Here is a 72,089-nt window from a genome sequence, read left to right on the forward strand (position 1 = left end):
GCAGCTGTCGGCAGGGGGCACAAGATAGGAAAAGAGTTGTGACGCCATACCTGGACACAAGGAGGTGCTTTAGCAGTGAGTCAACCCCTTTACACTTGGACAGAAGCTCGACTTTTAAAGCTGCTCTGGAAAAGACATTCAAAAAGATAAAAGCAAGGACTAGCCTTATCTGAAAACTTGCAGGCACAACATGAGGGGCCAAGGCGCACACTCTTCAAACTGTAACCCTAGCACTGGTGTACTCAGCTGCTAAATATTGTGCACCGGTCTGGGAGGGCAGCTCTTATACCAAATCTCTGGACAGGCAGCTTAATGCCGGGATGAGAATCATAACTGGAACATTAAAATCAACACCCATTCAATCATTACCCTGCCACATGTACATCCACCCAAAAACCAGAAAGACACACACACAGCTGGTGAGTACAGTTGAACTATGGCCAGCTTGAACTTACCAATTCATGAAGATCTCTAGAACCTTCCAAAGACACATCTGAAATCTTGCAAGCCTTTGTAGGATCAGGTGAAAGCTTTTAAAGCATCTTCATTCAATCCCGAGGCACACTGGAAAGATTTCTGGGACAATGATAATGTCCCAAAGAAACACCTGATTGCTGACCCCACAAAAGAACTTGCAGGCTTTCACCTCCCTGGAAACAATGGTCTGCTTTGAACAGCTTCAGAACATCACGTGGCAGTTGTCGTCACCTCTGGAAGAAGAGCAAGCATGCACAAAGTGACTGTGGACACCAGTCACAAACTGGTCCACATTGTAAATCAGGCCTGCTTTGATCATTTGCCGGTGGCAACTCAGACTTACACCGAGGCCTTCTGAAGCTGCTCACTAATCTGGACTTGGTTATTTGAATATTGCTAGTCACCTGTCTTCTCTTATGAATGAAGAAGAAAACAAAGGGTAAAACATATTACGAGGATGTTGTAAGTATCCTAAAACCAAGCATTATAAGCCCAGGAAAAACAAGGTTACTTACCAGTAACTGATGTTCTTCAAGATGTGTTGCTCATGTCCATTCCACTATAGGTGAGTGCACGCCTCCGTGCACAGCTACCAGAACTTTTTTCCCCTTAGCAGATCCCGTAGAGCTGACTCCGGCGCCCCCTGGAGTCCCGTGCACATGCCATGGTATATGAGGCACTGCCAGCCCTACGCCCCCTCAGTCCTTTCTTTCTGCCAACTCCAGCAGCGGGGACAGGAGGTGGGTTGTGGAATGGACATGAGCAACACATCTCAAAGAACAGCAGTTACTGGTAAGTAACCTTGTTTTCTTCTTCGAGTGCTTGCCCATGTCCATTCCACTATAGGTGACTAACAAGCAATACCTTGGAGGTGGGCTGGAGTTAGCGGTGAGCTGCCTGCAGCACAGCTTTGGGGCAAAAGAACAAGGCAAAGAAACAGTGCCCTTTGGGGCTCACGTCTGCAAACATTTTAGTGAGCTGAATTCCGCTGGCACAACACTAGCAGAAAGCACATTTCAAAGTCACAGGTGAGTGTGACAGATTACTAGCTGTAGCACCCCGGACACTGAGCTAATTGCATAACAGAGAAGATTACCGACTTCACTGGAATCAATTAACATGTTATGGTGGGGATTGTTGATACTTAGGGGCAATGGTTGGGCTAATAGGCTCAATATATAATTGGTAGGAACAGCAACTAAAGTTCAGGGGGAGTGTCTTTGGGTTCTCAGAGAGTGAGCTGGGTGTGGTAAAGAAAGCTGGGTGACAGGTTCCTCCTGATGCATGCCTGTACCATGTTCTGCAATGCTGGGGATCTAAAGCTTAAAGATACACATAGGGAAAAGAAACAGACAGTGTATATATTGTGCCTATGAGACCACACAAATGGGCCAGGCAGTGTGGCACAGTGGGTAGCTGAGGGAGCACCCTGTGTCTGTATTTGTGGAAGCTGAATTATAAATTTATGTGTAGTATTCCAATCGGGGAGCTGAAACAATAGCATATAACTGACCAGTCACAACAAAAATACTCCAAGTTCATATACTCACTATCAAATCCACAGAGTAGGGAATTAAAGGTATTAATTTAATATATTCATATAAAAATAAATTTGAGAAAATGTTCTGTTTGCAGATATTGCACAAGCAGAGAAAAAGACTAAGTGCAGAGAATACTCTATTTGTTGCAAATTATATGTTTAGCTGTACTCAAAAGGGCATAGCCGGCAGTAGATAATGAAGGCATCAATAGTAAGAGATTGTCAGACTGCAATATAATTACAGTAGATCTTCATCTAAATTGTTCAACCAAACATTCCCTATTATCTAAAATTGAGTTACTTCCCCTTGTGTGCATTATCTATACATTCACATTTAGCTGAATAAATTCCATGTCTCCCTCGTTTCCATTCAGATAAGTAGGGTTATCCTCTATTATGCAGTCAACTTTCCATCTTTAAAATAAACACTCCTTGATTTTGAATTTATTTCCACAGACAGAGCTGCTGCACTCCTTTGGCCTTTCTGACCTGTGAATGAAAGGGGAAAGTAAAGTTCACAGTAAAGAGGAGATGAATTCATCTGTAATATTCAGAAGGAATGACAAATGAAGTGAGAATATTTTCATTTGTTTGTGCAGTGGAAAAGAATAGTTTCAATGGGAAACCCTAAAGGGGATTTAAACTAATATATTTTCCTTGCATACTTCCATGTTTCATTACATCAGCTAACTATACATACTATCTTCATAGCAATTAGTATAAAAATTACACTCAAAAAACTATATTAACAGAGCATTAAGGCTGTGAGGTCAAGCACTCAAAAGTTAGGAAATACCAGGATTAAAGTTGTCGCCGGGCCTCCTTGTGAGTATGTATTATGATATAGTCTTTAATTGTATGATCACATACTGAACTCCTGCCTCATTCTGTGAATGGGTAATTAGTCAATGCTTCTGTGACCCTTCCATGCCCAGGGTAGCCACCTGAAAATGCCAAGGTCAGGGCAGACTGCAAAAGGAGAGCAGATTCTCCCAACACTGGTGGGTGATACTGAAGTCAGACTTCCTAACCAGCCACAAATTGTGCTTCTGATTCCCCAAACCGGTTATCAAGAAACCAGTACACAAATACACACAGCCCCCTTTACTGCATTCCAGTCTCCGGCCCCCAATCAGCCAGTAGGTCCAGTAAAGAGACCAGTTATTTAAACTCTATGCTCTTTACCAAAAAGGTTCCTCCTGACCCCAAAGGGTCAGCCACAGTACCAGATCAATATAAGTTTAGATCTTACCCAAAATACCATGCTGCCAGCCAATCCTTTCGTAACTAAAACTAAAGGTTTGTTATAAAAAGAAACAAACTATAAGAGAAATGTTAAAAGATTAAAGCAATCAGATACATACAAGAGTTAGCAGGCTTGTATAGTCCCTCTGGTATACATCCAGTACCTGGGTGGATCTCAGTCCTTTGTTTCACAGCTTCAGTTATAGATGAGTTGATCCAGTGGTAGATAGGTGGCTGAAGGCTGAACAGGACTGAAGACAAAATGGATCCCGGGCACCTGCCTTTTATGTCCTCTGGCCCTTGCCATGCTGCTTGTGGAATTTCATAGGAACCAAAATGAGTCCAGAGTCACATGAGCAAGTCCTGGTGACTCATCGGGTATATCCCTGGCTTCTCCCCCTGGGCCCCTTACACCTGTGAATGTCTTAATGGGCCATTAAGCAGGCCATCCCTGCAGCCATCCTGTCTGGGGCGTTACCCAGACACAGCACAATTTGAAATACAGATATATCAAACATATCCATAACTTCCATTACACATATAACACATGAACATAAACATTATCATCTGACTTAGCACATTATAGCCTTTCTAACAGTACCTGACATGGCATATCTCACATGAATTATTATGATTTTGACATACTGATATCAAACAATATAATAAATGCCCCCACTCAATCGAGCCAGCGTGACACCCCCAACGCAAGATTGGTGTAGAAGGGAGTAATCAGAGCTCCTGAATACACCTCAAGGGCCCCCTTATCCAGCCAGTGTGACAGCTTCTTTTTATCGTCGTCATTTAGTGTGTGGCCCCAGTCCTGACTTAACAAACACTATCCCGACTACACTGAAAACCAAATGATTAATGTCCTGGTGTGGTTTTATGATGCTTTCAACATAGCATTGGAGAGTTTCCACAAACATGAATGAATTTATCTTCACAATACCCTGCGAGATTTAGGTGTGACAATTGTCCCAATTTTACACCTAGAGAACAGAGAGGTTAAGGCAAAAATTGTGCTCTGATTTTGGATGCCCAGCTCAAGGCACCGGAGGTGGGATGCACAAGTAGGACTACGTTCAGCACCTAAGTCCAACATTTAGGTGCCAATGTCATTCACAACACCCCTGCTCAGCTTCTGCCTACCCCTGTAAACACCTACATTTCCACATTAGATCTGCAAGCTACCTAAATTTCAGCGGCTGGGCATGCACCCAGCCACCTCAGTCCTGACACCACCCAGCAAAGTTAGCAGCCCTCACTCATGCCTAAGCCCCAACAGGATTCATAAATTAAGAGTCCCCCCACCTATCTTGCTTTCAGGTCCTGAGCTAGCAGATCTAAACCCCCACAAAAGAAATGCAGCAGGAGCCAACAGAGCTATAGCTTTTAGCCCAGTGGTCAGCGCACTCACCTGGGGTGTGGGAGACCCACGTTCAATTCCGCCCACTCTGCCTGATGTGTCAATAGAGGACCATGGGTTAAACTTACAGATGTCCAAAATTAGAGTGTTCTTAACCACATCCATAGATGTAGACTGTGCTCCAGTAGAATGGGTTTCAGGTTTTGGGAGGCAAATCCTAATCAGTGCGGGGTTGTGCCACCACTTTCCACGTAACTGTTGGTGCCTGACAATGCTTCGCTACTGTAGTTCCCAGCCTGGCCTCTCACAGCCAGCCTACCAGCGTGGAGGTCACACCCTGAGTGTCTGTGTGCTTAGAAAGCCCAGGTTAAGCAGCTCTTACCCCGGCAGCCTGTCTACAGCCCCACAGCCCCCACTCTGGTGTTAATATATATCGAAGATGAGGGTTTCCCGTGACCGACACCAATTCTCTGTATAACAAAGTCTAGTGACAACGTCAGCTTCCAAAACAAATATGATTTATTGGGTGACAAATAATAAACAAGTAAACAGGGGTCAGAACATACCATGGGGATAAACCCCAGGACCCCGCTACCACTAAAATAACCCGTGGAACCCAGTGTCTCTCGTTTCAACTTTCTCTCACAATTTGGTCTTCGCCTCCAGGCGTTGTTATACGGTCTGGTCTAGCTGTATTCACGTCTGCCTCTCTTCCTTGTTGTTCTCCCGTCTGCTTCGGCTCCAGGTCCTGATGACTCCTACCCAACCTATAACTCACATTCACTATTAAACTTCCCCTCCTAGATTACCACAACTCCTACTAACACAACTAACACCACACAAGACACAGCAGAGCAGTTACTGCTGCTGTCTTGGACCCACACGAACAGCCCCAGCGACAGCGACAGCCCCAACTGAATCTTCTCTCAGATCTTGTCATCAGAGCCTGGCAGCTGGTCTCACTGAACCATTGAGCCTCCATGTGATGATTGACAGGCCATAGTCTAGCAAGGGTAGATTCTCTACTGTCTATACTATTAAAGGTCCTATTAACTATTTACAGTGTCCATGTACAATCAAGGAGGAGAAAAAGCAAGGGGCCAGAGCTACTCCTTACACTGGCTTCAACCAGCAAAATGACCCCAACATACTTCCAGTCCTGAATTTCCACAAAACCAGGTGCCCTGAAGTGTCCAGCCCTCACCTGGACAGCTCAAAAATAATAAGATTTGTTGTTCCTGTAAAGAGACCAAACCACATCATAAGCTTATTAACTTAAATATTTAAATAACTTTAAAAAATTAACTTAGGGGTAAATACACCCTTTGCGTAAACACAGCACTGAGCTGTCTTATGATAAAAATGAAATAAATTTATTAACAAAATATACATAGGATTAAGTGAGTTCAAGTATAAGGAATGAAGACAAAGAGTTACAAGTTACAAATATGCTTCTAAAAGCCTAAAACTTGGTCTAGCACAGTACCATCTTTGCCTAAGCAGATTTCTCACCTATATTTAGTTCCCACACACTTCAAACCGCCCCTGGGTTGAAGGAACCATCTTTGTCAGCTTGCAAGAGTTCTGTTTCCTTGTGTCTGTCTAGTGATGGATGCTTAAAATGGCTTCTGTCCTTGCTTATATCTCTCAAAGTTCAGTGATCTTCAGGAGAAAGGGAGTCCTCCTGTTTCCTCAACCTGCTATGTCCACCAGAAAGCTGACCTCATGCTGTTCTCTCTTTCCTGTGGGCTTTCCATCCTCCATATGTAAATGGGGCTTCCATTGTTTTGATTCTACCATGCTTAATTTACATAGGAGACAGGTAAATAGCTGCCCCCACCTCTGCCATCTGGGTGGGCACTGTTCCTTCCTTTGTTCAGACACACGCTTTAAAACCTAATATCAGTGAGTATTCATAATTTCTCCTATAGTGTTAATACATATATTTTACAATTATATTAATCACCAGCATATTACAGGCATTCATAAGATAACTAAGATGATACATTAATATCATATTCAATCAGTTGCTTCAATTGATTATTATCTGAGGTTTAGACACCCTCTCTCCCACCCACCTTTATAGCTCAGATAAAGTTTCTCTTCTCTGCTGGAATGTAGCCATGCTGTCTCTTCCCCCTAATCATTAGCTTGCTAGCTTTATTTATCTGGCATGCCAATGTGCCTTCATTGTCTTTGCCTGCTGAACAAGCTGCTCCAGACAAGACAATACACGGGCCTTTGTTTAGAATGGGATGACTCCTGGTTGACTGGCAAACATATTTAAGACTTATAATTTCAGTTTATGTCCATAACTTTGCATCAGATGCTTTTAGCTACATGACAATCTTAATAGCTGGTGAGTTATGAGCTTTCCAATGACATATTACATGACACCTTTTAAATACCTGTTATAACAAGAGTGAGTTAGTTGGGGTACACTGGGCTGGTCATGCCAGCTAAAACGCAGTGCTAGATATCATGGTGCCTTTTGCCCTCGGGCTGTTTTTAATATTACTATGGGCAGTCACTTTAGGAGAAGGGTGCAATCCAGAAGCTTTGTAGTATGACAGAATACAACCCGAGACCCATTTAGACCATCTTTGATTGGAAATTGGAGTTCCCTTCATTCTATCTGCAAAAGAGACAAGGAGTCTAGGTGAGGCTTTGAAGGGTCTGGTTCTGTGAAGATAGAAAGCTCAGGTTCGTCAACATCTAGGATGTGAGGACTAGCTTCCGTGTTGCCAACTCTTGTGATTTGTCATGAATCTCTTGATAATAATTGTTTTCCTTAAAGCCCCAGCTCCTGAAATCAAGTGGATATGTGATGATTTCAGCCCTCATTCCTAAAGAAAAAGTAAGTTTCTAGCCCTCATAGTTGTGGAGAAACCTTCAAAATGTGACTCCAAAAAGCAGAAGGCAAATAAAAAGAACACCGGATCTATTATTTTTTACATAATCACACAATTTTAAAGCCAATCTCATAATTTTTTGTGAGCCAGACTCATGATTTTTAAACAAGACTGAGGTCCTAAGATGGTGTAGGTTCTCTGACATGGAGAAAGGGGTTGGCCAAGCCCTTAATGAATCTTGACATGGTGGGGTGTGCGAATATAGAAACTCCATCCACAGGTGAGTGAAAGGCGTTAATAACTGCAAGATGGACCTTGATGGAACTCAGGGATAGGCCTGAGGTTTTCATACTCAACAGGTAGTCAAGTACATGAGTGAGATGAGACTCTGAAGGGGACAGTCCTCTCTGGGTGCTTAATTTTTTTCAGGTAAGTTTTTCTTGTAGATGGATCCTACAGTTCAGCAGTATGTTGCCTACCTCGGATGAGCAATCCATCTCTAACCCAAGAGTCATCCAAGAGCCAGGCCCTGAGGAGTATGTGGGAGAAGTTGGAATGCTTCAGTTCCCCTGATTCCGGCATCAGAAGATCCAGAGGCAGACGAAGAGGTGATTGCAGGAAGAGGCAAATCAGGTCTGGGAACCAGACCTACCTCAGCCAAGCTGGTGCTATGAGAATGATTCTGGATTTCTCTTGCTTCATTCTGTTCAGAAGTTTGAGAATTAATGGTGTTGGAAAGAAAGCTTAGAGCAACACTTGTAGCCAGGGGCTGGTGAGATCATCTCCCAGCAAATCACAGCCGCGACCTCCCCTCAAGCAAAATTTGCAGCTATTGTAGACTTGCAGCTCATAGACTCATAGACTCTAAGGTCAGAAGGGACCAATATGATCATCTAGTCTGACCTCCTGCACAACGCAAGCCACAGAATCCCACCCATTCACTCTTGTAATAGACCCCTAATATACGACTGAGTTATTAAAGTCCTCCAATCATGGTTTAAAGACTTTAAGGTAAGTGAGCCATGCCCCATGCTATAGAGGAAGGTGAAAAACCCCCAGAGCCTTTGCCAATCTGCCCTGAGGGAAAACTCCCTCCCGACCCCAAATATGGTGATAAGTTAAACCCTGAGCATGTGGGCAAGACTCACCAAGCATACTCATGTTAGTAAAAGAAGTTACAAATAACAGTCATGACTATGCAGATGATTCTGTTAAAGAAAATATATTACACCCCCAAGGAATTTGGGAACTTTGGAGTGGTGAACCCTTTTTTTCAAGCGGCCAAAAAGCATAATAAAACTTTGAACAGAAGACAGGTAACAGCGTGGCTTTCAGGCCAGGATACGTAAGCTTTACACAAACCAGCTCAAATACATTTTAAAAGAAACAAGCCCATTGTTTCAGATGTGGATGTGCAATGGTAGGCAGACTTGGTGGATGTGCAATGGTTTTCCAAATACAACTGCGGTTTTAAGTACAACTTAACAGCGATAGACATTCTATTCAAATATGCTTGGGCCTGAGGCCCAAAAGACAAGATGGGCGATGAAATATCCAAGACCTTTAAAGCTATTTTCAGCGAAGGTCGCGTGCCTCAAAAATTACAAACCGAATGGGGAAAATAATTTTTAAACAAACCTTTAAGCAGATTGTTAAAGCGACTTGGCGTTCATCATTTTGCTATTAATAATGAAGTCAAAATGGGGGTTGTGGAGCGATTTACCAGAACTTTAAAATCTAGGATGTGGAGATATTTTACATCCCACAATATCTTTCACTACTTCAACGTGATACCAGAATTTATAAAGAGTTACAACCGGAGTTTTCACAAATTATACGTATCAGATCCATTGATGTTAACCCCTCAAATTCTCTGAAGGTGTGGGAAATGGTTTACGGAGATAGTTTTAAAATAAAATCAGTTGTCCCTTTTAGAAAAGATGATGATGTGAGACTTTCTAAAACCAAAGGAGCTTTTGAAACAGGTTATGAACAAATGTTTACCGATGAGATATTCATAATGGATGAAGCCATAACCAAGGTCCAGAAGACCTGTGTACTGATTAAAAGATTACGAGGGTGAGACAGTTACTGGATCTTTTTACTCTGAAGAATCACAAAAAGTAAACCCCAAGCAGGACAGGATTTACAGGATTGAAAAAGTTCTAGCAGAGAAAGGAAAAGGGATTAAAAAGCAGCTACTGGTGAAATGGTTGGGGTGACCCAATCAGTTTAGCAGCTGGGTGGAAGCATCTCAACTCTGTGCCATTTAAACATGAAAGAAAATGATTACTCCTGCAAAGAGAGAAAAAAAATGAGCAATGGTGGCTTTTACATCACTTTGCCCAGTGGTCCAAATTTGTCATGGTGTCCGATAGGGTATTCTTTGGTTTTGTTTACAAAACAGTACAGACTGATGAAATTGTAATAGTGGATTTCTTCACTTGTGTTAGTTTGTAATACAGACAGATAGCATTAGTCCTTCCCCCAAAAAGAGCATCTCTAGGCACCAGAAGGCTAAGGCAACTGAGCTTTGTTTAAGAAATCTGCAAGCTCCCTATCTGCTTCTATCATCACCTCCCACTCGTGCTTCCAGAGAGTCCTGACTACATACCCTACTCTTTTCAGATTGTTGGTCTTGAACAGCATCTTGTAATAAAGAAACCTGAAATTGTACCTGTTATAAGGTTCTGTGCTTTTTCACGGTAACTGGTGATACAGCTGTTGAAAAAACACCCATTAACCTCAAAGATTAACCTCAATGATGGCGTAACCATCTAGAAAGTAGGGGCCTACCTGTAACTCCCCACATCATAACGCAGTGACATCTGTATATTTTCTTTATGAGCAGTATACAATAGCCACTGACTAGATGGGGTCAAATATCTCTTTTTCTGCCTGTGATAGTTGTCTGGAGGAAGAAGGGCTACTGTAAAAACATAAATCTGTGCATAGCCATGCAGATAGATGTCAGCATTATGTACCAGAAATGATCTATACACAAATTTTACCTCTATGAATTTATCAGGGCCTCTCTCTACAATATTTCCAATTGCTGTCATTTTCATGATCTCTTCTCTTACAGGATACAGGGCCATCTCAAAATTTTGATATCCTGCTGACAATAATATGCGAGCTCTTTCTGCAAGTCAAACAGCTCATTTCAGTTGTCCAGATACCAGTCAAGAAATTCTGCTTTCTCCCCGGGCATCAATCTGTCACGCCGTAGTGCTCCACACCAGGCAAAGGCTCCATGTAATTGTGGTTTTCTAAAGCGTTAAAAAAATGTGGGAAATACCCTTCAAACCTCATAGCCTGAGGGAGCTTGCTAAGTTTCATGGGCAAGAAGTTCAAAGCAGGACCTTAACTTCCACACATATTAGTTTACTACCCTGAGTTATCAGTTCTGTGCTCATCTTTTTCTTTAGTAACTGTCTAACAATGAAGTACGCATCGTATCCTCTGGAATCGTGTACTATGAACATGTAGTCCCAGAACCTTTTGCTGATAAAGGTCTTAACCAAGATAGAAAGACACTTGCTGCCCTTAAATTCCCAGGATTTTTCCAGCTTTAGAGATATAGCAAAAATGTAAATGGGCCCATGCAACCCCATCTCTTGCATGCATTCAAAATTGTATGTGGTGGGTCTTAAGGTGACAGATGAGTGGGGCCTGACAGGTCAGGGGCAGGGGCCAATGTTTGATGGTAGGCCCCCTTGTATTACTATGGGAGGCTGGGGCTTGTGAATTGGTCCACACACAGACCTTGCAGGGATCCATCCACCAATTGAGTAAGTCGAGAACCTCCTGCAGAATAGATACCCTCTTGGTCAAGTTGTGTTTGTTGAGTGTGTAGACAATCCTGAGCCAGGCTTGGAGACACCTTGAATACAGCTAGGCCTGGGGTATAACGAACACACAGACTGGCATGTGGCCTACCAGTCACAAGCAGGTCCAAGCCATGGTATGAAAGCCCCTCTGAGTGGCCAAGATAAGGTCAGTCATTGTGCTGCCTCTGATACAGGCAAGAAGACTCTGGCATTTGTGAATCCAGGTTGCCCCAGTGAATTCAATGCATTGGCTGGGCATCACAGCAGATTTTTCTCAATTGAGCCTCAGTCCCAGAGAGTGGAAGAGGGCCAGGTCCCTGCTGGTTGCAGACTGTATTTTAGTAAGAGACCAGCCCCTGAGGAGCCAGTCATTGAGATCGGGAAAGAGCATTATCCTGAATTGTTGTATGAATGCCACAACTGAAAATATTTTGAACTATTTTGATAAAAATTCTTGGAGGAGTTGAGACGAGGAAGAGGAGCACTCAGTATTGATTATGATCCTTGCTGATTGTGAATCATAGGACGTGTCTCTGAATGGGATGCATTGCTATATGGAAATAGGCATCCTGAAGGTCAAGGGCCACAAATCCATCTCCTGGATTTAAAGACAGCATGATTGCTGCCAAGGTACCATCCTGAACCTTGGTGTCCTGATGAATATATTCAGAACTCTTCAGGTCTAGGATTGGTCTCCATCCTCCTGTCTTCTTAGGTACCACAGATAGCTGGACTAAAAATCACTCCTGATGAAGGGAGGGGGAACTGGTTTAATTGCTCCCAGGAGCAGGAAGGACTAAACCTCCTACCATGACAAGCACTCATGAGAGGGGTCCCGAAAAGGGGATTAGAAGGGAAGGTAATAGAGCTGATGGAATGGCACGGCCTTATGTAATAACCTCTAGCCCCCATCTGTTCAATGTGATCTGCTCCCATGGTGGTCTGAAAGGGAAAAAATGATCCCCATACGGTGGGAGGTAGGACAGGAAAATGTGGTGCAGCGAAGTGTCCGGGGATAGTGATTCATGGCTCTCAACCAAAGTAACATGCTTGGTGGAAGCTGTCAACTGGGCGGTGGTAGTGGAGAGGTATATTTCCTCTAATACCTAGGATTCTTCCTGGGTGGTTCCGCACACCTCTGCTATGTATGAAATTGTGCTGGACGAGATTCTCTACACTGTCTGTGATCTGCTACATTTCTTTTTGTCATAGGAGTGTAAATGCCTGAGAAGAATTAAAAGTCTGAAGAGCTCTCAGTAGTAGGACCTGGGGTCTCTGATGTGGTCAGTCTCTGGGGTGGCCAGCTGCTCTTTGATGGAGGCTGTCTGTTAGGAGTTCTAGAACACCTCTTATTTGAAGCCTTGTCAGTACCCACCTTACTTTTCTTCCACAAAGATCTCCAGGACTAGGATATGGAGGTTGACCGGGCACTAAACGTACTCAGGGGCCGATGGGTGGGGCATTCTCTGCCTCTGAATCTGATCTGGTCATAGGGCTTGCTCCATCATAATGAGCCAAAACTTAATTTTCCTGGGTTTTTTCCAGATTTGATTTTGAAAAAGGGCAGATCTTGCACTTCGAAGATATGTAGGTATCTCCCAAACAGCAAAGGCACCAAGTGTGTCAGTCACTAACTGGGATGGACCTCCAGCAGGAGAAGCAGTGCTTGAATCACAGCAATCCCTACACACCTGTAATCCACAAGAAAGACCCTCAGGAAGGGGTGAGAGGGAAAAGGGATCCCTTAAACCCAGAGGTGTAAAACTAACGTAAACTAAGAATGTATGGCTAAGATATAAGCTAAGTGGCACGCTAGACACTCTGTCTCAGGCTGTAGAGTGATTGAGAAGGAACTCAGGCCTGTGAACCAGCACAGATGTATATATATCCTCTGTACAGGGTATGAGGAAGGCTAGAGTGAATGTGCAGGCCAAATGGACACTGCTATGAAAATATCCCATCAAAGGTATATGAGCACCTGAAGTGGAGCACTCATAGGGATGTTACCCAAAGTTAAAATGTATTCCATTTAGTATTAATGCTGTATATTTAGGGGCATAATGGATCCTCAGGCAGCATTTGTGGTACACGCACACACAAAATCAAAAATCAGATAATAAAGCGTTGGGCGTCACAAACACCTAACTAGAGAGATATTCTTGCCCCTTTTAATGTTTTTGTTTTTATTTGTTGGTAAGTTATCTTTTTTTAAAAATAGCAAAGGGAGGGGGGACAACTGATTTATAAATTTCCCTTAAAATTTTGTCTCTCTCTACATCTGTCTTGTGTTGGTAGCATTACACCCACCAAATTACTAGACTTGCAAGATACTCTCAGATTTTTATAGCCAGAAGGAACAATTTTGATCATCTAGTCTCACTTCTTGGATATAACAGGCCATAGAACTTCAACCAGTAATTTTTACATCCAGGCCAAGTACCTAAACTAGACCAGTTTTTCTCAATCTTTTTAGGTTGGTGGCTCCTTCTTCAAAGTCAAAATTTTTTCCCAGGCCTTTATATTTACTATTAAAGAAAAAAATGTATCAGTACTAATTCTATTATTTATGTGGGTAGTCCAAGAGGTTGACAGAGCATATTTAGCCTTGAAGAGTAAGGGTATGCACAGGAGCAGGGTGCATGAGTCCTCGCTTTAGTTTGTAATAAAATTTTTTAATGCCTCACAACCCCGTTTCCCCTCCCTCCCCCAGCCCATGAGAAACACTGGACTAGGGTTATCCCTCTCCAAACTACATTGACTCTTGATTTAAAGATGTTGGTCTCCATCCTCCACTATGGCTGAGGTGTGCTTGAACATAGTGGTGGTAGCAGCCAAAGGGAGGTAGTTGCAGCCATCAGGGCCTCAGTCACCAGGCAAGTACAGCAGGCAAGGTTGTACTCTAACTCGCACTGAGGCCTGTGAAGGATTGGGTGCATAGCAGAGCTCACTTCTGCGTCATGCCCTCGCACCAATGAAGGTGGAGACTGATAGAACATGCAAAGTCATCGTGGTCTCTACACCAGCAGGGATCTCCCTACATAGGGAATTCTTCCCTCAGACTCCTCAGCTGGTTTACAGCTATTTTGCACTGCACAGCAAATACACTAATGGGAAAAAACTGGCTAGGCAGAAATACCACAGAAAAAGATTTGTGGGGTGTAGAGTAGGTCACAAATATGGCATGGTGATGCTGCTGCCAAAAAGGCAAATATTCTGGGATGCATTAACAGGAGTGTTGTACATAAATAGTGGAGGTAATAGTTTTTCCTGTACTCAGCACTAGTGTGGCCTCAGCTGGACTAGAGTGTCTCATTTTGGGCACTGCACTTTGAGAGATGGATGAATTGGGGGGGAAAAACACAGGACAACAACAAAGGATTAGAAAGCATGACCTACAAAAAAAACTCAGCATGTTTAGAGAATACTGGAGCAAGGGAAGAAAAGACGTTACATCTTCAAACATGTAAAAAGTCATTAAAAAGAGAGCAGTGATCAATTGTTCTCAATGCCCCCTACATGCAGAAGTAGAATTTGCTTCATTTGCAGCACAGGGGTTTTACATTAGGTATCAGCAAATACTTTTCAACTACACTGATAGTTAAGCACGGAAAGAAGTTACCTAGACAGGTTGTTGAATTCCCATTATGGGAAGTTTTAAAAAACCCATTAGACAAACACCTGTCATGGATGGTCTATGTATTCTTAATCCTGCCTCAGCATGGGGGGTAGGGAGGACTAGATGACTTCAAGGTCCCTTCCAGCCCTACATTATGATTCTATGATAGCAAAGTAGCCTTAAGAAATTGGAAAATCTGGGCCTTCGAGTGATAAGGAATATGGTTTTTGTATGTTCCCATTGCATTCGGCATCACTGGGATACTATGCTCATGTCCGCTATTTCTGTTCTTTTCGTTATTAATCCTTTCAGGATTTGTATGATGTTTTGCCCTCTACATTTTCTTCCATGCACCTAATGAAAATCCAACCCTGTTCATTTCCTTCACGCCACTCTGCTTCATTCCCACACCCGTTCCTATATCAGTTAAAATAACCAACGAGTAAAATAGTTTGACATTTCCAGTGTCATTGGGAGGTTAACTGAAAAGCCCACCAAGATCAGTAAGCAGGAGCACTCACACCTCTACACTCTCAAGGTTGTTTGCAGACTCAAACATTGCCTCAAGTTTACATCACATCAAAAGGTTCTGGCAGCAAACATGAGTTAAAGTTTTTTGTTTTTAAATAAAGTGAAAGATTTCAGATTCTGGATTGGTCAGTTATGCCACAAATGCATCAAGCAATAGCTGGGCATTGGGAAATGTATACGGCAAGATGTCATACTTGGCTTCTGCTAGGGATGCTGTGTAAAGGATTTCCTGAAATGATATAACAGAAGTTGATTACTGTGCATAATTTGACAAATTACATCTTTGTTTTATAATCCCACTATTTAGGATTTGTTAATATTTAGAACTGTTTAGCCAGTCTACCACCTTTTATGTTGCTATGTTTCCTCCTAGTTGTGCTGCATTCTGCCAAATGTGTTCCAATAAGTAAGTCATTATGCAAAACATGAAACTTTTATCCCATTAACCCATATAAGGATTGCAGAGCTGGTTCAACTTTTTCAAGAATTTATAGGCTAGCTACTGTTATTTTTTTTAACTCTGGCTCCTGGAACAGTTAGTACATATAGTGGAGAATAAAAAGGAAAATGATTTAACAGGTATTTGAATAGCAATTGGTTTAACCTGGGCCTAGAAAAAATTAGTTGCATTAGTAAAGTTTCATAAAAATTAGAATTTATCATCTGCTTTAGAATGAAAAGAGCTTAAATGCTATCAAACTACTCCATTCTATATTTTTAATAAAGTGAATTTTAAAACACTTAAATGGGAAAATCATGTAATAAAGTCATCTTTATATTCAAAAGATTAAAATGTAAAAACATCCCCAGCATCCTGATTGGCAATTTAAATGAAAATCTTTTAATATTCAAAATCAGCCTTATTTTCAAAGCAGATAACTACTTGTGTGTTGTTTTTTTTTAAATTAAGTGGGCTTTGTCCCTTATTACAAACAGCATATTGTTGTAATTTGAAGATTAGAGGAAAAAGACATTTTACATAGGTTTACTGTGAACGTTTGAAGGCACTGTGCAGAATCAATCATTTCACCTGTAATTTCCCTAGTATCTGCATATTTCACAGCAACAGGCAAGAAAAAAAGTTGCCTATGAAACCACAAAAGTGCCATGGGGATTCAATACAGTTTTAATCTGAAAATGCTTTTGACTAATTTATTGAGATCTACTGTATTTCATGTATAATAGGAGTACTGCAGTTTATTACGTCAATAGTTTTGTTTCATAGCATATTCTCTCTATCCCCTCATCTCTTGGATGTTGCTATTGTAGACACAGTAGTATGACATAGACCAGTGGTTCCCAACCTTTTCTCTGCTGTGGCACATCACTATAGTCTCCAAACTGAACTCATGAATATTCACGAGCCAATTCAGAACAAGTAATTTTTTAAAAAATTCCAGGGCACATCTGCTCAGGCCTGACGGCACACCATGTGGGAAACAGTGCCATAGACTCTACACTCTTCTATGGATTGCAGTACCAAACAATATATCAAACATTTACTCTAAGAATCTAGTAAAATGGACTGTGGACAGTTGGTCTTTTTTAATAGCAACTAGTTAAAAGATTGTTTCCAAAAATCTACATGGTTTACAAGTGCTGCTTTACAGTAACAACAGAAGTACAAGTGCTTTCACCAGTAGGCTGCAAATCTGCTAGCATTTCATGTTTTATTTTTGCCTCAGCTATGCACAAGCAGTATAAAAGTTCAAGTAGCAGACTGAAAAATTCTGAAGTCAATTTTTTTTTTTTATATATATATAAACAATATGGCTAAAGCACTTTGGTTCTTAACTCCAATTATTTGGTCCCTAAACCCACTAGAGAGTACTTATACTTTTAAAATTGCTTTAAAATTTACCTTTGACTAGACATGCATTCACACTAGATAAGTTATCTGCTTGTTTTCATAGTGCCACCTTTAATTGGTAAAGCAAAGGTGTATATCACCAAAAATCCAAGTGCTAAAGACCTTGTAACTAAAAAGCCATATATCACCACTGAGCAACAGAAGTGGATCTGAAAAAACACATTTATCTGAAGATATAAAGTGTGATATGCTTTTTAAGAAGTTTAAGATTTGCTTCAACTCCGATTAAGATTAATTATAACATGGACGTCATGAGTAACTTAATTCCTTCATCTTTTATAGTTTAACTCCTTGTGTATTTGCGCACAAAAAATTTATAATTTACTAAGAATCTGATTTATGACACAATGAAGTCTATGTAATATTAACTCTTCATACACGGTGTTGTCACTTCTGTATTTAGTGATAACAAAATCTTACAAGTAAGTACCACCAGGCCAACCTGAAATTAAAACTACAAGAATTTGTTATTTTTATTTATTAAAATGCCACAGAAGGTCTCAAAATTGAGTCTTCAGCATGAATTATACTATGTAGAATGGCAGTGGGCAAATAATCTAACAGAAAACATGTACAAAAATTCATTGCATACAAATACATCATATGAAACCAATGCAGACTAAAATAAATTACATATTAAAAGTCTTTATTTAGGTTTGGTCAGTACAGGTAAGATAATATTGGAGTCACAGAGCAATATGCATAAACAGGATACAACAGTTCTTAAAAACTGAGTAACTATGCACACAAACATTCGGTCACCTAAGGAGAAATGCACAGATGTACGGTGGAAAAAACTGTAATTAACACTGGAACTACTACAGGACTCCTTCAACAAGTCCATTTTTTAGTGATAAAACTACTGTACTGGGCAAACTTGGCAGTCATAAACCCACAGCTAGGATGACAAATTTTGAATATGGTGTAAATATGAGTAAGAATGCCCTTACACAGCACAGGTTCTAAATATACACAGATTTGTACAGACATCATTTATGTTATACTCTGTGGAAATAATTTCCATTTTCAACTTCACATTAACTCATATAAAAATAACTTGAGCCTACACAAATGTCCTTTTAGCAACATTCAACGTAATTAACTGTTAAAATTTCCAAAGTGGCAGAGGTATTGAAGCAAAAAAACCCACAAAAAGGCAAAACTGTGACAAGTATGCACTAATTTAAACGGTTTCTGGACAGTATCCTCTCCCAATTTATATGACACTGTATAAAAGTGGCAGAAAAAGTGTTACAAAACTGAACCCTGTACATTTACATTGGAGTCCAAACCATTCTGAACATGACGAGAACCCACAGTTCTGTTACCTTTCATGCTCACTGTTTTTTCCTCTTGAGGATCATGATTGGAGTCTGTATCATTTGAGTGGTGAGTGAGTGAGTTTTCACTGCCAGTGGGAGAGTCTACACTTTCATACCCAGTACTTAGTTGGTTTATGTAGCTACAACCTCCTCTGCCAGTTCTATCTTCAGAGTGGTTGGAGAGCTTATTACCATTCCCTGGAGATGCTGGGAAGTCATCTTCTGTGCCACTACCCTCCCTATAAAATCCAGGCCCAGACGTCCTCTGATGGGAGGAGCTGCCGTTGCTCGGTCCATTAGCCAGACGGCTGCAATCTTTACCCACAGCCTCTCCCTGGTCTATAGGCTCAGAAGATGGAGTCCTGCTGGTACCTGGGGCTGAGGCCTGGGACTGCTGCTGCTGGAACTGAGCCAACTGCTGGCGAGTCTCCTTCAACTGCTGCTGGAGAACTAGAATGGTACTCTGCATACCCTCTACCTCTTCATCAAGCTGGATGATGAAGTCATTCAATTCTATATAGAGAAAACACATTTGGAGCACATACTTAATAGCTCACATATCTGGATCCTCAAACAGTACATATAAGAATCCTGAGCAGATTGACAGTTGTTACTAAAGGTCTAGATGCTGAAGTTTCTATATATCTGTATTTGATTTCAGCCGTCGCATCTGCAAAATGTGTGATGCAGCAATGTTTTATATGGGGGAAAATCCTAGGAGGGAATTCTAAACTACGATTTACGTACTTTTTTTCCCCAAGAGCTGTGTGGGAGTGTGGAGAAATCCATTCGTGGACAAAAGGAAGGTGTAGAAATACATGCTAGGAAATATCTGAATGTAGAATATTAGTAGGAAATATACTGCATATGAACTTCACTTCCAGGTACAATAGTTTAGCAGCTACAGTAAAAAAAGTGACTAAAAGCAAATTTTTATGCAACATATAGGTATTCAGAATAATTAGTTGTGACAATAAGTGTTTTGATTACTTTCACTCCTTTTGGCCCTGCGTAACAAGTACAACAGGAGGGAGAGGGATTCCAGTATGACTTGCACATCATTAAACAGAATTGTTAACCAAGTTCCAACTGTAGAATTTTTAGTGCAGATGTGTAACCAAAGAAAAAATGAGCTTGCCTTTCATAATTTGGATTAAGGTTGCAATACTGGGAGCCAGAGAAAGAAAAAAGTTTTTATTTGTAAGCAAGTTTGTAAACTGAGCAAGTTTGACCTGGAGTCAATAAGAGAAAAATGGAATCCCACAATGCAATTTTTAGTTACTTATGTCACATTGCACATTAACGTTAAGATGACAAAGCAAAAAATGAAGACCATATTTTATTTTGATTTATAACAAAGGATCATGAAAAGATGGAATTTTTCAGAACTAATGTGTACTATTTGCAGCTATAAAGGAAACTAATGAAGAGAAAATAAGTGGTCATGGGTAAAAAACAGAATTATGGGCTGGTTAATGTCTCAGGCCTTTTATAATCTCACTTAAAACATTTGGTTCTGCAAGGAGGGTGTGCTCATACCCCCAATGGTTACATCCAAATCATTCTGAAACTCTTAACACTGCATCATATTCAAGAATAGATATCTGCAGAGGTAATTCTTGAAAGAATATTTGCTTTGTTTCAATTTCCAACTAGATACATTTAGAAGAAAAAAAGTCACTTGGGTGATTTAATACATTAATTTGGGGAACCAAAAAGGTAGTCTTTATTCCAGCAACAATTATGGCATCAATATACAATGTAAGAACCATTTCCCCTTATTACTTTAGGCATTATACCATTTGACAATGAGCTTCTTCACAAAGGAAAAAATAATCCTACCTAGAAAAAACAGTCAAGAAAAGTTGCATCTTCAAAACAAATGCATCATGTCACATAAACCATTAACCAGGTATAGGCTGGAAAGTCAAATAAATCCTGTTGGACTTATAGCTTTTCTTTTTAGCAAATGGTTTCAGGGACAGTGTCAGACATTTGAAGTCCCAAACTTTTTATAAAAAACTATTTGAGGGCCACTGTCAAGGACAAATTTAAAGAAATTTCCTGATCTATGTTAAAAATTCTGAACTGTTAAGACTGGAGATTTAGTAGTCTAGGATTTTTTCCTCCTTTTCAACTATGGAGGAAATTAGTCAGTTCACAGGCAATTTCACTTGTAGATTCAGAAGCACTAACACATGCTGCAACATTTGGATTGTGAATATTATAAAACATCTGCCTTAAAAAATGGTCACTGAAACAAAAAGATCCTTGTAAACATTTCTACTGATTTTAGGTATTGGTAAAAGCCTGATTTTTAAGCGAACAGGAAGTGAGACATTTCCTTTTACTAGAAGACATCCCCTTAATATTTTTATGAAATTAAAAAAACAATTAAGAGTTTTAAACTTAACAGTTCAGCAGTATTTGCAGTCCAAATAGTGCAGAACATTGCGTTAAGACCCAAAAAGAGAAACTAATAGTTTCATTCTCCACCTTAATGAAGTGAGACACACCACAGCATAAATGGTAGTTTGCCTTAGATTACTAAAACAAAATGTAAGCCTATCAGCACCACAGAAAGAATTCTTAAATTGTATTTAACCTGACATTGTCCCTTTAATTCTGGGAAAGGAAAAAATGTGTCTCGTGCTCAGTAACGGGATAATTTACAAAATCCACATGACCAGTAGGTTAAATAATTAAGCCAGTGCAAATGCAAGGCAATTTCCATTTTCTTAATAAAGCCCTTACCATCCTGACTGCTTTTTAGTTCCTCACTATATTTCTTCTGTAAAGCCAGCTCTGCCTCAAGCTGTGCAATGCGTCCTTGGGACAGCTGCCTTCCAAGCTCTTGATTCTCCTGGATAAGCATTCGACACTTCGCCATTAACTTTTTGCCTGTTTGGCTGCAAAGGAAAGAGCCATCTATCACAAAATGAAGATAAAACCTTCTGTAATCTTCCTCAATTACAATTATAACAGAGATAGGAGATGCAATTTCTGCATGTCACAATTTAAGGAACATTGTGCCTCAGGGTAATTGTCATAGCAGAAAGTCTCCCTATAGTTACCACATGCTGTTCCAATGTCTTCTGATCTTCTGTTGCTGTTCCGTAAAAGCGAAAGGCAAATTCTATTACTGTAAATATGAATGGTCACAATGTTTTTGGTTATTGACATCTGGGCTATTAAGACAATTTGGCATTTGTCCATTCTCAAAGGAAGAAAAAAATGGTTAAATATGTGCCTGGTAGTCTGACTGAGTTACAAATGTTAAAAGTGCTCCTTTACTTTATGTACTAGAAGTATTTTATTAGCTATTCTGCTTTTTCTAGGGTCAAGGTTTGGAGACCACTGAATTTCATGATCAACACAACACTTTCTTTGAGAGACTTAAGCCATTCAATTGAAAATTGTTTAACTAGTTTGAAATATCAAATGTACCTTAATGATTAAACATTTTTTTTTTCAGTTTATTTTGTACATTTGGCTACACTATGTACACTGCTTCACTGTTTCCTCAATAGCTACAGTCAGCTCCTCCTTTGTGTCTTTCACAGAGCGAGAGGGAAGATAACTGATAACAGAGTTGAAAAATATAAGGTGGCAGGGGGATTCAGAGGTAAGTATAAGCAGCTTTTTTTAGGCTAACCAGATTTCAAAGTTGACCGTGTCCAGTGATCAAAAGCCAGGAAACACCATATTAAAAAAATTTCATGGGGGTAAAAGCAGATCCGATATTCTGCTTTCTGCAAAATCAGGAACACATACATATCTTTAATCTTCACATTTAACTGCAATGCAGAGCATTATAGGAACTAATATGCAAATTAATATATAGGCAATAATGTTTATTTCATAACAAAATAAAATTGATAGCTAAAGCTCTTTAACACTGTTGGTCTCACAAAGCTAGAAGAGCAACCACAAATATTTTGCCTTTCTGAGGTTCAGCAACATATATAATGAAGCTATCCTCTTTTTCCACAGGAAATGAAAGCCCAGGAAAAACAATCAATCAGGTTTGTGACTGAAATTCAGGACTTATATTAGGAAACAAGCCTGAGGAGGTCAGCTTGTGACTGTGTAATAAAAGTTAAAAAGATTTGCTAGTATGCTTCACAACCACAGCTCTTTCCTGCAAAACTATTGCCTAGCCAAAAGTCACTTCATGTCATCTCTCAATTAGCTACTGTTTAAGCATTCAAGCTTTTAACACTTTAGATTTTTTAAAATTCTGCCAACTCTGTCCCATTTAAAGTCTTCCGACTGACTCCCCCATTTTTCAGATGGGCTGCTTCAGAAGAAATCTGGCTGCGTAAAGTCCTGGAAGCCTGCAAATGTGCTAAATGCAGCAACCTGTTCTTTATCTCGATGTGATGTCCAATGCCAAGTCCTTGAAGCTTAGAGTTGTGCTGACCTAATACAATAAAGTAATACAATTTAAAACAAAAATTTTCTATGGGATGCTTATTTATTCTGTACATTTAGCTTCACTAGGACCACTTTGGACTTAACCAATGTGACATATTGAGAAAGCTTTTAGGCACACGTGCAATGATTTGGCCATTTCCAAGTTTCTGCTATTGGTAGGCTTTTAATCTGTATTTATTACCACTATAGATTTCAAAAGTTCAAAGTCCATAATCATGTAATATTTTATAACAGCCATTGCCAACTGTTGCATATATTAGTGTGCACCATTAACAACCTCAGAAGCTTTGCATCATTCTAGAACACCTGCTAATTTCTTCACCATGTCGTCTGTTCCTGCCACAAACCTTGCTTTTATTACCTGTATAGGAATTTGCAGTTACCTATAATGCAATTTACTTTTCCCCCTCAAGATTTTCTAAACAGTTTGCACTACTTAGTTTGACCAACCAACCTACCTTATATGCTGAGTTATGTAATAAAGAGGATAACACATGCAAGAATATCAAAGGCAGTAAATCTTAAAATAACTGATTAGTCACAGAAATAGGTTTTGCAACTATATATTTAACAAATCCATGTAAAGATATGCTATAAAACCTGTAAAAATGGAAGCTGTTAAATTTCAAAAGACTAACATTTGTAGCAGCAAGCTTTCTAGGAATAAAGTTTTTGCTGACTTTTTTTTTTTAACAAACAAACAAAAATACATATGTACTGAATGTTTCAATGGTGTTAAAATGGCTTAATAAAAACCACTCACTTGATTATATTCACTTCCTCCCCCCAAAAAAACCATCTTATGCTGTATACATCTACTACAATGAAGTCCCAAGCTTGATGATAAACTTGGGCTTGCAAGGGACTTGGAGCAGATGTGTTATGTTATTTCAGAAGAGTTTAAGATTTTGAAGGAGAGCATCAGCTCATTCAACCATGAGGTGAGGTGCCATGAAATAAGAGTGGTTACATACAAGGAAGTTAGGATGACAATGGGAACAGTTCCTGGTGAAAGGATGAATGAAAATTTCTACAAACCCTTTTATAGCTTGAGCAGTCTGATTCATTCCTTTACCAATGAAAATAAAATCATGAACCCAATGACAATTTAAAAAAAAAAAAAAAAAGTTCCCTAAATATTTAAACAGCCTAGAAATAAATTGTTGATTCCTTACATTCTATTTCCTACACGCATCTAATATGTATTTATACGTTTGCACCATGGATTAGACTCCAATTACATAGAATTTGAATTAGGGAATATTGTTCAGTTCTCTTTTATCACTTGCTTTTAAGCAACACAACCCTTCCCACCCTCCACTCCAAGACTATATAAAAATTAGCAAAGAAATTTCTGAATACTTCTGTTTGAAATTAAAACGAAGTGGTAAGAAACATGTCACCTCAGTGTCACACAACACATTTAGATCCTAAGGACAGTTTTGCATTCAGTATCTGAATATATTAACTCATTTATAAACTCCAAGTTAACCAAGCAATCAGCGTGGCTGGCTTTTTTGACTGCATATTATAGTAAATACTTTCAAATTAGTTGGTAACACATTAACACAATAGTTCACTAATGCCATCTTACCTTTGTTTTGATGCTAGATCATTAAAACCTTAAATAATACTGCCACAGCAAGGTAGGTTCAAATATATGTGTAATTTTTAGAAATTAAGATGTTGAAGGTTTTTCTTTTGATGTAAATCCAGTGTTTAGGCAACAATAAGCCTACGCATAAACACACTACTCTCTCCCCCACATTAATTTAAGATAGCACACACAACAGTTTAAGATACTTAAGTGAGCTGAATTAAAATTTAAGCGATCTTAATGAAAACTGCATTTTGAACAATAAGCAGTTATTGTCTACCCATCTTAGAATACACTACCTTTTATAAAGCTGACCTTTTTTTTTTTTTTTTTTTTTTTTTAAATAGTCTGATAACACTGAACTTTCCAGTGTTGGATGGAGTCATGAAATAGTGCCAGACTGATTTTGTCATCAGAACATTAGTGTTCTAGATATAAATTAATTGGCTAAAAATACACAAACACTATACCAGTCCACATAATTTCACATTTCTCTGCACACTTACGCCCCTCAAACATGCACTCTGAGCTGTCCCATATTAACTATTCTTGCAAATAACTTGGGACAACATGACAAAAAGGCATCAATAGAGTAGCAAAGCTCCTTGATTGATTCCAGCCAGGATGCATGCATTTTTTTTAAAAAAGGTTTTTTTTGTTTGGTTTTTGTTTGTTTGGTTTTTTTAAAAGAATATCATCTTCCCTCTTTTCAGAGAACGAGACATCTCAAAAGGTAACATTCTCGTTCATTCCCTCAAAAGTTTCACAGTGTAACATTATGACCAATAGTGTTCCTTAAGTTCTATATTACAACTCTTTCAAGGCACATTTTATATAGAAGTGCAATACAAAAACAGGCATACAATGGAACAAAAAAAAATATCCCACACCAACACTGAAGACAGTTGCCATTATGTGTGCCTTATATATAGAGCATGTGAGATCAGTTCTCACAAAAGTTTGAAAAATTCTCATTTCTGCATTGAAACATGCAGTGAAATACTTATCACAACTAGTTTTCCTTTATCAAACTATAGTTGTGATCAAATATATTTTCAAACAATTTAAAACCTACAATTAGATAGTACCTATATTTTTGTACAGTCCTAATTTTTTAGTCCACAGTATTACCAACCATCCAGAGAACAATTCATTATTTAAAACCATACTGACTTAAGGCTCAGTGAAATGCTTAGAGCCCAAATGCTAAACAGTCAATCAGAAGTGTACACTACCACTGATGCAATATGAAATAGCAATCTCTCATGGCTATTCAAAGCTGGTTAGCAAATAAACTCTTTAATGCAAAATTCACCTCATTGAGTTTTGACCCAGCAGTTCAGTGAACAAGCAGGAAGTCCACAGTCTTATTGGCAAAACTGACTTACAGTGTCTCTAAGTCACTAGGCTCAAGGTTAAGAGCGAAGCATGTTCCATTTTTACATTTTACTGGAATTTTACATGTTCAATTCATGATTTAAAATCTCTAGGTTCTCTCTCCTCCAAACTGTCTGTAGACACCGTGTGCCACAGACTTAAGACTTCTGTTTCTCCCTCTATTTCTTCAAATAGAACCACTTTGCACGTGTCTACATGTTCTAGAAAGGAAACAATTTTTTTTTTTTTGGAGGCGGCCAGTTCTTCAGAATAGTCCGACGCCATCAGGCCTCTGAAGCAAAGGGGGAGAAAAAAGCTGAAACACAAGGTTCATCTGGTAAGTTTTACATTAAGCATTACAAGCTGGACAGTATAAGAATGTGGCTTTTTGGCTCAAAACGTCTGAGTCTTGGTGTGGAAACGAGTACTTGGCTGTCCCACCATAGCATTCTCGCAGTGGGACTGTCAGGGAAGTCTTGACTGGGGAGTATTTGTTTTGTTTACCTATCAGGCGTAAATTTCCAGGCACTCAGTTCATTTTGGGCTTGTTCCAGTTTGTCTTTAGTCTGTTCCAGTTCACCTTTCATTTTTAGGAAAAACAAGTTGATGGCTGGGTCCACCATTGTTGATCTCAGTTGGGCAACACTAGGCTGCTGGACTTGCTTGAGGTACTGAATCTGATTCTGCATAAAACAAGAAAAAACTGTTATTCATTTATAATTTAAAAAGCTTACAATGATTTCAGAATGATCAGCATTAAAAGAAACCACATTGTTCTGCTGAAGATGGAGTTAAACGAAGTTCGTTTTCCTTCCATATTGTAACCATTAAATTCACATGCAGATAAGAGTATTACCTAAAGTATAATCAGAAGGAAAATGAACCCACAACAGGGAAAAAAAAATTTACTTCAAATGTAAAGGCTACAAATTTTGCTTTTCTCCCCAAATCTAATTAATTCTTCATACCATCTCAATTTAGGTTTGCATAAGAGAGACATCTGGGCTACTAAATCCTCTATTTTTTTCCCCACTGTTTGCATTTTTCTGAAAAGTGACTTCAAGTAGGAAGAGTATCTCAAAACTCAGTTTTCCAGTCAAAGTAGAAATTGAATAGTTGCCACATAGCTGTAATGAAGGCCAAATTAAAGTGATGACATTAATGTTGACAAAAATAGTGGTTCTTACTATTTCCAAATTATCTGAAATCCTGATGTGTTTATGGCGACCACGTTTATGAAGACCAGCATCAGAGATTACTGCAAATCATACAGGTTTCTTGTACAAAAAAACATCAGGAAGAGAAGGTTCAAAATCTATCTTTTATTAAAGAAATTTTATGAAACTTATTTACCTTGTTTTAAATGAATTTAAGATATAGTTCAACAAAACAGGATTTTTTATTTGGATTTAGGTTCCGTTGCAGAGTTCTGCAATCCAAATTGCCTATTTGATAGTAATGAAATGCTGTTCAGAATAGTGGTGAAATTTGTATTTACTTTCAATTTGCCTATTTTCCTTTCAACACATGAATTACTTACAGAACTATTACCACCATATTTAAATGTGATTCATTCAAAAGCATTTTTGGAAGTGTGAATTCTTTCAACAACTTTTTTTTAAACTTAAAAAGAGGTGCTAACCAGACAATATTTGAATTCTAAATCCATCTATGCATTAAAATTAATGCCCTTAGCACAGAATCATTTTATATTAAATTCAGTTTAGTATGCTTCCTATACCTCTCTCATTTTTCTTGAGTAAAATAAAGTAAATTAAGAGTTTCACAGGCTTAAAGGCACACCAGCAACTTTAAAAAAAATTACACTTCTGTTTGATTTTTAACTATCATTGTCACTTACACACCCCAATCCTGCAGGTAGTTGTGCACTGGCAAATCCCTGTACCTAAGTAAAGTTTCACTGAGTCAAGGAAGCTCTGCACCAGGCACAAGGATCTGTCTGCAGGATTGAAGCTGCTTTTTATAAAAGTGATAGAAAAACATCTGGTTTTTCATTTTGTTTACTTTGTGCATTTGATAGTACTGCACGTCTAGTCTGCTTGACTGTTCTCTCTGTATAGTCAATTTATGTTGTTTGAGTGAGTGTTTCATACAGCAACAGGGAACAGAAAAAAAAATCCAACAAAGACCACTAGTATTGAAAACAGCAGTAAAGATCCAGGGGCAGGGTTAGTACCTGAAACCAGTTTAAATTCTTGACTGATTAGATTTTATTTGAATTTTGCATCTTTAAGATATACACTGTTTCACTTGGACTTTAACTGAAACAAAAATTGTTTTAATTGTTTACAGGAGGTCTTTCAAACAAACTTCAACTTGTCAACCAATTTATTACAAAGACTTTTTTCAAAGATTCTTTCCAAGTTTATTACATATTTCCCTTTATTTAAACATATTACACAGAAAACTATGTTAAAAGTACATTAAGGTTGCGAAGTCAAGCACTCAAAAGTTAGGAAATGCCAGGATTAAGGTTGCCAGGACAACCTTAATTTGGTCTCCTTGTGCCTATACATTAAGATACTCTCTTTAATTACTTTATCATGGATTATTTTTCCCTGCAGGACCCCTGCCTTATTCAGTGCATAAAATGGACTCTGCTCACTTAATGGGTAGTTATTAAATATTGTGTTTCATTCTCATTGTTCAATGCATAGTCCCATGCCTGATTTCCCATACACTATTTAAACTCTGCTCAGAAGACAATTTTTTCAAGGGCTTCTGAGTGTTTGACTTTGCAACCTTACTGTTTTTACTGTAGTTTCTTCATGTGGAATTTCCTATGTTCAAAAAAGCAAACTGAGAAACTCCATCAAGGGGCATCATATCAACACATACATGATCAGCAGCAGTGTTGGATCTCATTGATCCACTGCACAGATTTCTGCCACTTTAGCTAATGGAGTAAAACATAGCAGTGCAGGTCATCATCCTTTATGTGGACCAGCACGCTAGTGGAATGAGAAACTTTGTCCATCTGTCTGAAATTTGCTGACTGAAGAGAAACGGCAAGACTCTAGAATCTTGGGTTCCATCCCAGACTCAGGAAGGAAGCGTGCTCTCTGGGGCACAGACTCTGGTCCCAATCCTGTCTTTTGCCCCACCCCTGGCTTCTTATCCCAAACCCCACTCCTCAGACTTCTCATCCTAGTAATCCCCAACCAGGCCTAGTTTCACACTCTGGTCTTCAAGTCCTGCTCCCTCTTTCTTTGCCCAGCCAATCCGAGTTATACCAACCACTTTTTCTCTCCAGTCCCCTTTCTCAGTCAGTCCAATCCTCTCCCACCCCATCACTCACCACCTTACCCATACACACGCTATCCCCACTAGCACTGGCCCCTAGTCCAAGTCGCCATTCCAGAGTCCTTCATCTGGTCTCCTCCACCTCACCAGTTCCCTCTTGCAGTCTTTTCACCCTCCAGTCCCAATCCCCTTTCCCCATTCTTTGTCCCAATTACTTGCTATCTGGCTTATATGCCCTCTGCATTCAAGACAGACAGTTTGCTCTGCCTGGAAGTGTGATGGAGGAGAGAGAACAGAGTGCAAAGGAGAGAATCTTCCTGCTCTCATTTCCACTGCTTGGACCCACACTAAGAAAATCCTGTTCAGCATAGATGGAATCTTCAGAGATTTTTGCTGTTAAGCTCTATCAAGTCTCTAAATATGTGCAATTTTTTTCCCTAAGGTTCACAATGTGGCTAAATTTGGACTGATTTTATGGGGAAGGCAAAACATACATTTCTGACACAAAAGCCACCTCCCTGCCAAATTTCACTACTACTTCAAAGCATGAACATTTTAAAGAAAAGATCACCAGAAATTTTTTGAAATATATTCTTTATTAGCCTTATTCTCCCTCCTCCCCCCAAACAAAAAAACAAACCACACCGCACACTACACCCCGAGGCAGACAGAGCATGGAAAATTTCTGCCAAATGGTTAAAATGTGGACAGTTATAAGCAACTAAAAACAAGGACTTGTAATGGGAAGTGTTGGCAATCTGAATACGCAGTGCTATTTCCCACTCAATGAACTGGAGAGGGGTTGGGCAGGAGGGAGTTGGTGGCTGGCTGAGAACTGATGAAGGGTTATACTTCCAGATAAACTAATTCAAATCTTATATAGGTTAATGCAAAAAAATTGTTACTAATGGAAGAATGATCTACTAAAAAGTAAGTTTGTGATGCTAGTCCAGTTCCAATGGATATGGGTCATCCCAAAAAATATAACTGACTCCAATGGTGGCCTCAGTAGAGGCCCAGGAGAGAATGGGACTATAAACTTAACTACCCTCTTGTCTCAGTAGACGAAGACTGAACCATTAGCACAACAATAAGTGAAACCTGCATTACTACTGCCTATAGTGTATCTGCTGAGTGGAGAGAGAGTACTTAACTCTCAAGGGTTAAGTCTAGCAACTCTCATGAGCAAGAAATATATTCAAAAAATTAAAGTACAAGGTAAAATGCAAATGAAGTTTCAAAATTAAAACAGTCATAACCCTATAATTTAAAATAGCACTAACATCTTATTTAGCATATAGTTCTTAGGGTCGTGATTTACTAATGTACACTGAAGAACTTTGGGTTTTCTATTGTTTGAGTCTGGTGGAATGAACTAGTTATTGTCCCCTTTGCATACACACAGATGCATACACATAACACCTATATATAGAAACTAAATAGCGAGGGCTGCTTTTACTCATCTTTTATAATTTTCAACCCTTTTGTAAATTGATGTGACTGACCAATAAGTATCACAAGGATGCTTTACACCAATCATCACGATCAAAGACTGGTAAATCATTTTACTTGTAGTTTTACAGCAGAATTGTTATTTCCAGTGTGTAACCAACAGGAAAAACTAAGCATGAACTTTTAGTACTAAATTGTTATATATATGGAAATTGGCTCACATGTTTCTGTTTTTTATTTTTACCAAATGTATTATGTGGATTATATAATTGTTTTATGTACAAAGTTTCGTTATAGTTATTTAGTGGGCTCCATCTTTCCTCTAAACAGCAAGACCTCATTTACAAGCCCAGTGTTCAACCCATCTTTCGCTTAGCTTTGCTCACCTCTAATATATAGGCTGCCAATACTTTATGTATGAAAATACTTCACTCCCAATATTACAAAACAGGTTTTTACCATCCCCATTTAAAACTTATACCAAGCTTCCTCAAATACAGCATTGCAAAAATCAAAGTAATATATGAAGGAGTTAAAAAATATCTAGTCTCTCCCCTAACTTTTTTTTTTTTAAAACACTTAAAAAAACACCACACACAAAGGTATAGCTGACATTGCATCTTTACTGTATCTCCACTTACAGAGAAGGAGATTCCATCCTTTTAACCATCTGAGAAACAGGAGACTCATGTAAATAGTTTTTTTAAGGGATATATCAAGCTGTTCTTTGTACTTTTCAACACCCTGAAGTTAAAATACATTTCCATCTTTAAAATATGAAAAGAAATTCTGTAAAATAATCTTTAGGTGTATGTGTCATATCTGCAAACATTAATTTGATAACATTCCAAGTATCTCTCATAGAATTGTCACAGGTTGGCCATCCCTTTAAGGCAAATCAGGCTCAGTCTTGCCTGTGACCTACAAGCAAACCCCCATCTGATGGTGATATAGCAACTTAATTAGTGACCCAGCTGCAGGAAATCAGGAAGGACTACTTAAACAGAGCCAGAAATTCAGAACAGGAAGAGATGCTGTAGAGGAGGTGGGACTCTCCTGCATGGGAAGCTCAGCAGTTTGGGGCAGTCTGTGATTAGACAGGTGAGCCCCTGAAAGCAGCCAGGAGAAGAACCAAGCCAAAATAGAAGCTCTGCAGGGGCCAGGAAAAGGGGCCAAGAATCAGAGGAGTTCAGTAGAGCCTGAGAAGGCAACCACCATAAATTTGAGCATTTCTTTTGGACTTTCAGTTGGACCTTTTGTTACAAGAGAAGGGGAGTGAACTTTTTCTGAGAGCTAACAGAACAGACAGGCCACAGAAGAAGAGAAACAAGTCTTCTCAGGGCCAACAAAGTGACCACCTGCAGCCAAAGACAAGGTCTCCTGGCAACACTGGCGGGTGACCGGACACAAAGGGACACTACTCATGGTGAAGACGCTTTATTATAAGGATTTACAGGATTATCAAAATTTATAATCTCATATCTATAGCTACCAGATAATTAAGTCTTTCAAGATCATTGGCGTGCCATATACACACACACTCAAAGAAGTCAACAGATTTATGTTCTACGTACATGTCTCGGAAACAGTTTATTCTGACTTTTTCTAAAAGATCAAATGACTCCTGTGCATATTTCAAAAATATCCCTCTGAACCAAAAATAACGTTCCTTATAAGAAAAATAAAATCGTGAACTCATTCATTCATAAATAGAAGTATGGGGATAGGGGAAATAAAAAATGGCATATTAAAAAGGTTTAAATGTGGTAAAGGTATCCCATATTTCTTGGGACCTCAATGACCCTTCTCTCTGCCTCCACATTTTCAAAAACAGAAAAGTCTGGGTTTCTCCACTGTTCTGATTATACATCTTATCAGCAGTTCTGACAAGAAATGCAGCAGGAATTTTACTTTTCGCTCCTGCTGGGGAGATGCTATGGTAGAGGACCAATATAAAGAACCTCCTTCATTGCTTATGATCCTATTTTTCCCCATAAGAGAACTATATGCAGCACAGAGTCAGCTGAAAACATTCCTGTAACATTAAGACATTTATCAACATTGAATACTTACAGTACACTCTTGCATTTCCTGTTCCTTAGTTGCCAGCCTCATCACCAGGATATTCTCTCTTCGCGCAGACTCTTGCTGTTGTTGCTTCAGTTTCTCTTCAGACTCTCTCAATCCAGTTACATCATTAGCTAATGTTAATGATAAAATACAGAAAGCACAAAAATGTTAATCTAGTTTATAACAGACCTAGTTCAAAGACAATAATTACATTTTAGAAAGCATAAACTGGTTGCTTTAAAAACAGATTAAAGCAAGACTAAGTTTAGATACTGAAATCACTCTGAAAAGTTCTAGAGGGGTAGCTGTGTTAGTCTGTATATAGCAAAAACAGCAAGAGTCCTGTAGCACTTTAAAAGACTAACACATTTCTGCAGGCATAAGCTTTTGTGGGCTCACTCAAGTGGGTTGCAGCCCACAAAAGCTTATGCCTGCAGAAATGTGTTAGTCTTTAAAGTGCTACAGGACTCTTGCTGTTTTTGCTGAAATCACTCTACAGTCCATTTTAAATTTGACAGTAGTCCCGCACTGTTGGGACTAGTAAAAACTGCCTTTTTTTGGAAAAAAACTTTTCTACCATGTTAAATACCAGTAGTAACAACTTCAAGAGCACTAGTGTAAATTAGCCACTGCCTGTACCTTTTCTTCACTAGCGCACCCAAGCAGCTGCATTGGTATTGAGGGAGGGAAATGTCTTCAGAAAGAGACCAGTAGAGAGGTCAGAAGTGTGCAATCTTGGCAACTGTGTTCAATTTCTAAACAGCATTGTTTGTAGACAAGCTGCAATGTCAAAACTCTACAGCCATGTTTTCACATTACAAAAATATCAGAGATGGCAACTCAATCACATTTATAAGCTTTATTCCAGCAAAACACACACCATGTTAAATCATTTATATTATATATGTTGAAAATGTAAGTTAGGGATTCAATTCTGTTTCTACTGAAGTTATAGTAGAACTTTTTCCAATGTCTGACTTCAGTGGGAGCAGGAGCAGGCACCAGATAACAAGAAAATATTTTTTGCTCATAGTATTTGTCAACTGAAATGACAAGATGTGGAACTTTTATTTAGCAATGTTATTTTAAACTGCTTGAGCATTTCTTTTAATGCGTACTAAGGAAAAGTTTTTAAAACTAGCTTTGGGGAAGATTTTAAAAAGTAAACTACTGTTTGTGCAAAATCTGTAACAGTTTTAGTCACTGATTACTAGTGCCAGTATTACTGCTCCTGCACATAAGAGATGGCAGGAGCATTAGAGTGAAAGTTAAACATCTACTCAGTTTCACACATTTCTATAGGTCTAGAGTGGTCTGAGCAAAGAGTGAAACCATGATACACACTACTTTCAATTTGTCTGTACAAAACCACAAGCAGCATGAGTTTTGGGAGGAGGGAAATAAAGAAAGGTAGAAAGGCAGAGCAAAAGAAACCTTGAAGAGTAGTGGTACAAAGAATTCAAGATTTGGAAGTGGGGAGAAAAGACAAAGTGAAGGTGAGTGTCAATTATTTTAGCTGTCAATCCAACTAATGTCAGACAGTTGGTAACTCAACTACCCCTAAGACACATTCATTCCTCCAATCTGAGGGTGGATGGAAGTCTCTCCTCTTCTTCTCTTTCAAAAGGGATAAGAACTACAGTTAAAGAATGGCATAGCTGGTGAATGTTCAAAAGGAGTAACTTAAGATACGTGATCTGTACAAGACTTAGTTGGAGATTCATTTTAGAACTCCACCGCAACCAAAAACCCCTTCACTTCTCATCCTATAAGTGTTTTTGTAAAACAGCCTTTCTTTCACAGGATAGTATGATGGGGCTGAATGGCCTAGACTGTCAAAATCTGTCTCAAAGGGGCATTATTTTTCGCCAGTCTGGACACACCTGCAAATTTTAAACTATGCCCAGATAAAAATAGACAATTTATCGATAGATGAAGCCGCCATTGGAAGATCTTCAATGGAAGACAACTGACAAAATACATGGGAGGTGGAGATATGCTCTAGAGAGGATGCAGGTCTTGTAGCCTATAAATCATCCTGGCCAGTGGCCAAACCAGGTAACCCCTTCTGTACGGATTATCATTCCCAACTGCCATTATTTTTTACAAGGCATATAAATCACTTGACTGTATTTAAACAGATTTATGTGACATTTATCACTTTGAAACTTAACTTACAATTAAGATCTGTGTATTTGCCCTCCAGAGCCTGTACATATGCTTCATACTGCTTCCACCTATTGAGGGAGGAAAACAAACATTTCTGAACCTTGAATTATATTAAGGCATCTTATTTCTAAATATTAACATACTACACATTTGTACCATAATCAGAATAGGTCACAAGGGTAACATGCAGGTATATATATTATATCCTTTATTTGATGGTTAAAAATATGAAAAAAAAAGTACTTTCAGCCACAAAAGACAAGTTTAATTCTGCTTCTGAAATCCATAGAAAGGATAATAACCATTGCCTTCTAAAAAAGTGACCTACTAAAAGACTTAGAAGGTTGTTCACATTATTCTGAACAAATTTTTGGACCATTAATGTATTTAGCCATGAACACATGGAACTTTTTTACTTGCTCATTTAAATATTTTTGTGTTCATAAACATAAAATTACCAAAACAAAGTTTGGTAATAATCAGGAAAAAAGTAAAAAGAAATCACAAACAATGCAAAGCATGCAATCAGATTTAGAATCCATCAAAAGATTCAGACAGCTCAAAACTAGTAAGGTGAAAAGTTGGTAAGTTTCCTTGGCTTGTTCAAGCTAGGATTGTCTTCTGAAAAACCAGTGAATGGCAACCAAATGTTTAAGTAACTGGCACACCAGCAATTATTAGTCAGTCATCTTTTGGATGGTCTAGCCCTGGAATACTTAAATAATCCATTTATTCAAGAAGAGAAACTCTAGATTCTGATGCAAACAAAGTTTATGATAAAATCATGGTATTTGGGCATCCAGGCCAAAATCTTAAGAACAAGAATGCTAACATTAGATTACTAAATAAACTACCTAGATTTTCAAAGCAATAAGTTCCCAACCAAGTTAACAGTGGACTTCAAGAGGTCTTTATCAAATGGCAAGGTGTACAGTAAGGTTAATATTTTAGTAATGTCCACGTGACAGCACAACTTTAGAATTTTGCATAAATGAGAACATTCTTGCAATTATTCCTTGCCTAGAGAAACAAGTTTTTCCATTTTGTTTAAAGGTCAGAAAAAAATATAATGAGATAAAATTCAATTACAAGGAGGGAGTGACTTGTCCAAATAAAATCTTAATTTGTTCATGAGCACCTGACCCTATGAATAAAATGTATGCATCTGGTAAATAATATTTCTGTTGAAAAAGTTGCCATCTCCCAATTTACAGGAGCATTTTCAACCTATTCTCTTATGCTCAGGCATTTTTTAAATTAAATGTTTCCTTTAGTAGAAATTCAAAATTTTAACTTAAATATCAATTTTCAAAAACAAAAATTACTTACCTTAAATTATTATTTATCTGAAAATACCATACAGGATTCATTCTTGTGCCTGCAGCACATTCAGGACATTCCCTTAGATGTGAAGATTTTTTTGCCTCTAGTACTCCTGCAGTTCAACTCAAGGTCTCTGAGTACCAAGCTTGCTCCAGCCTCATTTTTCCAAGAGGCTCCAGAATATTTCAACCAGCTTTTTGCAAGAGATCACCTTAAACTCCAATTTATGTGCAAGCATACTGACAACCTGTGTTATCAATTTCACAACTGCTCTACCGAAATAGAGTTAGACAACCCCATTAGACAGGCACATCACCTTAAGAGTCAAATCCTGAGGTAGATAGTTAGCAATCACAACTGCTGACTCTTTTGTAAGCTCCTACCAAAATTTCAGGAGTTGGGAGACCTCCTTGAGGACCCCATACCTATTGAACTTTCACAAAAATAGCCATTTAAAATAAAACTCAACTTGCCACAAACCATCTGACAATCTCATACCAACTCAACAAATGTGATTCTCTCTTCCACTTGGATGACAAGGACCAATCCCAGGAGGCTATGGGCTGGTCTACACTGGTGACAGCAGACAATGGGAGATCGTAAGTATGTTGCATAGCTTGTGTTTCATGTAGCATGGTGTCTTCATAGCACTACATCGACACAGCCTTACTCCTTTTGGGGGAGACAGACCAATTGAGTCAACTGGAGAGCGCTCATCAACTGAGCAGGTCTACACAGACCCATTCAATTGATGCCGCTGCATCAATGCCTGCCGCCACTGCAGTGAAGATATACTCTAAGACAGATTTACTTCAGATGTTTATTCATCTCCAGAAAGCTTCACTCCAATAGGCTGGTGTGTTCCTCAATCAGGTCTCCCAATTATTCCTGATGTCTAGGAAGTACAGTAGATTCTGCTAATAGCAATCCTGATATTAGCAACTTCCAGTTAATGGTAATATGTTGCCAGGAACCAATCCCAACCTATTAGCATCAAAGTTAATGGGATTCTGATATTGGCAACTGCATGCCACTAATTTTTTTTGTTTTAAGAAGGTTGCCACTTTTGAAACAAGGGAAGGAAGTGCTGGGACATGCCTTCCCTACCTGCAACCACACAAACCTGCCTACGGCTGGTGCTCATACCATTCCAGTGCTTCCTTCTGGGGCTGCAGCCTGGTACACCTGCCTGTGCACAGGGACCACACAAGAGGTACGAGGCTGTGGGCTAGGATGAGAGACTGTGGATAGGGGGTTACAGCCCAGATGTCAGAATGACAGTACCTCTCCATGCATTCTCCAGGCTGTGCCCTGCCAGTGGACTGCATGCAGGGAAGGAAGCACTGGGATGGACTGAGCCCCAACCGTGGGAGAGTGAAGAAGAGGTACAGTGCAGGCCTATTGCCCCCAGCACCCTCATTCCACATGGAAAGCCCCAGCAGCCAGGCTGCTACTCCCCTCTGCTGCTGCTACCCTGCCTGCAAGCAGATATTCTGGGAGCACGCCTTCCCTGGCTGCAGCCCGGTGTTTTCTTCCCTGGCTGTTGACTTAGAAACTTGCCTTGCACTTATTAGCAAATACCAGGACAAGAGCAACTTTCTGCTGGCATTTGAGCATTGCTAATAAGAGGAATCTACTGTAATCTACCAAAAAGTCATGCAGTTTTTATTGCAAGCTACCTGCCAGGGTGTGTAAACAGGCCCAAGGAAACCTTTTATTGCACAGAGAATTAACCTTTGCATGTCATTACGCAGCTCATATACAAAGTTCCTTTCTTGGCCAAAGAGGAACTAGCTAGAATGTTCAAGCCTCTGAGATAGTGTTGGAACATTCTCAGTAGGGAAAAGCCCTGCCATCCATCTAACTTACAGGTGCCACAGAGGTGCAAAAATCTGAAGAGTCAGGAAGGCACAATACCCAGGAGTGAAAATCCTGCACTGAGATTACCTACTGTGCTTTAACTCCTGCTTTTGACTATTCCCCAAACGTAAGTTTGTAGAAAGGATGTAGCTTCCTATAACAGCATCTATTCCATAAACCCAGAAAAAACTCATCTGCAATAGGAGCTGCAGTGAAATGCTACTTCCTGAGACAGTAAACTTGAGCCAGAACACCACATTTAATAGGTGTTAATTAACAGCATTTTTTCATTAAAATTCTTGGTTTAAAGGTTAGGAAGGCTGAGTTCCCAAGAAGTAGCTTAAAGTGCAGTTTTACTCAGAAGAGTTACTAAAAATATCACATTCTGATTGAACAGATTTGTGTGTATTAGCTGTATCGGTTTGCTTTCATGACAAACTACTACTTGTTGTCCCTGTTAATACAGAGTAAAGCTAGAAAAATGAGCTGGATTCTGTTTTCATGCATCATTAATAAGTATCTGTATTACAGTGGTACCTAGGCTCCAACACATAACAGGGCCCAATTGTTCTAAGCACAGTACAAACACAGAATCCTTGCCATTAAGAATTTACTATTTAAATGGACATAGTAGACAACAGGTGGGAGGGGAAACAGATTGCCCGGGCTCACACAGCAGACACAGTGGCAGAGCAGGGAACAAAACCTGACTCTCAGTGCACCAGACAAATGGCACAAGTACCCCCTGAGGAGGGGTTGACAAATTTTAAGGCTAATAGTCAATGTAATCTAACCTAACCTCCTGCAAACACAAAAAAATAGAACTCCACCCAATAATTCCTCCATTAAGTTCAACTTGTTGTGGAAGCTAGACAGTTTGTGGTTTTTTTAAATTAAAGATAGTCAAACTTCGATTTGAGGAGTTCAAGTGAGGAGGATCCACCACATCTGGTAATCTGTTTCAATGTTTCATTATGTTCAGTGTTAAAAAGCTTGCACCTTATTTCTCATTTGAGCCAGCCACTGGATCTTCTTATGACTATCTTTAAGATTAATGTGCTCTCTAGCTATCAGGATCTTCTCCCTGTATAGGTCTTCAAATAAAGACTGGATGCTTCTCTTGAAGATATACTTTAGTGAAAAGTTACTGAGCTCAATACAGGAATAACTGGGTGAAATTCTATGGCCTGTGTTATACAAGAGGTCAGACTAGATGATTTAATCATCCTTTCTGGACTTAAAATCTACAATTAGGTACCTCTAATTTATTAAAGATAAAGTTAATAGATTGAGGTCCTTCAGTCTCCCACTGAAGGACATGTCTTCCAGACCTTAAACCTTTTAGTTCTTTAAAAACTCAATTTTTAACATCCTTTTAAAAAAAATTGTACTGTACAGATCTCTGGCATTTCTTCTTGTTCCTTTCCCCAGCCTGTAAGCATAACTTATCTTACATGATTGACACTATACCCATACTTCCTCACTAACCCTCCTACTGGTTTCATACATAGATTAGTGAGAGGGTAAAACTGTGCACAACAGAGTCCTCTGAACAGACAAGTAATTTGTTCCATGTTATCTTTAGGCTTTTTCTCTTTAAAAAAGAAATAACTATCTACCACTGGCAGGCTCCAATGGCAAACAAACACCTTATGGTCTTTAATGCTGTTAAGTGATATTTCCAGAAAAAGCAGCATTGACATCTAATTTTAATCCAATACTAGGCGTGGACCCCCAGAGCTAATACTATTCCCAGGGTTTAAATCACAAGATGACTCGGTCAAGGAGATCCCAATTACTTTTGGTTTTGCCAGAACTGTTCCTTCACAACCTTCTAAACAACATTCACCAAAAAAGATGATTTAGGCAGAGTAATAGTTGAACAATGATAAGCTTTCTTGAACAACAGCTAGCTTACTAACAAGAGCATCTTTAAAAAGACACCAATATCTTAGCCTTCTTGAAGGAAAGGCATTGATGATCAACTCCAAGAATAGTCTAGTGTATGCCTACTTGCCTTCATTAGCCAAGAAAGTTATGGACCCTAACCCGTAGACTTGTACCTGGCAGCTCGCTCAGAATTTCAGAGACCACCACCAGTCAAAGCTCAAGTAGGAAAGATTGTGCCAATTACACATGGTTTTGTCACTATGAAGACAGCTTAATCCAAATGGTTTTATTTGCAAAGTAATTTTAAAAGTCATTCAAAATAATAAACCTGTGACTGTTGCTAGATTAAAGCAGCCTCAGTTAAGCAGGTTGTTCATCTTCTGGAAAAGTGCTGCTAAGAACTTTTAAGATGCTATGGTGAAGATACCTTCCTTCTCCTGTACAGTCAGGAGTTTTCAACATTCGTGCTGCAACTGTTCATACTTCATGACTTCTCAAAGTAGCTTCCCTTTGCACGTTCCACTTCAGGTGCGCATGCATTCCATGCGCCTTTATTCTGAGATTTTCGGTCGCAGTGCTTCTCAGCCCATATGCGTACACTAGACTTCCTTGTGCCCATATGGAGGATATACAGAGCTGCGCACAAGAGAGCAAAACCACCTTTCATTACTTCTCAACCACCCTTGCAACAGAGTATTCAGTATGCCTACTTCAAGCTTAGGCTGTAGCTCAGCCTTTAGGTTTACAGTTTCCTTTTACTTTATAGTTCTTATTGGTTTTAGGATTTTTTCCCATTAAACACCTCATTATTCCCCCACGCTCCTCCCATCAAGAGACTTCCTAAAGGGCTGTCATCAGTGTGGTATAATAGGATCTCTGGGATTCAAGCACTGCCTTTCCTGCTGGGAATCTCTCAGTCAGCAACTGACATTCACAATGCAGCCACTGTCTGGGGGGAGACACAAACACTTCAAAAATATACCAATCACGGAAATTTACAAAGCTGCAACTTGAGCATCAGTTCACACTGTTTCTAAACAGTGAGCCATAGGGTATACGCCTCCATGTCAGTCAGATGCTGCAGCTGACACAGCAATCCTATCAATAGTTTTAGATCTAGCTCTCTCCCAGGAATACTGCTCGGGAGTCACCTAAATGAGTCACCCATAAGGACGCTACTCAAAGAAGTTACTTACCTTGTACGGTAAGTGGCATTCTTAGAGATATGTCCCCCTATGGCTGCTTCACTACCCACCCTCCTTCCTCAGGACTTCATGGTGGTGAAGGAACCAAAGGTGATTCATCCATACAGTTCTCTATCTCCTTGACATGATGTCTAGAGCACATGCACAAGCCGAAGAGACACTGCTATCAAAAATCTCCCATCAGAGATGCATGCACACCAAAAGTGGAGTATCTAGAGAGACATGCATCTCAAAGAACTCCAGTTACTGTACAAAATAAATAACCTCTCCTTCCACCACTAGAGGGAAACCAACTAGAATAGATTACTTATGACTAGTAAAGAGAACAATTAGACCACCACAGTGACCTGTGAAGACAAAAAAGTCAAGAAAGGGATGTTTTGAAGCTACTATATCAAACTCTCCATCAAAAAATAAATAAATAAAAATCTCAAAATCACCATCATTGGACATTTTTAAGAGCAGGTTAGACAAACCTGTCAGAGATTGTCTAGATCAGTGTTTCTGAATTAAGTTTGGCCGCGGAACCCTTTTTAACTTCTGCGGGGCCATGCGATACCCTCCGCTGAAAAATCCGGGACATCTTCCCCTTTTCGGCGGCGCGCCCCGTCGGCTGTGTTCGGCGGCGCGGTTTCAATTTTTTGCGGAACCCTGAAATTCATCTCGCGGAACCCCAGGGTTCCACGGAACACCAGTTGAGAAACACTGGTCTAGATAATACTTAATCCTGCCTTTAGTGAAGGGCACAGGACTCTTGAGGTCCCTTCCAGTCCTACAATTCTATTAAAAGGTTATACTATCCTACCAGACAGTCAATAGAATGGTCTGTCCACGAAAAAATATCCATCCTCAGAACTCAAACCCAAATCAACCTCCAAAAAGACCATCAAATAGCTCTGCACTGACAGAAGTACCATTCACGTCTGTTAAAATTCAGTTTAAAAACGTTTACATGAACGAGTCAAGCAGACCATCCCCTTTCATGATGCAAGCAGAGGCACTGCACGAGCGGGTCAATGGACTCTGCTACAAATCATTCCGGCTCCAGTGCAGGGAGCACAGGCACACCCACATTTAGAATCCATATAGGGAACATCACTCGAAGTAGCAGCGTGGGGTTCTGAACTTTTATCTGTTTGTCCAATTCTACTGTAGAAACTTTAACAATCCTGACATAGCCTTTCAAAACAGTAAAAGTCATCAGTCCATACAAAATGTATTTCTTCTAAGCATGGTAGCGACACACATACGTAAACTTTATTTAAAAAACCACTTGGCCTATGCTATTGAAACAGTAGATTTTTTTTGACACAATGTAGCTGGCTTTACAGTTGTTGGGAAAAGACATCTAAGGATTATCTTGATAGTTTTGAGCTGCTGGCAAAAAGAGGATTTTTCCAGGGGGATAGAGATGTTAAAATGGAAGACCAAGGAGAGAAATAAGGTTTTAAATTAGAATTTGAAGTTAACGTAAGTTTAGGTTATGATTTTACAATCTTTCTAATAGAATCTTATGAATTGTCCCTTCAATGTAAACAAACATTTTAATCTTGTGAATATTACAGCATAATTGTTTTTCTGGTAGTGATTTGTGTTTTGATTATTTATCCACTTGTATATTTGTTGCTGAATAGTTTCTCAATATTCTTTCCATTCTGTCAGTCACTCCTCTCCTTTTGTCACAGCTTCCCCCTCATTTGTGTTGTCACCGGTACAGGCAGTTAGCAAAGGAACATGTAACAGAATTCCAATCTTTGAAAATCTTAAGTTAGAAATTTGAAAACTCTAAATGACACTAGAAGGGGAGGAGGAGATAAGAAGTGGAAGTGCATTGCAAAGAAATACTATTCCAAAATCAAAATCTGCTGCAGATCAGTGTGCTCATAAGATATCCCAAAGCCCTTTGTAACTTTGTTTGCTCTGAAAGCTCATCTCCATGTTTATTTTCTCTTCTGTACTAAATGAAATTGGTAAAAAGTCAAAAGGAGTGAAAATGAATAAGTTGAAATAAGCATGTGATTGCTGTGCAGCCTCAAGCAGGTCACAAGTGGTTTACATATACACTCTACACAAGCTGTAATGCCATTTGTAGAGTAGGAAGAGTGCTATGAATGACATGTTGGGAGAAGCAAAGCAGATTTAAAGGCTGGATTCCATGATAAATGTTGGAACCAATCATCTGATCTTGAGCTGTCTGTGTAAGCAAAGGGTTATGTCATTCCTATAATAGTTAACTACTGGATAAAGTGAAAAACTAAAAAAAAAATTTAATCAGACAGGAGCTGCTATCATGCAAGGCTATAATGGATTTGGGTTAGCTAGATCTATTAAAATAAAGTACTCACATAACCAGCCTGGAAAAAGTTGGAAAGAGACCATATTTGTTGTGGAACTTCCAGTTAATATGATTTGTTTACTCACTGATGTAACCAGTGCCAGCATGTGAAGTTTCTCTAGTTAATGTGTGCATCGAAAGTAACAGCAGAACAGTATACATAAACAGTGATGTTATCTATGCACAACATGTGGAAATCTTGCTTTTTGTATAAGACACCACAAAGTACTGAAACATTTTAAATTGTCAAAATATTTCACCAAGGCAATTCCTAAATACTAGATATTTAAACATGAATATTAGTTTTTTCCCCCTTAAGATACTGGCACATTTACTAACTGTCCCAACATATATAAACAAGGCTCAAGGTTGTGAGACACCACTTATGTATACTCATACAGCCAAAGACTACTCTGAAGTCATTTACCATCTAACAGTGAGATACAGGTGTGAAAAATTACTGGACAAAGACCATACAACAGAACAGGTGGTTGTGGTGGGGTGCATTCACCAGCAACGTCCAGCAGTAACAGTCTGGTGAAAAACCCAGCCCCATCACCTCCAGCTGCTCTAAAGAGTTCGGGTATTCCTACCCATGGTGACTTCCCTTCATCAGGGAAGACCTACACATAATATCTGCAATGACTTAACTAAAATTCTTTTTAAAAATCTATTTACTTAAATCAACAAAGCCAATCCCTGTGCTGATACACAAAATCCCAACTGTGTGGACGTAGATAAATTTGTTTACAACTGCATTGTGCTCGTCACAGGGACTGACATTGGGAGAAGTAAACAGATTTAAGTTAAATTCGTGCTAACCAAACTCTGAGGACATCTGACCAATTTGAAATACTCCCACTTAGTGCCTGGGGAAAGGGACTTCATTATTTCCTCCTGTATGATGGGTCTCTTCTGCTCTCCCCAGTCTGTTTTTAATGTTCCCTCCTTTGAATAGTTTCAGTGTGTCTGTTCCAAACAGCTTTTCATAAGGGTAGACAGAAAACAAGATTGTTGGTTTCAGTGCTGGCTAAAGAATTCCCAATAGCAGTAGTGAAATGGATCACCTTTTGCCAATTTCACTCAGCTGCTCATTGGGAAAGATGTTAAGCAGCTAAGGCACAGGAAAGGTATGCATGCTCAGGAAGACAGCACTGCATCAGTTTATATTTGATCTAAATTCATGAGAGCCTTAATGGGGGTGTGAAGATGACCAGAAACTGGTTTTAAAATAAAAAATTTAAATTACATAGAAGTTTTTAGCTGCTTAACTTTCCCCACTCACCAATACTAATATCCTATTTACCATTAAACTGAATTTTTTGAACCTTGATAACTCCAGGGACATATTTACAGATACTGACAAATCCTTTCAAGCTTGACTAGTGATTTCAGGCGCCTCAGTTCTGGGTACTTGAATTGAGACTCCTTAAAGGGCCTTGATTTTCAGATAATGGAGGAGCAGCAGCACTATGAAAAATGAGATCCCTTTAATGTGTTTTGAGTTGGACATCCAAACATCAAGTCACTTTTTAAAATCTTGGCCACTGTCAACTATCAAATTACAAGTACTCTAAGTGGCGTGCTTTATGAAAACCTGTTTCGGCAGAGGAGTACATTTCCCTTTAGGAATTTGAGAAGTCCCATTTCAAAAAATGTTTATACAGTGGAAACTCATTTATTACTTTACCTCTGGATCAGTTCATCTCTAGGCAAAGCTTTAAAGTCTGTTTCACTAAGGCGAACCTACAAAGTAAAAACAAAACAAAACAAAAAAACAATTGAACTATTTGTCACTTCTACAAACAAAACAAGGAAAAACAGAAAAAAATTCAAACTTACCTTTTTTGGGAGAGGTTCTTCATTAGTCATTGTGACCTAAGAAAGAAAAAAGGAATAATACTTAGTCTGATTTGGTCCAGTTACTAGAGTTCAGGAAGTTGGCCCACCCTCGCATTCCCACCGGATTTAAAAAATTATCAGTGAGATCAGATGGCTGAAGTACGTAACATCTGTTTGAGAACAAACATGACCATGCTATTCACTCTTCCAGCAAAAACATCAAGAGGTAGAACTTCATGTAACATTTTATTTTGGTGATTCTACTGATACCGGTATTAATATATTAATACACACTAACAAAAGAATAGTCTGTTAAAAGAACACAGTAGAACCTCAGAGTTATGAACTGACCAGTCAACCACACATCTCATTTGGAACCTGAAGTACACAATCAGGCAGTCACAAAGGAGGGGAAAAAAAGCAAATATAGTACAGTACTGTGTTAAACTCCTAAAAAAAAAAATCAAGGAAAAGCAGCATTTTTCTTCTGCACAGTAGTGTTTCAAAGCTGTTTTAAGTTAATGCTCAACTGTAAACTTTTGAAAGAACCATAATATTTTGTTCAGAGTTACGAACATTTCAGAGTTACAACCAACCTCCATTCCCAAGGTGTTCGTAACTCTGATGTATTTTCAATTTTAAGTGTTTATTCCCATTTCTATTTTCACAAGTGTAGCAGGAAAAGTGTATTCAGCCACTTGCATAATTAAGCAAACATCTGTAATTTTGTTCTTATTAACCCTGTTGATAAACACACATTTCCTCCATACATATGCACAGTTTACTTTCCTACTGAGACAGTTTGGAATTTTATTCTATAGTACTGCTATCAATATTTATGATACCAATGTTTATGAAATTTGAAGTACTCAGAAGAGTCTCTCTAAAAGGTCATGCCTTGTAGTAACAAGTGTAACAATGGGTAAAACAAAACAGTGCGCTAGGATCAAATATCATTAGAGGCAATGTAAAAAACCACTATGAAAATAGAGGATCACTTACCAAACAAAATGTATGTCCTATAATCTGGTATTCATTAAAATGAGCACTATTCACATTTATTGTGAAATAGAGTCTATGGCTATGTCTGTAGTACAGACTTCCAGCAGAATACTCCAGGATATGAAGAGGCATGATCCCTAACTGATTAAATTGTACTGTACTGGTATAGATTGATCTATTGGGGGGGAGGGGGCTTGTTTACATAGTGCATTAGTGCATACCAGCTGAGTGTAAATTCTCATATGTGCAGCAGTCTGTCATGCACCCTGTGCAACCCTGCTGGTGCACAAAGTTTCAAACAGTACTATGTCAATGCACATTAGGAAACTTTTAGCGTGCACCAGCACAGTTCGCGACACACTGCTTACACACAAGAATTTACACCCCAGTTGGTGCTCACTAACTCACCTGCAGACAAGCCCAGAGAACAAATAATGGAGAAAACACAGCTTTACCACTATAATCCACACGAGAGCTTTGCCAATGTAGTATATTGGTATACCTGCATAGGCAAAGCACTCCTAGCACAGACATGACTTCTGACGAGAGAAATTTGGATTTTGACAGTTTTGGTTTTACAGGAGAGAGGTACCAATGATTAGCTTCTACCTTTCAGATAGAAACAGCCTTCCTATCTGTCCTCAGGACCAGACCACCTGCTGATAGAGCAACAAACATTTAAACTAAGAAAAGACAAAGATAATTAAAGGTAAGTTTACGCTTAAGATGCTGCATTGGCACCAATGTAGCTAAGCTGCAGTAGCACTTTAATGAAGATGCTCTAAGCCAATGGGATCTCTCATCAGTGTGGTTAATCTACCTCCTCAAGAGGGAGCAGCTATGTTGGTGGGAGAACTGTCCCCCCAACATAGCTACCACTGATGACATAGTTACTGCCATTCGTTTAGTGGTTTTATTGTATTGGAAGGAGAGCTCTCTCCCATCGACATAACATGGCTACACAAGCATTCTTACAGCATCACAGGCCACTCTGTTTTAAGTGTAGACTAACCCTCAGTGTTAAGAGCTTAAATCCCACACCTTTGAGTGTTGAGTAATGTATGCCTTTTCCCCAGACAGCAGACAAAATCATTTTATTTGTTTCACAGGAGAACGTTTAATGGTTGTTTTTTTTTTTAATCTCAGACTTTCAATGAGAAAATGCTGTTTTGAGAGTGATCAGTTACAAAAATTGAAAGATTTTAAACTCTATCCACCCACTTGCCCCAAGCAAATTTTATTTTGGACAAATAAGTAATCAGTTATTATATACCTGTGTGGTACGTTGTCAGGACAATTTTGCAAGACTTATGTATTATGGAGCTTCTCTCCCTCCACACCACACACTAATTTTTTAAAAGGACAAATGTAATTCAAATACAGAAACTGTGCTATTAGCTCTGCACTTCCTAATAAAATGAATTTATGAAACACAACTGCCAAAAAATATCCATGCACTGCCCATCAGAAATGAAACTCTTCAAAGGTACAGTATAATCAGAACATTTAAGAAAAAAGTCCTGACAATAAACAGAAATTTCCTTCATGTTTTTCACAGTGGCTTTCAGAAGCTAATAAGTTAATTCCACTAAAAATAAACTAGTCAGTTTCTTTACTTGTTCAAACACCTTGTTTGGAAAATTAACACTACCAACCACACCTTAACTGACACTTATGTCAGGAAACTGACCTCTGTATGTCCCAGACCACATCTATGAAACGTTATTCTACTTTCACAAAGCTGTTAAGGTTCTGCCTTAGAATTAAAGTCAGATGAACCTAGGATTCATACTCCTTTTTGCATCTATTGATGATGGAAGTGAATAACTTTAGAAGCATTACTGACAGCGTTGTTGGGAACGTGAAGATGGCACTGAATGCTGGAGATGTTTCAAGAGTATGGAAATAAAAAGCTACAGTTTTGTATGGGCGGAAAGTACACTGCAGCAACTTATAACACTCAAGGTAGCACAGTTATTACCAAACTTCAGGGTGCTAAATTCTGCTCCGCTGTGCATGTGTCACAGTACAGTCTAATTATTTTTGGTTAGATTACACTTTCTTGAATTACAGTATATGCCTCCACCACACCTTAAACAGATGTGGCTTTTTCTATCACTGAAGTGCCAAACAACTGAGTCCACAAAAGTCATTAACATATAAGATACACAGTGAGTATCCAGCACAGCTCCGGAATCTTTTGCTATAAGCCTTACATTACAAAATAGTTGTAATATTGAATTTGAGAAACTATTGTTAAGACTATACTGTGAAATATAAGCACAAGGAACAGAGTTAAGGTTGCATGTGTAACCTTAACTTTGGTATTACCTCATTTGTGAATGCTTAACTTTGCAAGCAGGGTGGATTCATTTAAATCTACACAATTTAAATAACTGATTTTAATCATGATTTAAATAGACAAGCAGGATTTAAGTAATAAAGTAACTAATTTTAATCATGTTTCGCATTGGTACTTCAATTATTTTTCTAAAGAAGGTTGAGTCTCATTAACTAATAACCATTAAAACATGTTAATTTGTAACTAAACATAGCCTTTATGCTAAAATTGGCACTTTTTGGTACATGAGCCATACACATTTAAGCCATTATATAGAATATCTTGTGTTTATTCAAATTCTTAATTTTTACTTTTTTATTACGTTAGAAAATAGTGAATGATGCATTCCTTATTTATTAGGTGCTTGATTTCTCTATTGTGTCACGCTCGATTTGCACAGAAATACAAAAATTAAAATGCACAAAGAGCATTTTAATTTTTTTCATTAAATAAATACGTAACAAAAGTTTATCAAAAAATGTTTTGCATTTAAAACTAAGTGATTTATTAAATCAAGGAAGTATTATATGTAGTTAGTGAATAGAACTAATAGTTTCTGGTCACCACATCCTTCAAGATTTTAGAACTAGTAGATCTCATCCTCTCTTCTTCTTCTTACATACACAGAGACTAGAAGAGGAAAACAGCTTTTTCAAATCCCAACTGGTTTCTTAACTTTGAAAAAGAGAGTTAGTCATTAAACTGAATTAGAATATTCCCTTCATTTCAGTTTATTCAACTATCTGTACCTGCAGAAGAGGCTGATGTCAAAAGTCGATTTAGCACTTCATCAAACTCTGGTTCCAGGTGCTTAGCTAGTGACTTTCGCTAGCTCAGTGGTTTCACTTTCTTCACAACCTGACAGCAAACATATACTGTTTAATGTTATGGCCTGTATTTAATGTAAGTGATTAACAGATTTTAGTAAGTATAGTCTTAACATAGATGGTCAATTTCAAATTTAATACTAACCAGTTTTATTTTTAAATAAGCCAGTACTTAAAAATCATTTTAAAAAATTAAAATGTTTTTTATTTATTTCACCCTGTTTGCAAGCATAACACTCTAATTCTTTTAAACCAATCATAAACATATAGGCTAGAAACTGCAGAACATTCTAGACGAGCACCCAGTAAGGCAATGGCTTAAAGTTTTTCATATTTTTTGAAAACTGCACTAGGCATATACTGTTTTCAGATGTGCAAATCTATATTTAGGCTACCTAACACTCTTCATTATAAAAAGCTCATTTTTTGTAAGTCGTTCCAACACTTCTATTGTTGTAAACATCTTTGAAATTCAGCAAGGTGAAAGCCTTAGGGATAGGGATGTGCCTTTTGCTTGTCTCAGGAAATTCAAGTCATGTTAACTTACAATCTGTTAAAGACAACTATTCCTCATGTTACTTGTGTTACTCAGGAAAATATTGGCAGCAACCAAAACGACAAAAAATGAATATTCTAAAATGAGAGGTCCTAGTGGCTATGCCAAAGCTGCAGTAGCAAACACACCTTGGAGCTGCCAAACCAGTGAAGAGAGCATCCCTACAACCACATCTCTCTGGACCAAGCACAAGACTGCAGGGGCACTGTCCAGAACAGAACTAGGCCAGGATGCTTCCACCTCAGCATAAATTACCAGCAGCCAATCACCCAAGTTGTTTCTGCCAACTATTGTAATAAGAGTCCAGAATCAATGAAGGTTCAGGGTTCAAACCATCCTAAAGATGCTGTATGCCTAAAATAATTTTTTAAACACTTTTTCATTCAAGAATTACAAAATTATACTAAAACCCTACATTAAAACTTATTTTATTTGGGTTGCAAGGCCATGTGGCTCAAAAATTAGGAAATGCCAGATTTACAGGACCTGTGCATTCTTAGTTCTCCCCCCGGTGCATATGCATTATGATAAAGCCTTTAATATTATAAAGTATATTTTCCTCTCATCCCCCAGAATAATATTATTCAGTGCAACGGGACAGCTTTCATGTTGCATAAGAAACTGCAAATGTGACACCTCCTAACTTAGGGTTTGGCTTTGCAATCCAAATAGAGAACTCTCTTTATATAGTTTTTTTGTACACAATATTATACATCAGGGGTGGCCAAACTCACTGACCTCCCCCCGACCCCCCCCGGAGACTTCCCTTATTGGCCAGAATCCTCTATCCCTACCACATCGCCACAGGGCAGAAGTTCTGAGCTCCCCATCCCAGTCTTGTGGGCAGAAAATGGGGGAGAGGGGCACAGGAAGCTCCACAAGCCACGCTTTAACTGCAAAACAGCCGCATACGACTCATGAGCCACAGTTTGGCCACCACTGTTATATATATTTCATCCTACTACTGAAACTTGGCAGACTTTCTGCATCAGCAGTACTTCAGTATCTTAACAGTTAAAACTTGAGAGGTTTAGCTATATTGAGTGGAAGGATAGCAGCACCCGTCAACATTTTGAGAAGTAATTACTTCCTCAAAACTACTGTGACAGTTACAGCAGAATGAAGGAGAGTCAGAAACTGACCTTAATTCTTTTTATGTCTTTAAATACTGACTGGCTGTTTTAAATTGCTTATTGTTTTGTCAGGATATGTACCTGGATATGGGAAAAGGCAAAACATTTCAGTAAAGCAACAATCCCATAAACACTTAAGCCTGAGGTACCCTTACTCAATGAGTAAAGTTATGGCATGTTAAATTATTTGCAAGATCAAGGGCTCGGTTGGGGAAGGGGGTGTTATTTTATCAATTTTTGTTATTTTAAATTTTATTAACATGCCAAAAGTAAGATGAGTAAGAAAGCAAACATGCCAATGGACCACCATCTCCAAGACACTGAGCACAGTACATAGAACACGTTTACTAAAAAATGAGATTTTTGTCATTTTTTTAAACACAAGCACAATGAATAAGCAACTTAAAATATTGTGCAATGGCTAATGATGTCTCCCCTAATTTGGTTCCCAACTGAAAGACTGTTCAAGCACTGCTAAGGTGATGGGTAATAGTCTGCAAGAGCAGGACAATATGCTATTTTGTACAACAACAAACAAAAATTCTTAAGGAATAGTCTTCAATATGTCCTATTTAAATCAACACAATTAAAAAATTCAGTGCTTATATGTGGAATAATTTATTCAATATCATACTAAAGGACATCTTCTCCCCAAAATTCTGTCATTCTGGTGACAGAAACGATAGCTTCTCTAGTTTCCAGTCTTCTATTTTTGCTTTCAGTAATTATCACAACACATTAGTATTTCAACTGTTTGTAAATATTAACACTGCCAGTTCCAACACCATCAGTTTTTATTTAATTTCTTTGTAGATTCTTAAAACTCACTACAAACTGATTACAGCACGTTAGTTACTTTGCCATATTTTACACCTGAACTAAAGTGCTCAAACTTGAGGACCATAATGTTCTATTTTATCTTACACAGTATTGTAAACTGGTATGTGTCATCACTGTAGCATTTTAAGGATATGAAATATGAAATACAGGGATGAAATGATGCAGTTAACAGCAATTGTTTTAATTAAAACACTACTTTACAGGCAGGTTTTTGGTTTTTTGTTTTTTGTTTTAAATACCAGGCAGCTAATTTTATGCTATGCTAAAGGCTCTTGATAATTTGTGTAGAAAGCACTACTACACTTACCAACGTCTCGAAGAACAAAAACAAAACAAAAAAACCCCCCCAAAAACTACAAAATAAGGCCCCGGATGTGCACAGAACCAGATTTCTTCGCCTTCGCACGCTTAACTTTAGGCAGGGGGGAGCAAACCCCGCCACGCGCAGAGGTACAGCTAAGCACGTGCACGAGCCTCCGCAGGCCGGGTCGGGAGTCGGGACCCAAGTGACCGTCACCGGCGGCGCCTCGGTCTCCGTTTAGCCCGTGACCCCTTCCGCCACCGAACGGGCCCTTCTACCTCGGTCGGCTCCCACACGGCCCGTCGGGAGACGCCGCCGCAGCGAGAAGGGCCATTTGACAGCGGGGCGCTCCCCGTGGCGGGGCCGTAGCGATTGGGGGGAGGGGAGGGGAGGCAGAGCCCCCGAACGGCTCCTCATCCCTGATCGTTGTCGCACCCACCCACAAACCGGGGGCGGGGGCAATGGGCGCCTCCGGGGCCGGCGCAGGCCTCACGCAGGGAGCGGCGGGCCGGGCTCTCGCCCGCGACTCACACAAAATGGCTCTAGGTGCTTCTGCCCGGCCCCTCCCCCCGTAGGTAACGGCCGGAGCCCCCGGCCTCGGCGCCCCCAGCCACCAGCGCAGCGGGGACGCCTCGAGTGGCCGGCGCGCACCGCCCCCGCTCCAGCGACCACATCCCGCGCGGAGGCGGCGGCAGTGGCGGCGGCGGCGGCACCCCCGGGAGAGGCCGCTCGGTCACTCACCTGCCTGCGGCGCGGAGGCCTCGCTCTTCCCGCGCACCGACTGCCCGGGCCGCACCCGTCACATGGAGGGTGGCGCCTCCCGCACCCGCCTCAGCGCCCCGAGCCGAGCTCCCGGCGTCCCCGAGCCGCGGCCGCCAACTCCCCTCCCCCCCCGGCCGCGCGCTGCCGCCCGCTCTTTATTTGCGGAGTCGCTGCGCTACAAAATGGCGCCGAAAGAGGAAACGCGAGTGCGGCCGCCCCGCCCCCAGCCCGCCCCCGGGAGGAGCCGCCGCCGCCGCCGCCCGGCCGCCCCCGCTGCAGAGAGAGCGCGCCGCCCGGCAAAGCAAAGGCGGCGGCAGCAGCAGCAGCAGCACTACTCCGCGCTGGGGACGGCGGCGGAGGGAGCGGGACTCAGCAGCAGCAGCTGCGCGACTCACCCGCGGGCCGTACCCCAGGCTCGCGCCGTCCTTCCCTCACCGCTCTCGGCTCCCGGCCCGGCTGGCAGCGGCAGCAGTTTCCCTCCTCCGGCGCCACCCCGGAACTACTTTCCAGGCGCCTCTGTCTCCGCCTCCTCTTCTTCCCTGCGGGGGTCCCGGACTCGAGCCACCACCGCCGCCTTTCTGCGGCCTCTCGCCGCCTGTCCTGGGGGTGTTAACCTGACAGTTGAACGGACATCGCATGGGGCGGCCGGACACATCCGCAGAGGATGGGGGAGGAGGAGGAGGAACCGGGACGCGGAGGGATACAGCCTCCCACCCACGTACACCCCACCACCTGATGAAGTGAGGCTGAGGGCGGAAGGAGACAATACAACGCCGTTCTAGTCGCGGAAGACGCGGCGCTATTGGCCGCGAGCCCAGCAGGGGGGCCGCCCGGTCCCTTACCCCTTCAGTGCCCCTTGACACCCCCTTCGCGCGGCTGGCAGGCGTCAAATAGGGAGCAGTCGGGGAAGGGCGCTAGCAGCTCCCCGGCCTCATCGCCTCCCTCCCTTCAGGGCAGACTCAGAGCAAATACTATTTCCCCTGCATGGCCAGCGCAAGCTCCATGTTTCTCTCACCACAAGTTGGGCCAATAAAAGGTATGACCTTGCTCCCCTTCTCACTCTTACCACAGGCAGTTCTGGGGCCGCTCTGAACACGTCCTTGGTGTTGCCTTTAAAGGGCCACCAGTAGGAAAGATACACATTTTTGGGAAGCAAAGCCACTCACTTGTTGGTACTAGCCAGCTTACTAAACCAAAAGGATTTTTTTTAAATGTAATTTGTTTTCTCCATTTACCTGTTTGCTTTTTTTCCTCATCTTGGATAATGAAAATTAGACTAGCCAGTTTAACATATTAATCGGTTTCAGTTGTCTGGTGTTGCAGTCTTCAAGCAGCAAACTGCAAGGACATGTTTAGATCCCACTCTAGTGTTCAAAGGAAGAAAAAAATTTCTACTGATTTTAAAAATTGGGGGCGGGTTGCCTAATGTTGGCCTTAAAGTGCAGTTTGACTTTGAACAGCTACTCTTTAAACTTCATTTTGTGGAAGTCTTTATAGACTACCCAGGATTTCTAGATTAAAGATAAATAAAAATGTTCCTTCCCTGCTACCTCAACACCTAATAAAGGTTCTCAAGGTCAAATTAGGCCCTCTGTTACACCTGTGCAAGCGGGTTGTGCAGGTGTAACTGATTAGAACTCAGTGAGCAATTCTAGTGATGATGCACAAGAAATAACAGAATCCATCCAGTCCTTTCTGTCTGCTGTGTTAGCTCTGTAGCAGCAAAGTAGGAGTAAAAAGCAGTACAAATTTATTTGTCACTAGAGGGCAGATCTGATTATGAAAATATATACACAAAACAGATCTGTTGAATAAGAACATAATGTTATTTTTCACAGCATAACCACACTTTAAATTATGAATGTCCTTTTAATTACAAATAAAATTAAGGGTGATAGTGTGGGAAATAATCCTGAACACAGTTAAATCAAAATGGTTCGTTCTACTGTGACCAGCACTGAATGAGGCAGGACTCCTTGGAAAACCTATCTGAGTCTGTTGGTACCCTTAAAGACTGAAATTAAAGCTTTATGTTGCCACTTGTGGACTCCTTGCTGTCTTGCATACCCTTCCCACCACTCTCACACCTCCAGCCTTACAGATGTTTATTTCAAGTTCTTGTACTTCATATTAATTGATAACATATCAAACAGGTATAATAGTCTGGGAGTGCTGTTATTTTATCAGATTAATTCTTAATATAAACACAGGTGTAATAAGTGGAACACATATATTTGTTCATACAGTGAGCCTGCTCATACTCTACAAAACTAGGAATTTATATGTAAAACAATTAGGACAAGAAGTAGGAGCTTAATACAATGGGAAAGGAAAGATTTCCTACTTTAAAATAACGGACAACTATTTTAGGTAATTGATATATACATAAATTACCTAAAATAGTTTTTCCATGTATACATCTCAGTTTTAAACATAAGATATCTCAACACTTTCCAGGGCTAGAAGTAAGTACTGTTTATGTCACTGGAAAATCTGGAATCCCTCTTTTCTAATGGTATAAAGCTCGTTTCAAGCTCTGATGAATTGTGATATGTTGTGCTTTAAACCTGTCATTGGTACATATTGCTCCTCAGTGTGTGGGGTGAAAGGGCAATTCTACAATAGGTTAAAGAAAAAATATTTCTTTCTTGTTGCTGTTGTTTTTTAAAGGTAGTATGAGAATGCCTAGCTTCAACTGGTTTTGGGATCATGCTGTGGCTGAGGCATGAGATAGGTATCTGAGGCAGCAATGCACGTGCCCAGGGGCCCGTAGGGAACTTTTGCAGTGAAAATTTAGGTGCTGAGTGAATTTAGGCAGCAGCCGAGTGGAGGTTTTGTGGATCTCAGTAATGCCTATGTTCCTTTGTGGGTCTGGGCCTTCCTCTTTTGCACTTGCTTTGGTGGAAAAGGTTTTTTGTTTTTTTTTTTTTTTAAGATAAAATGTCTTGAGAAGAGTACCATGTGACATTAGAGTAGAATTAAAAAGTCTACAATGGCTAGTATTGCAAAGGTGTCCTCCCATCCAACTACTAACATGGCTTGGCCTTGCTTAACTTCCAAGATCAGGCCTGTTCAGGGTGGTATTGTTAAAGACCCTTTTCATTGTTGTTTTTAACTTTTTCATCCTCTTCTGATCCTGTTGTAGTTTCTGTGGATAACAGTACATTGCACATTAACCTAATTATTCTATTGCTGAGAGGCTTGCAACTGGAATGCTGCTTCACTACCCAGCTCTGGATTTTTTGTTTTGCTTTTGGCTTTTCAATATGGAGGCCAATTAGAACAAAACAAATTTTAAAACATTATTTCAAAACAAAAGCCTGTATATGTTAATAATAGGGATTTTTTTAAAAAGCTAGAAAATGGTCTTAAACCACTGTTTACTACTTTTATTCTTGTGTTCTCTCCCTTCTGGTTCTTCACTTGGGCTGGTTCTGACCTCTTCCATGATTGCATGATATGCAGGTTTAGACAGCCAGCAGCTGAAATGCATCTGGCAAACCTAGAGTTGCTGTTATAACTTGAATAGCTGGCATGGGATGGTTAGGCAAGCTGGAGAGGAGCAATTGGACTCTAAGCATGGTATTGCTACACTTGTCTCCTGCTGCCATGCACCTTGGACAAACTTATAAATACAAGGACAGTCCTTGCCAAATAAAGATTGATGTACTATTGCCAACCCCAAGTATTTAAAATTAATGAATCAGATGCCCAAAGTCATGAGATTGTCTTAAAAATAATGGGATTTAAAAATATGTATATATAATAAATGTGGGGTTCTTTTTATTTATCTTCAGTTTTCTGAACCTTTAGGCTTTAGGGGCCTTTAGGGTGCACTTGATTTGTGTTTTCAAGCTTTTCTCTGTAACCACAAGGGCTAGAAACGTACTTTAAAACCAAAACAAAAGTTGAGATTCCCATGAAATAACCTGGCTCCAGAAACTGAGGCTTTAGGAAAAACATTAACTATTATGAGAAAAACTGCAAGAGTTAGCAACAGCTCCGATGATGGTCTGTAGCCTTGGAGAGCTAAGCAGCAAAGTAAGAGAAGAAAGTAAGAGTTACAGCACTTATCAGAAGAGAAAATGGAAGCAGTCAAGGTAGGAGGGTAAGTACAGCTTCCATAAAGCACTGGTAGTGTGAAGGGACCTTAAAGAAGTCTTAAAGTAGGAACTGAAGAAAGGCTGATCAGCTCTTGAAAAGGCAGTCTCTGCTTATATTAACTGGGGAAAAGTTCCCCAATAGAAAGGGTAGGAATGAATCAATAGACCTCACCTAGTTCTAAGACAACGAGGTACATGGAATGAGGAATAGGCAAGATCTTTTTCAAGGACAATGGGGAAGGAGTATTTTATGTCACCTACAGGAAAGGTAAGCAAACAGAATATAAGGATCACTGGAACCACTGGGCAGCAGGGAAATGATATGGAGGGACCCACAATATGACCACCAGGTGAACATCTGAGCAGAGGCAAGCCCAGGTTTGAGTTCAGTGACCTAAGACATTCTCTCTCGCCCAGAGAGGGTTGGGCTAAAGGACTATCTTGAATAGTAGACTGGAGGAACAAGGCTATTCTTGTACACTCCTATTAGGCATTCCAAGGAGCTTGCTTAGAAGTACTGCATATTTTCCTTCTGTTTCTAATGACGGCTTTTTACTATAGGTAGTTGAACCCATTCTCCTTTGGCAGCCCTTGTAATTACTACTTTATTATTAAATATGTTTGAGTATTTACAGAGGAACTAATCAGAGCATATAAGGTCAGATCCTCACATGGGGTAATTAGCTGTCACTCCATTGATTTAAATGGAGCTACATGGATTTTCTACAGAGGATCTAATCCATAGAGCCAACTGTGAAGACCTACAACACTTGCCTCTGAGGTCATAGTGCCCATCATGATACTAAAGATCTGAATTGATTGGTGACACTAATAGGGGATTGTTTGTAATATTTAGCAGATTCCCATTTATTCCCTGTGTGCCTGTAGCAAGCCCAGAATCTTCCCTGGGAACTTCCCACAAACAAACCATTATGATTAATTTAACTCAAATGGCAGTGATGTGTTGAATCACTGTAGTCAGTCTTAATTTTGGGGGACTAGTAAATGATTAATACAAACTTAAGTTCAAAGCACAACTGCCTGTACAATTATTTGAGAGAGACAAGGTGGGTGAGGTAATATCTTTTTTTGGACCAATCTCTGTTGGGGGAAGAGACAAGTTCTGTGTAGTGTGAAAGCTTGTTTCTTCAACCAACAGAAGTTGGTCCAATAAAAGATATTACCTCACCCACTTTGTCTTTCTCATATCTTGAGACCAACATGGACACAACAACACTGCAATATACAATTACTTGGCTCAGAGATAAAACAGATTATCCACCAAGCTCCTTTTTTAAGTAATAGAAAAGCCCTCACAGCTTTAATTTGCAAAGATTTCTATTTGAAAGCAAACCAAAAATTTTTATGTGATCCTGATTAGGGGATGAGTTGCGCTTGCCCTGATTTAAGTTATATTCAGCAAGGAAGCCAGTTGCTTACTCTGAGCTTTTCATAGCTGAGAGGAATTCCAGCCCACCTACTTCTCAGAAACTTTTCTTCCACCACACAATCGGTTCATAATTTGAAGTTTACGAATTTGAACCCTTATATCTCAGATCTTACCTAGAGATAGCAGTTTGTTCTTCAGGCTATGCCTACTGGCCTGAACCTGTCCCTGCACTGCTGAGTGAGTCTGGTGTTATCTTTGGTGGGAAAATCTGAAGGAGAAATGTCATAGTCTCTCTACTAGAGCTGGGTGAATAACAGATGTTTTGGTTTACTAGCAACTCCAAAAAAATTAAAGGAAAAATATAGTTTTGGGGCAAATAAAACCAAAAATGTTGATGACTTTTTAAAGTAAAAAAGTTATTTTCGATTGAACGAAACATTTAATTTGTATTTTGAACTTTTAAAAATATATTTAACAAATTGAAGTAGAACCAAAGAAAATTTCAAAACAAAAAGCCCTGTAGAATAAATAAATCAAAATATTTTATTTTTAAAAATATTGAAAACATTTTGGTTTATTTGGAAAATTGTTTTTGGTATGTTTGTTGTTTGAACTGAAACAACTTGGCAAAATGGACATGAATTTGCAAAATGTTTGTTGCTGAATGTGCATTTTTCACTGAAAAAAGTTTGTCCAAAAATTTCACTCAATATATTCCCTAGACCTTGGAGCATACACTAAAGGGGCTGAACAGGCCCCGGAGGACACATACGTTCTGTCACAGTGCTAAATCAGGCCTTCTTGTGGGCAAACTATGTGGAAGGGCAAAAGTGGAAAAGATTGCTTCATCAAGACTTTCTCACACCACCCAAAGGTACTCATCTATGCAGCATGAATGCAAAAATTTAACACTTCATCTTATTGTATATAAAAACAAAGAATAATAATGTGTTTAATTCTTTTATAAGGTACTAAAGAGTGTGTGTGCTTGCTCCCCATCTTCAGGCACAAACATTGCTGAAAAGATTTTTGCCTTAACCATTGGATTACAGATTCACTCTCTCTCTCTGGTCTAGTGACTGTTCCACTGTGGATAAATATTTAAATAGCCATTGGACCAGAGAGAGAAAGTGTGGGAGTGACTCTAAAGTCTAGTGGTTGGGGCAGTATCCATCTGGAAAGTGGGAAATCCAGGATCCAGTCCCCCTATTCCAAACTCTCATTATTTAGGTACTGTGGAACAGCTTGACAGGAGAGACTGAGAGAGCCCCACATCAGACTATCCTGCAGTGCAGTGGTTAAAAGACTACTGCGGGGTGGGAGATCCCCAGTCAAATTCTTTCTTCCCCTTGCTGGCAGAGGAAAGGGAATTGAAGCAATGACTTCCACCACCCAGGCAAGTGCTTTAGCCACCAGGCTCAGAGTTATAAGGTGGGCAGCACCATCACCACCACCTCTGGCGGCAAGCAAAATGGTAGGTGACCTCTGAGCATGCCTACCAAATTTGGCACCAGATCTGACTTAGGCAAACACCTATCTTTCCACTGTGTGGGGTGTAGGCGGGAGATAGATGGCTGGATGACTAGAGTGAGGAAGCACTGCACATGCCCAGAGGCAAAAACCTGGATGGTAGGGAATGTTAACCCTGAAAACTTAGGTACCAAATGAGTTTAGGTGCCTACAGAGTTCAGTGGCAGTACAGTGGATCTTAAAACTGGGAATGGGGTGCCTAAACCTGTAGCCTACAGGATAGCCTGCTTGCACATATATGTATTTCCTTATAGATGTAAGTATTGTTGTTTTATTATAATAAAGTCATAGATTCATATTAAAGTATTAATCTGTAATACAGGCCACATCCTGTATGAATGTTAAGGCAGTTAGCATGCATATGTTCGGGACCTTTGGCCCAGATAAGTAATGATGAGTTAAAGGCAAGACATATATGGTTATAACCTTTACCCTAGATAAGTCAGGAGGCATCAAAACAGGGGGCGCTGTCTCAGGTTATGCCCCAAGTAAACTTCACAGAACCCACAAAAAGGGCCAGAAATAACATAGGTGAGGTAAACGAACCATCTGGAAAGGATGTGGGTATGTCATTAATACGTACGAACCTGCCAGCCTATAGAATAAGTGTACCCTAATAATTTGGGGGTGAAGAATCCAAGTTTGGACTTAGAAGGAGGACCCATATTGCTCAGGGTATAAGAAGGGGCAAATCATGTTACTTGGGGCGATTGTCAGCTACTCCTTCTTGACGTTTCTTTTAGTTAGTGTATTAAGATTCTTTCGTTTATACTTAGTATTATTTGTAGTGTTAGTCTTAGCCTTATAGCTCTTAGCTCTCGAGCATTGCCTACTCCACCCCTCTACTCAAGAGTTGAGGAACCGAACATCTCTTGCAACCAGATCATCAGGGAAGGGTGTGAGTATATTAATCCAAAGCATACCATAGAAATATATATATCACGAGTCTCTAAAATAAGACTGTATTATCCATTAGATTATTCATTTTTGTTGAATTAGTCATTTGTCTATCATTTTATGTTGTCTTAATAAAAGCTTATAAAATTATGCAGATTTGGCTATCAGTGTGAGCATTCCTGTCGTGCACCTTGGGGTTCCTAGAAAACTCTTTTGGAGCCTGATTCCAGGACAAGAATCTCATTATCTTCTGATCAGATCAATTGGCGAGCCTATAACCCCATTCAAATTACTAAAACATCCAAAATCAGGCTACAAACCTGAGATTTAGGTGTCTAAATCTGAGGTTTAGTAGCCTAAGTACCTTTGTGGATCAAGGCCTCCATTCCATACTAATGTCTCATCCTATCCAATTGGATTGGTCAGGTATGAGATTTCCAACTAATGGAAAATGTACCAACTTTGGACAGTATTTCACTAAAAGGTTGTTATTCATTAATTATGTTGGATCCCATGTACAACCTGCCAAACTGCTGAGTGTACCTTTTTTTTTTTGGTATCACTTTTATACAGTTTATAGAAACTGTATAAATATATCACTATATATAATATCACTTTTATACACTTATTCTGATCTGTAACCTACCTGTTTCATAATTGTCTTATGCAATTGCAATGTTCTTTTGAGTGTTCCTTTTGTGAATTTGGGTCCCATCTTGGCCATTTTCTGATCAGAGTTAGAGTGTTGCAAGTTTGGTAGGAACACTTTTATAAAATTCACCTGCTTCTCACCACGACCATCAAGGCCCTTGTAGTATCACAACTTGTCTGTTGTAACTTTCTCTGTTCTGGGCTGTCAAACAATTCTGTTCCTTGCAGCTAAAGGAAAAATACTGCAGCAGGCTAGTTTACTGAGATGAGCAGTCCTGAAAGTCCTATGCTTGCTTCATGTTCTTTGTACTAGCCGCCAATAAAACAACAGGCTGAGAAGGGGCAAATATTCACCTTACTCACCTTGTGTGTTCCATTTACTTTAGCAGCTTTGCTGATATTCAAAGCCTTAAATGGAAAAAGACTGACCTGTCAGAGAGACTTACTGTTGATTTACTGCCCTCTCTGGACTTAGCTCTCCTTCTAAAAATAACATTTAATGATACTGGAAGCTCATTGTAGATTGACTGTAGATTGTGCACTTGCAGTGATGCCTCAAATATTAATAATTAGTCAATAATTATAGTAATAATAATGTAGAATGTGTATAGCAGCAGTGATCTTCAGGGGAATACAGTATGTGCTACCCTTGAATGTCCACATTAGTCATTCCCTCCTGCTCTGTAAGAAGATGTTGAAGACTACTTAACGCTGTATGTGCTATGGCACCTCAGGAATTATGTGGCTTTTTTCTAAGGTTAGCTACTCTGTTGTTTGGCATAAAAATATGTAATGCCAATTTTCCCTTATCTGATGATAGGTATAATACTTGCTTATTGATCAGGTTTTTTAAAGGATCCCAAACTGAAATACATTTGTGACGCTGACTGGATTAGGGGGCCATTTATTATATTATTTAACATCAATATGTCAAAATAATAATTCATGAGAGATGCTGTGTCAGGCTCGTTAAAAAGGCTATAATGTGCTAAGTAAGATGATAATGTTTATGTTCACGTGTTATGTGTAATGAAAGTTATGGATATGTGTGATATATCTGCATTTCAACTTGTGCTGTGTTTCTGGGCAACACCTCAGACAGGATGGCTGCAGCACTAGCTGCTTAATGGCCCATTGAGGGAACTCACAGGTACAATGGGCCCAGGGGGAGAAGCCAGGGATAGAACTGATGAGTCACCAGGACTTATGTGACCCTGGACTCCATCTTATTCCTGTAAATTTCCACAAGCAGCATGGCAAAGGCATAACACATGAACATAAACATTATCATCTTACTTAGCACATTATAGCCTTTCTAACAGTACCTGACATGGCATATCTCATGAATTATGATTTTGACATATTGATGTTAAATAATATAATAAATGCCCCCCAATCCAGCCCGTGTCACAACATTTAAAAAAAATGTAAACAGATTATTGTTAAACTACCAGCTGCACTGGGCCAAGAAGGTCAGAGGGGTCCTACCACAAAGAGGAAGCACCTGAAGGAAGCGCTGTTGTACCTTGAATCCTTTGTATTCTCAATCTCCGGGGCATGTGATATGCTTTCTGTTGCTCAAGGGATTTGTCTGGCTTCCTTGTGCACTTGTATACTGAACCTGAAGAGACTGGGCACACTTCTTCCCCTTTCATGAGCTAGCAACCCATGAATACCTGAAGCTTTTTTTGTAGTGAGTGGTTTCTTCAGTTCCAGTATTCCTCCAACCAGACCAGAGTACCTGAGGAGCATACCCCATTCCACTTGTCATAGTTATATACTATCCAGCCCAGTCTACCCTGATTACTGAGTAAATCAGGCTCCTGGAGGAGTCCATGCCAACCATCATAATCATCTGTGTAGCTGTAGTGTTTTATTTTCCTGTACACTCGATCCATGATCTGCTTTGCATTATAAATGAAATTAGAACAAATGCATCCAAGGCAGTGGCTGTGTTGCTGCTTTTACTCTGTGCTTCCACCTAGAAGGTCCAAATACAAGTTACTATGCAGATTAAACATCACCAGGAGCAGGTTACACAACAGGCAGTAAATGACCATCAGTAACCTTTTGTTGCATACTCTCTCTCATGTCCTATCTGCTTGTCATCATGCGAGGGTATGTCGTCACCCATCTTTTTAGCTCATTCAGACTTTCCTGGGATTGCATTTGCTCCCCAAAATACAATACTTCAATATATAGATACAAATATAATCCCCAACTCTCCTAGGACTCTTAAATAAAGTGAGAGTCATGGCATGTATCTTCTGTGTCTGGAGCTGGCAAAATTTCAGTGTTGTACTGAGCCCTAGTTGACATGTCAGCAGTGTCAGATACCTCCTGGGCAGGCCTGTCGGAGGGGTCTCTGGCTCTCAGGCCCCCCAGCTGCCCTTCCTGTGCAGCTCCATGGGAGAGAGGGCACTGATCTACCCCCATGATTGTCAGTCAGTCTGTCTGTCTTTCTCTGCTCTCATTTTCTCTCCCTGTCGGTTCCTTCCTTTGTCCTGACCCTTTTCCTTTTTTCACTTTTGTCACTTTCCCCTCCTCTGAACTCTCTCTCGCTCAGGCACATCACCTGGCTTCCCAGGAAAATTTCCTCCCAGCCTGGTTCCTGTCCACCTCCTCTTCAAGGGATCCCTCCTGCTGCTGTCACTTCACCTTCCTTTCACCCCTCCTCCTATCCAACTGCCATGGAACCCTCCAGTTCTAATGTTCTGTATCATCCCAACTGTCACAGAACTTTCCACTTCCAACATTCTCTCCGTTTTCCTCTAGCAGAGGCAACCCCCCAAAATATTCTGCTTGCTGCTGGTTTGTATAGGATTAGAGATGAATTCCATATCTGTCAGCAGCGTATCATTGCATATGTTACCCCCAATTATGCTTCCACCATATAAAATGATCATGGCAGAGGTGCCTAACACATCAAAGGGGTAGGTAACAATGACAACAATAATAGAATTTTAACACATAGTAGAGAAATGTTAGACACCTTTGAATACATTTATTTAAACTGATGTGTTTGATTTTTTTCCAATTATCTGGGCTCTATGGACTACTGCTCTCCTATAAACCCAGCTGTTCTTTCAGCTGCAGTCTGTTGTTTCAAGGTCACTTGACATACTCACTTTCAATTGTAAAAAATAAACAGAGTGTGGAACAACAAGAGGCTGCTAAACAAATATTAGGTTAGGATTTTTCACACAAAATGAGAACTGAAAGTGATTGGACAACCAGCAAGAACTGCTACAAGAGCACCTGGATTCAACAAGGAGACGTTTTTAACTTCTGTTTCCACTTCAGCCCTACATTTCAGTCCCCTCACTTTCTCCAGACAAAAGCAGCTGAGAGGTACAGGTATCTGGGCTACTTGAAACTAGGGATTGAAATCAGTCTTGCACAAGCACAGTCTCCCACCAGCTTCCACATGCTGATTGTATTATTGACTGGGCATATATCTATGTTTGTATCATCTGGAAATAATTTCATGAACCATAGCAAATGAGGGTAAGCAGGGCCTGATGTTGTTGGAGGTGAGAAGTAGAAAGTTTCCATCTATACACTCTTAAATAGTCCAGAGTTAAAATTCTAGCATTATGCACTTTGCCTGACCACCTTATGTAAACTTCCAGAAACGTGCCATGATGATCTACTAATGCTTACACCACCACTGATTCATAAACCTTTCTCTTAATTTACTTCTGGATTTGTTATGCTGGGGTAAAGGGGCACTATAGCACATGAGTTACATTAATTAGCTCTTGTAGCACTTGAGAAACCAAATTATTTAAATCCCTGAATCTCTTCAACATTTGCCACCTTGATTATAAGTATCTGCACCATAAGATGAACGGCCAGGCACATAGCCACAACAACAGCACTCACTGCAGACTTCTCAATCCCAGACTGGTACCCATTCAGCTGACCAGTAACTGAGCAGGTAGCCTTAACAGGACAATTGGCCACTCTCTTTTCCAGAGTGATCAAACCTCTTAACTTCATGGTTTGGTCTTGCAGCATCACCAGAGGCATAAAAGAATTGTCATTTATTTTATTCTGAAGTTATGCATTTACGATTGCTTGTCCCAGGTCTTAACAACAACCTGGTCCTGCTGGTCTGGGGTTGTGGTCCAGGATCAAAAGTGGCATTCCACGCAGTGAACATGAAGAAAACTCCTCCTTAGGTAGGTGTGCATAACCATTACAGCAACAATGTAAGGCAGCTTATGTTGACCTAACTCTGAGTGTCTACACTAAAATGTTGCTCCCACTGATGTAACTCACCCAGTACCGATTTAATAACTCCACCTCCATGAGAGGCGTAGCGTCAATGCTGATGGACTTAGATCAACGCAGTGTCAGTGTAGAACCTGTTGCTGCCTTTCAGAAGCCATCCCACAATGTTCCACGCTGACAGTTAAATCAGAGCAAGAGCTCCTGGTGGTAACATGCACTTCCAATACAAGGAGTGTTGTGTGGACATGCAAAAACGATTTAATCACAGTGATGGCTGTACGTCGCTGTAACTTAGGTCAACATAATTTTGTAGTGTAGACATACTCCTGGTGACGTTCTCTGACTCTTTACAAGCATTGCTAGAATATACTCAACAATCTTACGATAGCTGCCCCTGATGCCTCACAATTACTTTTCAAAAGATATAGCAAAAACATTCCCTGCTAAGAAAAGAGTGAGAACCAAGGCCTAGATCTTCAAAGGTATTTAGGCTTCTCGCTTCTACTGATTTCAGAGAGGAATCAGATTTCAAAGTAATTTCAGTGGAAATTAGGAGCCTAAATACCTGTGTAAATCTAGGCTTGAGTGTTTACTCTAGAGTCCCCAGTTTGGGAAAATGACTTGGAAATGATACTAGGGCCTGGAAGCTTATTGGAGTGACCCTTCAAATTAGGAAAATGTTACCTCTTTTCCCACAATTCCCTGTGCTCCAGGAAGCCATTCTAAATTTTCCACAGGCCACTACTTCAGGGAGCTGTTTCAAGAACTAGGATTGGTACCCAAAAGGCAGTGCAACTGCAATGATATAGTACAGTGCTACAATGGATGCAGGCAGAATTTCATCCCAGACTGTGTCATTTTATCACAAATCTAAAGATATTTGGTGTTTAGCCTTAGCCCATAGAGTGATTATATGAGAATGTCAGCTTTCATTGGGGAAAAAAGCCTAAAGCCTTTATGGTTATGGAGAAAAGCTTGACAATGTAAACCCTAAAAGATGAAAATGTAGTAAGTAAATTAAAAGAATCCAACATTTAGTATTTTTGTTTTAAATCTCAATCTCATATCTCTTGGAGGCCTGACTAATGGTTTATTAATACTGGGATTGCCAATACGGCTAGTGTAGGCCCATGTTACACAAATACAATCAAGCCAGGGAACCGACTGACACCACCACTCAAAACTGTAGCATTAATGGAACAGGTTTGTGGCTGAAATCCTTTTCTGTAACCCAACCCGGCCCCCATTACAGCTTTTAAGGATGATGCCAGCAATCAGCAGCCTCCCTAAATCAATTTTATCCGTGCTACACACTAGCCCCGTCCTAGAGCTAAGCACCCCCTGACCTAGGGCAGATCATCACCTCCCTTTTGTAAAGACAAGGAGAGGCGGTCTCGTGGCCCGTCCTAGCGCAACACCACGCCCTCCGTCTGTCATGTGATCCGCCCGCTTGCTTCCCCTCCCAAAATCTAGTTCCTCCTTGCCAAAGGTGCTGCTCCTCATTGCTCGGGAGTCGGGACTGAAGAGAAGCAGGGGAAGATCGGAGCCGGGCCAGGAGCTAGGGCGTGAGGCGGTGGGAGCAGGAGCAGGGCCGGCGCGCGCTGGGACTCCGGCTGTGGCCATCATGAGCGCAGGAGGCTCGGAAGCGGCGGTGCTTGTTTCTGCTGCAAGAACCCCTGTTGGTGAGCGGCTCCATCGTGCGGCAGAGCCATCCCGTCCCGCCCCGCTGCGTCCTGCAGGAGCTACGGGAACGGAGGGAGGGGGGGAGAGATCAGGCGTTGATTCCGTAGCTGCAGGTTGCCAGGGGTTCCTGTTTGCTCTTTGCAGGCGTGTGTGATTGCGCGGGGGGCGGCTCCTCTGTCTGCACTGCTGGGGTGAGTTAGTGCATGTGTGCGCTTCCTCCGCCCTGAGACCGCCGTGCGTGCAGCCCCGCGGGCGCTGCTGATTGAAGCTGCAGGAGAGGGTCGCTTTTCGCTTAAGGCGCTGTGCTGCTTTGTTGCCCTCTTCCACCACGAGCTAGGTGGCCGAGTTTCTGTGGCACGCAGGCGTGCTTCCTATAGGTTACAGAGTACTTGGGGGGGGGTGTGCTTTGCGAGGAGGGTGCTACAGACGTGCGATATCCTTTGCTACTCTTCTTTTTCTGTGAATGGGGCGGGGGTAGGGGAGAAGGCTGAAGAAGGGGCATCGCTCTCATCCTTGCAGCAATGTAGTTAGAGACCATCAATGTGGCCTGGGGAGGGAGACTCCTCCCAGTCCCTTTGCTTGCCTGGCACTGATAGGGCAGAAGCTATAGAGCCACGCTGTAAGGAGGTTTGGTGATTGCTTAGCCGGCTTCCCTCCCGGTTGTTCTTGCTCTGATTGGGTTAGGCCTGGTAGAACCATAACCTGCTGAATGAGGAGAGGTAATGTGGCTCATCCAGCAACAGCAGGAAATCAAAAGAGGAGCTGATGTATCAAGCCCTGCAAATCTGCGGCCCATTTTTGCAGTTTGCAGATCGCATGCACATACAGATTTTGTATCTGCGCAGAGCTCTACAGATGAGTTACTAGGGTTCATTTTTTAGTGTGGTTTGTATTGGTGACTAAGACCTGGTCTACACTAGAGAACTTTGTAACAAAAGGGAGCTTTTGTCAACAAAACAGTGCTAGTGTATGCACTGCAGTCACCTCCCTGCCAACAAAACTGCCCTGCTTTTCAGACAAAATAAAACCACCTCTGTATGAGGTGTAGGGCTTTTGTGGGCAGAGCTGGGGTGACACAGTGTCAGTATAGATACTGTGTCCCCTTAGAGGGTGGAGGGGGCTGTCATGCTTGTCAATTTCATTGCTCCCTGGGGCAGTGAAATTGACAAATGGACCTGGCAAGCTGCTACTGGCTATCAGCCAGGGTGTGGGCAGCTGTTGCCCAGCTCCCAATTGCAAGCTGGGACTGGCAAGCCACAGGTGGCTGCCACCCGCTGCAAGCTGGGGTGTGGGCAGCTGCCTCCCAGCTCCTGCCTACAAGCTGGGACCGGACAAGCTACGGGGGGCTGCAGCTGGCTGTAAGCTGGGGCACAGGAGGCTGCCTCCCAGCTGCGAGCCCAGAAGTGGCCTGCTGCAGCCCGCTCCGGCTCAGAGCGAGGACTGGGCAGGATGTGAGAGGCTGCAGCTGGCTCCAGGCCTGCAAGCAGGGAAGTCCCCACGCATGGCTGGGATCGGGAGTGGTGGGGAGGCAGGCCACAGGGAGCCCAGGAGCCTGTGGGCTCCCTGCAGGAAGCTGAGAGAGCCATCCCCCCACACTGCCCCTTAGGTCAGTGGAAGTGGTCCTGGTGAGGACGCATTCCACCGACGCAAGGAGAGCAGTGTGAACATAGCGGTGGCTGAAAGTCGACATGTTTTATGTTGACAAATTTCTGTAGTGTAGACAAGGCCTTAGAGAAAGCAAGCAATTCCTGTTCATTTGGCCTGAAGCCAGCACTTTCTGTAGGGGAACAAGAATAAGATAAATATGATGCAGAGCTTCAAGGGTGTAGGTAGCATGCACATAACATACCAGCCACTATTTGAAATATATACACAAAAACCTGTGAAGGGAAGAACAAGGGCTTTCTCATTTCAATGAAATTCCTGTGAGAGAATAAGTGTTGTCGGGCACATCTGGGTGGAGATAGGTAATGTGACCATATCCTCTTTGTAAAGGCTGTGTTCTTGGGGTGTTTTATTATGCTTGTTCCAGGCTAATTTTAGAATGTTAGGTTACCCGTAGCCAATTGTTTAAGATATTGGTTATGTTAAGCAAAAGGAATTCTTCCCCAGAGAATCCAGCCACACCGATAATTTATTTAGCAACGCGTTGGGAAGAGCTCAACAAACAGCTTCAGAGTACAATTATTACAGCAGTTTTTTAAATACATTTTACTTATTAAGATAGACTAAACTGGTTTAAACTAATCACCAAAGCAGTTTTTTGTATCTTGGGGAAAACAACTCCATATATATATGGTGGGGAAGGTGAGGGGGAAGTGGTCTCAACAAATAAGGAAGATATGTTGTGAGGGGCATGAACACATATACATGATGGAGGGCAGAGCCACAGTGAGGAGTATGTGATAACATGCAGGAACAGTACAAAGAGTATCTTGTTCGCTGCTTATCTAGGTACTGTCTGTGCTTGCAGTCCTTGGTGTGTTCTGAATAGAGGCCTTACCCCCAACAGATTCCCTCCTATTTGACATATTGAACTTGTGAGGTGAGATACCGTCAATACTTTAAATGTAATCATATTTGTGATTAATCTTGTGAGTGAGGGTGATGGGCAAGGGGGTCATAGGCAGGGGGAGGAGTATGGGTAAAGTGGGGGGAAGAAACAAGGACAGCGAGGGGAGCGGCATTAACAAGCATATACTTAAAATAACAACACATACACACAGATAGAAACAAGACAAAGCTGCTGCTGCTGTTTCCCTTTGTCTGCGAGATGGTCCACCAGGTGCTGAGGTTGTAGGACGGACCAGCAGTCGAATTTTCCAAGCGGGTTATAATCTGGTTGGAGAGCTGGTTGGAGAGCTTAACAATGTCCTTATGGACAGTGGCAGACACAGGCAGCAGCAAGGACTGCTTTAGCCAGCAGCTTCTTTGGTAGTTGGACGGGGGTATTGTCCAGATATAGATTGCCATACCACCAAGGAAGTGTTGTCATTCCAGTGAAGACACAGCCAGAAAGAAGAACGTCACCCAGGGTGAAGGAGTCTGATTTGAAGGCACATGGAGGAATTGGCAGGATGTAGTGGGCCATAGTTGTAATGCGTTGCAGTGGTGATAAAGCACCACTGAGTGGCAGACGCTTGGACAGCAGCCTCAGCATCCGGGAGGGGAAGGATGGTAATAATCACAGGACGAAGAGTAGAACAAGAACAGATAATATAATCAGCAGTACAGCAATCTGAAGTCGTCATGAGCATGCCGCCACTGGGGGAGGGAGACATATAGCCAGAAGATCTTACTCGATAAACAGTATTGTTAGTCACATAACCAACAGATGTAAAATAAAAAGAAGGAAAAACATGGGCTGGGATAGCGAAAGGGTATATGGGAAGAAAATTGAGAGGGGTGGAGGAGACTTCAGGGGGAAGAGGGGATGCAACAATTAACTGGACAGATACATTTGCCAGGTGTGCAAGGGCAGAGGAGGAGAGGGTGTGAGAAGGGGGGAAACCAAGGCATATAACTAGCATATCTTCTTTTAATACATTAAATAAATCACAAGCTAGCATATCACAAGCACGTCCTTTACACTGGGATTTAGTCATATTAACGTTAATATTGGAGAATTTTTTTAATTACTGCATAGAACCTATCAGGTAAAATAGTCAATCATGACTAGGCAGTATTTTTTTTTAGTTGGTGGAAGTGGTCCTTTGAAATCAATTTGAATATTCTGCATTGGGCCTGTAGGCCTAGGCTGGTGTTGCATTGCAACCTTAAGCTTTTTCCCTTCATTACACCTAGCACATATAAGGCAACGTCTGCAGTAGTCATGCACGTCAGCTGACATTTTAGGCCACCACCATTTTTCCTTCATGTGATGTAGCATAGCTTTTGATTCTGGATGAGTTGGCAGATGGTAAAGATCACGAGGTGAGCTACAATTGCCCGGGGGTCACAAATTGTTGGTGTTTAGTAACCCAGGTATTGGTGCTGTCAATTTTGCATGCATTCTTGATCCATGTCTATTTTTTCCCCAGAACGTTGTTCCTGTATTTTAGATAACATAATTTGTTTTAGGTCAGAGATATGGGTCGCTGCCACCATATAGGCCCTTTGAGGTTTTACTGCAGCCTCTTTAGCGGCCTTATCTGCAGCTCCGTTTGCTCGGAAGAAGGGGTCACTGTTTTTGGTGTGTGCCTTGATTTTTACTACTGCCAGTTTAGATGGTTTTTGGATTGCTTCTAGTAAATTTTTTATATACTCCCCATTTTTTAGCAGGGTACCGAATGAGGTGAGGTATTCCCGAGCTCTCCATGAAGCCAGGTAGTCGTGCACAACACCAAAGGCATAGTGACAGTCGATAT

General features: G+C 40.4%; 2 protein-coding genes across 6 annotated transcripts in view; one reads left to right on the forward strand and one right to left on the reverse strand.

Moving 5' to 3' along the window:
- Positions 1-17,956: 17,956 nt before the first annotated feature.
- WTAP (WT1 associated protein) lies at positions 17,957-53,896 on the reverse strand. 5 transcript variants are annotated; one of them, XM_067542499.1, is made up of 9 exons: positions 53,628-53,896; positions 49,563-49,671; positions 45,471-45,506; positions 45,319-45,374; positions 35,025-35,083; positions 32,850-32,977; positions 26,565-26,743; positions 21,404-21,558; positions 17,957-19,162 (listed from the first exon to the last, which is right to left on the reverse strand). In XM_067542499.1, exons 3-9 carry the CDS (start codon positions 45,498-45,500, stop codon positions 18,579-18,581), a joined length of 1,191 nt encoding a protein of 396 aa, XP_067398600.1. In that variant the 5' UTR covers positions 45,501-45,506; positions 49,563-49,671; positions 53,628-53,896; the 3' UTR covers positions 17,957-18,578. The 5 variants fall into 5 exon arrangements, with proteins under 5 accessions (XP_067398600.1, XP_067398601.1, XP_067398599.1 ...); XM_067542500.1 differs by having other exon boundaries at positions 53,641-53,846; XM_067542498.1 differs by lacking the exon at positions 53,628-53,896 and adding an exon at positions 53,212-53,373.
- Positions 53,897-67,553: 13,657 nt separating this feature from the next.
- The window catches only part of ACAT2 (acetyl-CoA acetyltransferase 2), a 27,786-nt gene continuing 23,250 nt past the window's right edge, over positions 67,554-72,089 (forward strand). The window contains exon 1 of the mRNA XM_067542505.1: positions 67,554-67,721. Within this exon, the coding sequence (XP_067398606.1) occupies positions 67,664-67,721 (58 nt within the window). The 5' untranslated portion in view covers positions 67,554-67,663. The remainder of the gene's footprint in view (positions 67,722-72,089) is intronic.

The sequence above is a fragment of the Emydura macquarii genome, unplaced genomic scaffold (assembly GCF_026122565.2).
Source record: "Emydura macquarii macquarii isolate MOO-44397 ecotype Brisbane River unplaced genomic scaffold, CSIRO-AGI_Emac_v2 contig_705, whole genome shotgun sequence".
NCBI lineage: Eukaryota > Metazoa > Chordata > Testudines > Chelidae > Emydura > Emydura macquarii.

Excerpts from the sequence above, each read along its gene's own strand:
- WTAP (XM_067542499.1), bottom strand. The coding sequence starts at position 45,500 with ATGACTAATGAAGAACCTCTCCCAAAAAAG. Across the intron at positions 45,375-45,470 it reads AAGAACCTCTCCCAAAAAAG|GTTCGCCTTAGTGAAACAGA; the intron begins GTAAGTTTGAAT and ends TTTACTTTGTAG. Across the intron at positions 32,978-35,024 it reads CAAATACACAGATCTTAATT|CTAATGATGTAACTGGATTG; the intron begins GTAAGTTAAGTT and ends CATTAACATTAG.